This window comes from Carcharhinus amblyrhynchos, chromosome 1 (assembly GCF_965287045.1).
Source record: "Carcharhinus amblyrhynchos chromosome 1, sCarAmb.v2.hapA, whole genome shotgun sequence".
Taxonomy (NCBI): Eukaryota; Metazoa; Chordata; class Chondrichthyes; order Carcharhiniformes; family Carcharhinidae; genus Carcharhinus; species Carcharhinus amblyrhynchos.
Genome location: NC_137324.1, coordinates 21,377,364 through 21,449,452, shown reverse-complemented (window position 1 = coordinate 21,449,452; position 72,089 = coordinate 21,377,364). Strand labels below are relative to the sequence as shown.

At 45.8% G+C, this 72,089-nt stretch overlaps 1 protein-coding gene across 1 annotated transcript; it reads left to right on the top strand.

The window, feature by feature from the left end:
* The first annotated feature begins 32,255 nt into the window (after positions 1 to 32,255).
* On the top strand, positions 32,256 to 65,220 carry smox (spermine oxidase). The gene is made up of 7 exons (XM_080195648.1): positions 32,256 to 32,367; positions 43,285 to 43,516; positions 45,179 to 45,405; positions 47,173 to 47,346; positions 51,333 to 52,041; positions 57,937 to 58,097; positions 62,577 to 65,220. The coding sequence occupies exons 2-7, from the start codon at positions 43,309 to 43,311 to the stop codon at positions 62,727 to 62,729; spliced, it is 1,632 nt and encodes a 543-aa protein (XP_080051774.1). The 5' UTR covers positions 32,256 to 32,367; positions 43,285 to 43,308; the 3' UTR covers positions 62,730 to 65,220.
* Positions 65,221 to 72,089: the final 6,869 nt, after the last annotated feature.

Here is a 72,089-nt window from a genome sequence, read left to right as displayed (position 1 = left end):
CATCTGAGTGAAGAATTTTCTCTTCATTGTGCCCCTGACTAGTTCGCCCCTTATCCTGAGCCTTTGACCTCCTAGTTCTGAATCCTTGAGCATCCACCCTAGCTTTTGGAAAATTTTGTTCTGACGAGGGGTTTCCTCTCGCTCTTTTAAATTCCAGGGAATATTCCCTCCTCAGACACAAGGGTTGTGCCAGAGGCCTGGAGGAATTGCAAATGTTTGGGCACTTGTTCAAGACAAAGGGTGTGAGGAGAAGCCCAACAACTACAGGCCTGTCCATTTAGCCTCGGGGTGGGAAAGTTAGGGTGGCACTGTGGTTAGCGCTGCTGCCTCACGGTGACAGGGGCCAGGATTCGAATCCCGGCCTAGAGTCACTGTTTGTGTGGAGTCTGCACATTCGCACCGTGTCTGCATGGGTTTCCTCTGTGTGGTCCGGTTTCCTCCCACAGTTTGAAAGACGGGCTGGTTAGGTGCAATGTTCATGCTAAATTCTCCCTCAGTGTATCTGAACAGGTGCCGGGGTGTGGCAACTAGGGGACTTTCACAGTAACTTCATTGCGGTGTTATTGTAAGCCCATTTGTGACTAATAAGTATACTAAGAAACTTCACTTTTGATAAACGGTGCCAAAATTAAGTCATTTGGCCAAGTGTGAATTAACAATGGAATGCCAGCGTGGATTAATTTAATTGATTGCCTTTTTTGATGAGGTAACAAGGCGTTGATTGGGGGAAGACACTCGATGTGATATTCATGGATTTCTAAAAGACAAAGAACAAAGAACAATACAGCACAGGATCAGACCCTTCGGCCCATCAAGCCTGCACTGATGAGGGGGGGGGGGTTGGGCTCCATCCCCCTGTTCGTCTCCTGTTCATGTGTCTATCAAGATACACCTTGAACATTGCTAATGTGTCTGCTTCCACCACCTCTACAGGGCAGTGCATTCCAGGCACCCACCATCTTCTTTCTGTGTGAAAAACATTCCCAGCACGTTAAGTTATTTGATAAAATGCTATAATGCAGGCTTGAAGTCCATGGAATAGAAGGAACAATGGCTTTGTGTGTAAAACATTGGCTCAGTGACAGGAATTGGTGAAGAAGTGACGAGTTGTTTTTCAGACTGAAGGAAAGTAAACAGTGAAATTTCCCAGGGCTCGATACAGGGAGTGTTGCTTTTTTATTCATTCGTGGGACATGAATGAATTTCAGGGGCAATAAGAGTCAACCACATTGCTATGCCTCTGGAGTCACATGTAGGCCAGACCAGCTAAGGACAGCAGATTTCCTTCCCTAAAGGACATTAATGAACCAGATGGGTTTTCCAACTATGGTTTCATGATCATCTCTAAACTTTTAATTCCAGATTCGTTGTTGAATTCAAATTTCACCACCTAGTGTGGTGGGATTTGAACCCAGGTCCCCAGAGCATTATCCTGGGCCTCTGGATTACTAACCCAGCGACACTACCACTAAGCCAACCCCACCCTACTCAAAAATAGATAAAAGAAATAATAATCTTTGACTTACCGTGTGCAATGCCGCAGGTGACAACTGATGTATAAATACTCAGCAAACCTTTAAAATTACCCCAGAATGGTCTTTCAAAGTGTTATTTTCAAATACGAAAAACAACACTCCTATTTTTCATTAGTTACAATCAGCAAAAATCGATGATCACAGTCGTTGCTCTCATCTGTTTGCTGATAATAAATTTGATAAGTTACCACACTTCACGGAAACAGAAGTTATGAAAATTCAATTTACAGCATTTTGGAGAAAAAAGGTTGAGTCTCCAAGAGGTGGTTAAACCCCCTCATGCTGAGGGGGTCATATCTTTCCTGCCTTCACTCATCTGTTGGTGCACTCTGCGTGCTGGGATCTTCTGCAAACTCATGGCAAGTGAAATTCACGGATTGCAAACTCCCTAACAATGGCAACAATTTCTAGGTTTACAAGTGCCTTTAGTGCGAGTGGGGGAGGTGGTGGTATAATGGCATTGTTGTTGGACTTATAATCCCAGAGATCAGGGGTAATGCTCTGGGGACCTGGGTTTGAATCCCACTGTGGTAAATAGTGAAACTTGAATTCAATAAAAATCTGGAATTAAAATTCCCTGAAACTATTGCCAATTGTTGTAAAAACCCTTTCTTGTTCACTAATGTCCTTTAGGGAAGGCAGTGTGTTGCCCTTACCTGGTCTGGCCTAAAGGTGACTCCAGATCCACAGCAATGTGGTTGACTCTTAAATGCCTTCAGGGATGGGCAGTAAATATTGGCCCAGCCAGCAACGCCCACAGCCCATGAATGAATAACAAAAAAGCGCAATTCAAAAAACCACAAGCCATTCTAAATTAAAGTATGACTCTGAGTGCCAAAGGAGATATTAGGTCAGGTGACGGAAAAGTGTGGTCAGTAGGGTAAGTTTTATAGAATATCCTAGAGGAAAGAGTGACGCACAGGGAGGGAATCCCAGAATGAAGGGTTTAAACTAAATGATCCAATTGAATCCCTGTTTTCCATGAATCATTAAGATAACATTCAATTCAGTTATTAAGAGTTAAATTCAGTGAGTGCATTGAGTCATGCTATAGAAGACACTTTTATGTTTTTTTTGTTTGCAATCTTATGTTCTTAAGGGCAAGGGAGTCCAAAGCTAGAGGGCATAGATTTAAGGTGATAGAGGAAAGATTTAAAAGGGACGTGACAGATAACCTTTTCACACAGAGGGTGGTGTGGATATGGAATGAGTTACCAGAGGGAGTGGTAGAGGCAGGTACAATTACAACATTTAAAAGACATTTGGACAGGCACTTGAATAGGAAAGATTTAGAAGGATATGGACCAAACGCAAGAAAATGGAACTAGTTCAGTTTCAGAATCCTGGTCTGCATGGGTGAGTTGGGCCGAAGGGCCTATTTCCATACTGCATATCTCTATCACTCTATGGGGGGAATTTCCTGTCACGCCTGCCTTGGGAATCGTAGCGGGTGGGGAGGGCGGAACGTGCAAAGGTCCATTGACCTTGGGTGGGATTTTTCAGTTTCGGGGCGAGTGTGACTGGAAGATCCCGTCCATTGACCCTATATCATGCAGCCAACTTGCTGCCCCATTTTCAATCAGGAACAGTAGGGTAGTTGTTAAATTTAAAGTGACAGTGCCCCATTTACCACCCAGTTCCAGCAGGTGCTCAAAGATCCTGCTGCCATATGGGAAGAAATGGATACATGGTGCGGAGCACAGACTACACACAGCTCATTCAGTCAAACACGTGTCGTACCTCAGGGCAAAGTGATCAAGTTTGGACTTTAAACAACACAGGGCTTTAATAAAAGCTTTAATTAAAAAGTTAAAAGGAACAGGAGGTAAATTTGATCATGTTGTTGTGAAAATTAAATCTTTGGCTTAACCCGTCAGAAATATGGGCTGCAGGTAAAACAAAATAGCTTTGAGGTTTTCATAGGTGCAGTGCAGAAGGAAGCCATTCAGCTCATTGAGTCTGCACTGACAACGATCCCACCCACTTCCTATCCCTGTAAACCCACATATTTACCCTGCTAATCCCCTGACACCAAGGGGCAATGTAGCATGGCCAATCAACCTAACTAACATTTCTGGACTATGGGGGGAAACTGGAGTACCAGGAGGAAACCCATGCAGACATGGGAAGAACATGCACACTCTACACAGACAGTGACCCAAGCCTGGAATCGAACCTGAGTCCCTGCTGCTGTGAGGCAGCAGTGCTAACCACTGTGCCACCGTGTCACCCTTTTTGTGCAGAAACAGTTTAGTGTTTATTATGGGATAAGTTAGTTACTTGGGGTCAGGTTTTCATGCCTCTGGCCATGCTGAACAGAGGCAGGCTGCCAAAAAACTTGGTAGATGTGCCACAATCCTGGGATTCCCACCACCATTCCTGCCACTGGCAATTTTCAACAGCCAGGGGTCAGTGTGCACGGTGTGAACCTGCACGCTGCAGTTCTAACATTGCAGGCTTCATCTCAGGGGTGCGCATTTCAGACTCCCCCCCACCGCTCCCCACAATTTTTATGGAGTTGGGGCAGCTTCTTAAAAGGTAAGTGAGCATTAAATTGACCAGCACTGTGAAAGTGGAAAAGTCTTCCAGTGCATTAGAGCTCATCATCCACTAGCTAAAGTGCTTTCCTGCATGGAATAATATTGCAGTTTAGATTTGACTGTGTCAATTATCTCCTGTGATTTAATTTTTTAATTGAATGATACAGTCCATCCTTCAAAACTTAACAGATGGCTGAGCTCTTTCGATGATAGCTCAGATATATGTCTCACTACTTCAAATCTTAAACAGATGGCTCAGCTCTTTGATTGACTTCAAAATCTTTAATGTATGAAATTATGGAGGGTTTGACGCAGTTGTGCAATGAAATCTCATTACAAATGCTTGACTAAAACCTATACCTCACCAATGGATCAGCCAGTGTTGCTGATACACCTGTCAAGAGGGCTGTAGAGTTTTCTTTACTTTAACAGTTTTATGAACACATAACTGGACATCCTAAGTGGTTCCTGAATAACAGTTTGGTAATCCTGACAGCTCCAGGACTAATGAATATGGTAACTTTTTGAAGTGGTTTTTGAATTGCTGCTTATTTTGACAGTTTTATGGTCCGTTAGTAGGATTATGTATTTTTCAAGTGTTTTTGGTTTATTTAGACAGGTTTAAGACCATCTAAAAGCGTCCCAAATGTTATTTTTGGGTTCAAAAGTTCTACGCTTGTTAAGTGGTCATAGGGGACATGAGGTGGATAGGGGATTATGAGGATATGGAGGTAGCATAGGGTTTTGTTGAGTGACATGGGGATAATCAGGCATAGCAAGTATGGGGGTGATTTACTGGCAGCTGGTGGGGTCTCAGACTCATCTCCAGAACTTGATTAATGTCCCTGGGAACCAAGCTAGGCCTTTTAACATGACCCTAATGGCATCCATTTTTCTCCATTCTTGCCTTAAGCCTGCCTCTATAGGGGACTGCCCCAATTCCAGTCTCTGTCTGATTCCCCACCCTGAAAATGGCATGGTCTGTGGGGAATTCAGGATTGAAATGTTGAGAAAGAGCTTGAGTCATAATTCTCAGCTTGAACACGAGAATCCAGCCAGGAACTCTGCAAGACATTCATTAAGACACGGGCACTATGTGACAGATAAGTGGGATGTATTTAGCACATCGGCCATAAATAAGCAAGAGTTTCTGCTACTCTTCCAGCTGAACGTATTACAGGAGAGCAAGTGCAAGCTTTGAGAATAAGTATGATTTGAATTGATTTATTACTGTCACATATATTCGTATGCAGTGAAAGGTATTGTTTCTTGTGCACTATACAGACAAAACATACCATTCATGGAGGAGGAAAGGAGAGAGTGCAGAATGTAGTGTTACTGACATAGTTAAGATATAGAGAAAGATCAACTTAATGCGAGATAGGTCCATTCAAAAGTCTGACAGCAGCATAGAAGGAGCTGTTCTTGAGTTGGTTGGTACGTGACCTCAGATTTTTGTATCTTTTTCCCAACAGAAAAGATAGAAGAGAGTATTTCTGGGGTACGTGGGGTCCTTAATCATACTGACTGCTTTTCCAAGGTAGCAGGAAGCGTAGACAGAGTCAATGGATGGGAGGCTGGTTTGTGTGATGGATTGGGCTTCATTCACAAATCTTTGACGTTTTATACGGTGTTGGGCAGAGCAGGAGCCATCCAAGTTGTGATACAACCAGAAAGAACGCTTTCTATGGTGCATCTGTAAAAGTTGGCGAGAGTCGTAGTGGACCTGCCAAATTTAGGACCCAAGCAGCCTATCACAGCACCATCTAGAGTGACCCCAGGTTACTGCAACAAATTGGAAATTTGGCATGTCAGCTACAACTCTCATCACTTCTCTCTTCCACTTTCTTCTTTTGGGAGAAGGATACGGAAGTCTGAGATCACGTACCAAGCGACTCAAGAACAGCTTCTTTCCTGCTGCTGTCAGACTTTTGAATGACCTTGCATTTAGTTGATCTCTCTCTGCACCCTAGCTATGACTGTAACACTACATTCTGCACTTTCTTATTTCCTTCTCTATGAACGGTAAGCTTTGTCTGTATAGCGTGCAAGAAACAATACTTTTCACTGTATGTTAATATTATTGTTAATACAATAATAAATCGAATCAAGATCAAATTCAGCTCACATGCTATTACTTGGAATGATCAGAGGACTGCTCCACAAGATAAAAACACAATATCTGCTGCCTCTACATTGTCCATCCTGATAGATAGCCTTAATAGCAAGGAAGCAACACTTACTCAAAATGGTTGGAAATTTCCTGGTTAACATTTTATGAAGCTTTGAGGCAGTATTTTGTGGTAAGTGTGCAGGTGCAACAGGCAGTAAAAAGGTGAATGGCATGTTATAGTGAGAAGGTTCAAGTACAGGAACAGGGATCTCTTGCTGTTGTTATACGGGGCATTGGTGAGGCAACACCTGGAGTATTGTGTGCAGTTTTGGTTTCCTTATCTGAGGAAGCATGTTCTTGCTACAGAGAGAGTACAGCCAAGGTTTACCAGCCTGATTCCTGGGATGGCAGGACTGACATATGAGGAGATAATGAGTTGGTTAGGATGGTATTTGCTGGAGCTTAGAAGGATATGGGGGGGGGGGCGGGGTGCGGATCTCATAGAGACTTGTAAAATTCTAACAGGACTTAGACAGGGCAAATGGAAGTAGGATGTTCCTGATGGCAGGGTATTCCAGAACCAGAGTCACAGTCTAAGGAAAAGGGGTAAACCTTTTAGGACTGAGATGGGGATAAATTTCTTCACATAATGAGTGGTCAACCTATGGAATTTGCTACCACAGGAAATAGTTGAGGCCTAAACATTGTGTGTTTTTGAGAAGGAGTTAGATATAGAACTTCGGATGAAAGGATATTGGGAGGCAGGCAGGATCAAGCCATTGAGTTGCGTGATCCGCCACGGTCACAATGAATGGCTGAGCAGGCTCGAAGGGCAGAATGGCCTCCTCCTGCTCCTATTTTCCATGTTTCTATGTTTCAGAACAGCGACCTGAGTGGTGAGTAAGAGTGTGAGGAACGATGGCTGCACCTGAGGAATAAGTACTCTTTCACGCTTTCTCTATGGGCTGCCAGTATCTAATGTGGGTACTACGCCCAGGGGTTAATGTTAAGGAGCCATGCAACGGGTGAATGTATTTGGACTGTGTGTCTCTTCCTAACACTAGAAGTTACCAGCTCGGAGTGGTTAACTGTGTGTAATAGTATCTCATCACTCACTGCTGTTAATCATTGTGTGCTAATCAGCAAAGGATCAGCGGCTAAAGGAGGGTGGCTCAGAGAAGTGGAAAATAAGTGGTGCAGATGGACCACTTCTCGCAATCGCTGGCAAACAATCAGGGTGTATTGCTCACTGCCCACATCAGCTGAAGTGGCAACAGGAAATAAGGAGCGCAGGTTCGATGAGAGTGATCTGTTCCTGGGATTCATGCATGCTGGAGTCCAAGCCTTAGCACTGTGCGCCACAAAATATTATCCAACAGTTCCACGGCACCAGCTAAACTACAAAGACATTTGGAAACAAATCATCCTGAACGTAGGAATAAAGACGTAGGTTTCTTCGTAAGACCATGAGACATAGGAGCAGAATTAGGCCACTCGGCCCACTGAGTCTGCTGCACCATCAAATCATGGCTGATATTTTTCTCATCCCCATTTTCCCCATAACCACTGATCTCCTGATTAATTAAGAACTTATCTATCTCACTCTTAAAGACACTCAATAACCAAGCCTCCACAGCCTTCTGCGGCAAGGAGAAAACTGATGAGTAGTAAATCCAGGACCGTGAGATCTGCCCAGATTGATAATGGGAATGCAACTGAAGCGTCCTCCAGATTAAGTCACCACATTAAACTTGTGAGAGAAGCCCAAACGATTAGTGAAAACTCTCTACAGCCTTACGCCAGAGACAATGTAATGTTGAGCTGGATGAGGGTACAGGTAGAAAGATTGAAACTTTCCAACTAGACTGTTGCCTGCCAAATTCACATTGCTCTCATCGAGAATGGTTCTTAATGGCCTCACTCGATCTAGACTCATAAATCCCCACCTGAGGTCAATGGATCTTTCCATTGTCTGCCCCTCTCCCGCTCCGATTCCTGCGGCGAGCGAGGATGGTAAAATCCCAGTGCAAGAGCCAGTTAATCTCTCATCTTAAATGTTTCAAAGCACATTTTTGCAGCTTGGTGAGTCCACTGACACGCCGAGGCTGGCAGCCTTGCTTGTATTTTCACACTGTGAGCAGAATTTTCCTATCCCGCCCACCACATGAATCGTAGCGGGTGTGGGGATGGACCATGCAAAGGTCTGTTGACCTCAAGTGGGATTTTCCGGCCTCAAGGCGAGTGCGGCTGGAAAGTCTCGCCCTATGTCTCTGGTGATGCAATTGAGGAGGACTTGCTGCTCTGTGACCCTCTGCAAAGGCAGTACCATCACTCCTCGCACAGAAGATGACAGGAAGATCAGTCTTCAGCTCTCCCTTGGCTAAAATAATCATGCTTTATTCATAATATAGACATTGATATAGCTAGATGTTGGAGGGACGTATTTTACACAGAGGGTGGTGGGGACCTGGAATGCACTACCAAACAAAGTGGTAGAGGCGGACACGCTGGGATCGTTTAAGACTTATCTGGATAGCCACATGAACAGACTGGGAATGGAGCGATACAAACCAATAGTCTAGTTGTAAGCATGAGCGGCACAGGCTTAGAAGGCCGAAGGGCCTATTTCCTGTGCCGTATTGTTCTTTGTTCAGTGAAAAGTATTGTTTCCCGTGCGCTATACAGACAAAACATACTGTTCATAGAGCTGGGAAGATTGAAGGGGAGAGTGCAGGATATAATCTTACTGTTATAGCTAGGGTGTAGAGAAAGGTCAGCTTAATAAAGCCATCTCATAGAATCCCTACAGTGAAGAAGAAGGGTATTTGGTCTATCAAGTCTGCACCAACCCTCTAACAGATTATCTTAGCCAGGCCCACCCCATTCCCGGAACCCCATGTATTTACCCCATTAATGCCCCTAACCTACACATCTTGGGACATTAATTTAGCATGGCCAATCCACCTAACCTACACATTTTTGGACGGCAGGAGGAAACCGGGACACCCGGAGAAACCCACGCAGGCACGGGGAGAACGTGCAGACTTCACACAGTCACCCAAGGCTGGAGTTGAACCCGGATCCCTGGCCCTGTGAGAAAGCAGTGCTAACCATTGTATCAATGTGTTGCCTATCCCCTTGAGAGAGAAGCAGTTTCTACAGTGTACAGTGGAAAAGAATGTGATTAAACTCCATCAAATCTCTGTCACTGCCTCCCAGTATTCCATGTGCTTGGATCTGAAATGGCCATGATATTGTTTAACTCAGCACCAAAGATTTCCACGTAGCTGGATATTGGAAAGGGCCAAACATCGTCATTCGTGATCCAGTCATATTTTGCAACAAAATTTTTGTGGTCAGCATTTTGTTTCAGTTCCACTTCTCCATCCTAACAGCCAATGCTGACAAATCAGGTGAGGTGCGATGGTGGTTCTGTTATTGAACAATCTAGAGGCCTGGACTGATAATCTGACAGGATGCGATCAAATCCCACCATGGCAGGTTGTGAACTAACTTCAGCCACTTAAATAAAGTGGGAATAAAATGACTGCATTGATAACGGTGACCATGAAGTTGTCAGTTTGTTGACTAGTGTCCTTTAGGGAAGGAAATCTGCCATCCTTACCTGGCCTGGCCTACGTGTGACTCCAGAGCCACAGCAATGTGAATGATTCTTAACCCCTCACTTAGAAAAAAACACTGCCATCTTCTTGGGGGCAATTAGGGAAGGGCAGTAAATATTGACCTTATCGGGATATCCCCATGCTATGAATGAAAAGGCTTCAAGCTGGTTAGCATCCAAACCCCACTTCAAAAATAATGTATTAAAAGGATTCTTTCACGTGGTATGAGTGTCGCTGACTCAGCAGCATTGTTCCCTGTGCCAGTTGCCCTTGATTATTTTAATGATTTAATATTCAGTGTGTGCAGTGCGTTTCTTCCCCATGTTTTCTTGTTTTTTAGCCAACAATTGTTCATCACCTTCCCCCCCCCTCGCCCCACCACCTCACCTAGTGGCCAGGAAATATGATGGGCTGCTTGTCCTCCCTCGCAAAAGCGTTGTAATGACGCGCGCGCGGTTGTTCTGTGCGGCAGAGGCAAGCATTGCTTTGGAGTGGGGAAAGCAAGCGTGAGTGTGGGCGAGATTATTGCACATACAAAAGTGAGCAAGGCTTGTCTTATAGAGTCATACAGCACAGAAAGGATTGAGACAATGCTTGTCTTTCAGATCCAGTAATGCAACACCATAATGCAACACAATCCAACAAGGGCCATTGTACTCAGCAATAATGAGGTCAATGAAACTTAAAATGGCTGAGTTTAGGGTGTCCAATAACCAGATGGTTGGTGCCTCTGGTGGATATTAATTCACTTTTGAAAGAACATCAGGTCTCAGTTAGAGCTGCACCTATAGATATCATGATGTGTACCATAAACGGGATCTCTTCTCCTTATTAAATGTTCACTGCAGCGTCTGACTGAACCTGAATAACCCATTTGTGTTTGCACACATTTTCGAATCAATCATGTGTTTTTTTTCTCCCCCCCCCACTAGCCCCGTGAAGAGAAGCTGTTTGCGAAAGGAGTCAGTGATTCCATCTGAGAGGCCAGTTACAAGTGACAGAGAAACTCATGTGGCTGCTACAAGCTGAAGTGAAAGAAAACAGAAAGAGGGAACTATCACGGTTTTGCAATTGCAGCGAATCAACTTCTTTAATGAAGGCAAAGTCATGTGTTTTTACTGGAACAGAGGTCAGTGAGATGTGACTGTTTCCCACAGCTGTGGGGAAAAATGTCAAAAGGCATTTTTCAGGCCAACACGGTGGCACAATGGCTAGCACTGCTGCCCCACAGCTCCAGGGACCCAGGTTCGTTTCCTGACTCCCTGTGTGGAATCTGCATGTTCTTCCTGTGTCTGCATGGGTTTCCTATGGGTGCTCCGATTTCCTCCCAAAGACATGCTGGCCATGCTAAATTCTCCCTCAGTGTACCCGAGCAGGCACCAGAATGTTAACACTGCAATGAAGTTTCTCACAGAAACTTCATTGTGGCGTTAAGTCTACTTAACACACTAAGAAAATAAACTTTTCACCCATGTGGAAAGACTTTGGAAGATATCTGATGTTCATAATTTAGGACACAGCAGCGATGATACATTGCCCTGCTGATCATCCTGATGTATACTAATGAGGTGGACTGGATCTGCAGAGTGTAAGTTCAAATTTTGCTGACAACACAAGCTCAGAACTGTAATAAACAGTGAGGAGGTTAGTAACAGACTTTAAGAAGCTGTGAAATGGGCAATTGGACAGTTGGCAGGTGATATATGACACAGAGTGATTCATTCTGGAACAATTATGAGGCAATATAAACTAAATGGTAATTTTAAATGTGATGTAGGGGAACGTAAATACGCCAGTCTTTGAAGGTGGAAGGGTAAGTTAAGAAGATTGTTAATAAAGCAAACAGGATCTTTGTCTTAATAAGAGGCTTGAGTATAAAAACCTGTTAAACAATAGCTGGTCCCAGCTGGAGTATTGTGTTCAGATTCTGGGCACCAGATCCTGGGCATAATATCAAATTCTTCAAATAGATGGTGATGTGACTTACTAGAATGGTACCAAGGATGTGGAGGGATTGTGTAAATGCGAAAACCAGCACTGTGTTTTCTGATGCTGTCACCAAGGGGCAGGATATAGAGTGAGATAGAGAGCGGGATAAGGTACTGGACTGCAATCTCAGCTTGCATTGTGGCACCCAAGTTTCTGGGATGGGACGGGAATGCATAGGCCTGAACTTTAAGCCTTGAGGCAGGCAGCATGATTTAGTTCACAGTGCTTCCCCGGAGAGACGGATGGAATCTTCTTTTTTGCTGTAAGGATGGGATCTTCATCATTTCTGTAAGGATGGAATCTTCTTCATTGCTGTAAGGGTGGGAACTTCTTCACTGCTGTAAGGATGGAATCTTCTTCACTGCTGTAAGGATGGAATCTTCTTCACTGCTGTAAGGATGGAATCTTCTTCATTACTGTAAGGACAAGATCTTCTTCATTGCTGTAAGGATGGAACCTTCATCATTGCTACATGGATAAGATCTTCTTTATTGCTGTAGGGATGGGATCTTCATTGCAGTGGAGGTGAGGGAGGGGAATCTGGACTAGTGTTGGAAATTGTGTGCAGAGATCACAGAGTCAGAGCTGTCAATTAAGCAATGCTTTCTTTGGGGCACAGCTGTTTCAACAAAGAAAAAAGATCAAAGAAAAGTACAGCACAGGAACAGGCCCTTCAGCCTTCCAAGCCTGTGCCGATCATAATGCCTACCTAAACTCAAACGGAGTCCATATCCATCTGTTCCCATCCTATTCATGTAATCATATTCATGTAATCCTATTACATCCTATTCATGTAATAGTGGCATTTAAAGGGTGACTAAATCTAGCCGCCCTTTAAATGCCACTATTGTACCTGCTCCCACCACCTCTCTATGTGTTCCAGACATTCACCACGCTCTGGTGGTGAATGGTGAATGTGCCTCGCTCATTTCCACTAAACTTTTGCCCACGTGCCTTAAACCGACGGCCCCTAGTACTTCACTTTTCTACCCTAGGAAAGAGCATCTGACTATCTACTCTGTCCATGCCACTTATAATCTTGTAAACCTCTATCAGGTTCAACCTCAACCTCCATCATTCCAGTGAGAACAAACCGAGTTTATCCAACATCTCCTCATAGCTAATACCCCCCAAACCAGGCAACATTCTGGTAAACCTCTTTTGTACCCTCTCTGAAGCATCCGCATCCTTCTGGTAGTGTGGCGACCAGAATTGTACACAATATTCTAAATGAGACCTAACTAAGCTGCAGATGACCTGCCAATTTTTATACTCAATGCCCTGACGGATGAAGACAAGCATGCTGTATGCTTTCTTGACTACCTTATCCAGCTGTGTTGCCGCTTTCAGTGATAGGTGTACATGTACGCCCAGATCTCTCTGCCTGTCAATATTCCTAAAGGTTCTACCATTGTATCATTACTACATACGTTGGACCTTCCAAAATGCATTATCTCACATCATTGTCTGGATTAAACTTCACTTGCCATTTCTCCGCCCAAGTCTCCAAACGGTCTATATCTTGCTGTATCCTCTGATAATCATCTTCGCTATCCGCAGCTCCACCCATTTTTGTGTCGCCTGCGAACTTACTAATCAAACCAGCTACATTTTCCTCCAAATCATTTATATATACTATAAACAACAAAAGCCTCAGAACTGATCCCTGTGAAACACTGCTAGTCACAGCTTTCATCCAGAAAAGCACTCCTCTTCAGCTGCCTTCTTCTATGGCCAAGTCAGTTCTGTATCCATCTTGCCAGTTTTCCTCTGATTCCGTATGACTTCACCTTTTGTACTCGTCTACCATGTGGTACCTTGTTAAAGGCTTTACTGAAGTCCATGTACACAACATCCACTGCCTTTCCCTTATCTATCATCTTCGTCACTTCCTCGAAAAACTGGAAAAAAGAATAATGAATGTCTGAGCTCTCAGCCAAAGGACATGAGGGGGCCATGGGGATGGGTGGGTCAGGCACAGCTTAGCATAGGCGACATGAGAAGAACCTTTCAGTGAATGATGACGCAATGGTCCGCACTGCTGCCTCACATGACCAGGGACCTGGGATCAATTCCAGCCCTGGGTCACTGTCTGTGTAGAGTTTAGTTTGCATGTTCTCCCTGTGTCTGTGTGGGTTCCCTCCAGGTGCTCTGGTTTCCCCCCACAGTCTGTAAAACATGCTGGTTAAGTTGATTGGCCATGCTAAATTGGCCCTTAGTGTCAGGGGGATTAGCAGAGTAAATACATGGTATTAAGGGATAGGACCTGGTTGGGATCGATGTCAGTGCTGACTCGATGGGCCATATGGCCTCCTTCTGCACTGTAGGGATTCTATGTTGCTATGAATTTTCCTTTGAAAAGGTCCCCTCACTCAGGCTAGGGTTCATGATTCCTCTGAGCGGTCGTGAACTGCGACTTTTTAAAACATTTGTTCATGGGATGTGGATATCGCTGGCTGGACCAGCATTTATTATCCATACCTGAGGGCAGTTGAGAGTCAACCACACTGCTGTAGCTCTGGAGTCACACGTAGGCCAGACTGGGTAAGGACGGCAGATTTCTTTCCCTAGTGGGCATTAGTGAACCAGATGGGTTTTTACAGCAATCGACAATGTTTCACGGCCACTGTTAGACTTTTAATTGCAAATTTTGTTGAATTTAAATTTCACCATCTGTTTTTTAAGTTTATTTATTAGTGACACAAATAGTCTTTCATTAACACTGCAATGACGTTACTGTGAAAATCCCCTAGTCCCCACACTCCAGCGCCTGTTTGGATACACTGAGGGAGAATTTAGCATGGCCAATGCACCTCACCAGCACGTCTTTTGGACTGCCAAAGGAAACCAGAGCACCCGGAGGAAACCCACACTGATACAGGGATAACGTGCAGACTCCGCACGGACAGTGCGAACTTGGGTTCCTGGCGCTGTGAGGCAGCAGTGCTAACCACTGTGCCGCCATGCTACCCTATGGAGTGATTTGAACCCGGGTCCTAGGTTTCTGGATTACTAGTCCAGCGACAATATCACTGAGCCACTGCTTCCCCTTTAAATACCTGGCCCAACTCCATAGACGTTGCAGAGGAGTAGGACATACCTATCTCTGCAATGGAGCTGGCCAGGTTGAGAGTGTGAGATGCGATTTTTGACCTGAACCAGCCACCGCGCTCTTCAGAAAATCAGATAGGCCAGGAATGGGGTCAGCAATGCCAGAATCATGAGCTCTCTGCCATGTTCAAAGAGCTCTCGGTTCATCCTGACTCAGCGGGAATCCACTCCATAGTTTTCTGACTCCCAGACAATTGGCCACAAAGGAATTCTGGGGGAAAGGAAGAGGGACAGGCTTGAAGTGACTATCTAACTGGTTGAGTCAGAGGGTACGGAGCTTAATTGTTAAGGCAACAGCAATCAGTGTGGAAAGTGGTGACCATTGCTGGACTACAGGGAATATTTCGCATAATGAATAAGTAAAAAAACGATTCAGGTTAAGGAACGGCAGCTATATTCTCCAGTTCTGCTGCAAGTACCAACTTAGGAAGGGTCATTAATGGGCGGGTGAATCTGTTGATAGTAGCCAAGCGGTATCAACAACACATGTGGAGAAAGGGCAATTCTCAGGGGCAATTAGGGATGGGCAGTAAAATCATGTCCAAACCTGCAACACCCACATCCCGTGAAAGATTACGTTTTTAAAGTGGAAAGTTGCAAATTGGTTACAATAAATGCGATCTGCCAAAAATGAAATGTCTTGGGTCATTGATTTGAATACTTTGCTGCCAGTAACCACGCACAGAAGTTTAATCATGTTTTCTTGGGCAGTTGTTCAAGAAACAGAATATGAACAATCCATTCAGGCAGGCAAAGGTCAATTTATTTGTGTTTAGATTTTAGTTCTGGTGAAATAGAAACAATTTTAAGATGCAATGTTGACTCAGCACAGGGTCATTGGATTTTCCAATATTTGTTCATGTGATGTGGGAGGTAATGGTGTGGTGGTAATGTCGCTGGACTAGTAATCCAGTAGACCCAGAGTAATGCTGGGGGGACCCGGATGTGAATCCCACCAAGGCAGATGGTGGAGTTTGAATTCAATAAGGATCTGGAACGAAGAATCTACTGATGACCATGAAACTTCCCACTGCCTCGGCAAAGCAGCCAGCATAATTAAGGATCCTGAACATATTCTCTTCCACCTTCTTCTGTTGGGAAAAAGATACAAAAGTCTGAAGTCATAAACTAATCGACTCAAGATCAGCTTCTTCCCTGCTGTCATCAGACTTTTGAATGGACCTACCTCGCATTAAGTTGATGTTTTGCTACATCCTAGCTATGACTGTAACACTACACTCTGCACCTTCTTGTTTCCTTCTCTATGAACAGTATGTTCTGTCTGTATAGCATGCAAGAAACAATACCTTTCACTGTATGTTAATACATGTAACAATAATAAATCAAATCAAATCAACTGACGTAAAAACCCATCTAGTTCACTCACATCCTTTTGGGAAGGAACTCTGTTGTCCTTACCCGCTCTTGCCTACATGATGCCTCACAGTGCCAGGGTTTGGCTCCTGGCTTGGGTCACTGTCTGTCTGGAGTTTGCTCGTTCTCCCTGTGTCTGCATGTGTCTGTGACTGTAACACTCCGGGTGCTCCGATTCCCTCCTACAGTCCAAAGATTTAGGGGGATTGGCCATGATAAATTGCCCCCTAGTGTCAGGGGTCCTAGCAAGAGTAAATGCATGGGGTAATGGGGATAGAGTCTGGGCGGGATTGTGGTTGGTGCAGATTCGATGGACCGAATGGCCTCCTTCTGCACTGTAGGATTCTATGATTCTACATGTAACTCCAGATCCATAGCAATATGGTTGGCTCTTAACTGACCCTTCAAGGGCAATTAGGGATGGACAATAAATGCTGACCCAACCAGTGATGCCCACATCCCATCAACGAAGATAAAAAAAATGTGGGCTTCGCTGGCTGAGTCAACATGTATTACCCATCCCCAAGTGCCCCTCAACTGAGTGGTTTTGCAGGGAGAGACTATTTACGAGTCAACCACATTGCTGTGGGTCTGGAGTCAGGTATAGGCAAGACAAGGTAAGTGTGACAGATTTCCTCGCCTAAAGGACATCAGTGAAGCAGATGGATTTTTACGACAATCGACAAGGGTTTCATGGTCATCAGTATACTTCTGATTCTAGATTTTTATTAAATTCTATTTTGACCATCCATGGTGGGTCTCTGGATTACTGGTCCAGTGACAATAACACTATGCCACCACCTCCCCTACCTGTACTATCTATTTTTATTGAACTTTAATGACAATTTGTTGAGAGTTGTAAAGCACAAACAGAAGCCATTCAGTGCATGGTGCTTGTGCTGCCTTGAGTCAGTTAGTTCCACTTCCCTATTCTTTCCTTATAGATCTGCAATGCTTGTCTTTTCAAGTGCTCATCCAATTCCCTTTTGAAAGTTACCACTAAATTTGCTTCCTCCAACATTTTTGATTGTACATTCCAGATCATAACAAGAATAACTTCTGATGATTACACAAATTTCTCATGCTGTGTGACATGAGGTCATTAACAAGAAATGGTAATTAGACTGAAAGTGCTGGTTGTTGATGTATTTTGTTCTAATGTATCTTCTAATACATATGTATAAGGAAATTTGGCATGTTCGCTACGACTCTCACTCAATTTTACAGATGCACCATAGAGTACTTCCATTCCAGATGTATCACAGCTTGGAATGGTACCTGCTCTGCCCAAGACTGTAAGAAGCTACAAAGAGTCATGAATGTAGCCCAGTCCATCACACAAACCAGCCTGCCATCCATTAACTCTGTCTATACTTCCCGCAGCCTTGGAAAAGCAGCCAACATAATCAAGGACCCGATGCACCTCGGACATTCTCTCTGCCACCTTCTTCCATTGGGAAAAAGATACAAAAGTCTGAGATCACGTACCAACCGACTCAAGAACAGCTTCTTTCCTGCTGTCATCAGACTTTTGAATGGACGTACCTTATATTAAGTTGATTTTTCTCTGCACCCTAGCTATGACTGTAACACTACATTCTGCACCAACTCCTTTTCTTCTTCCCTATGTGCATGATATGTTTTGTCCCGGTGGCACAGTGGTTAGCACTGCTGCCTCACAGTGCCAGGGACCTGGATTCAGTTCCTGGCTTGGGACCTGGATTCGATTCCTGGCTTGGGTCACTGTCTGTGCAGAGTCTGCATGTTCTCCCCATGTCTGCAAGGGTTTCCTCCAGGTGCTCTAGTTTCCTTCCACAGTCCAAAAGACATGCTGGTTAGGTGGATTGGTCATGCTAGAGTCTCTCTCGTGTACCCAAACAGGCGCTGGAGTGTGGCGACTGGGGGATTTACAATGTAACTCTATTGCACTGTTGATGTAAGTTTACTTGTGACACAAATAAAACAAACTTTAGAAAACCTGCCTACATAGCGCACAAGAAACAATACTTTTCACTGTAAATCAATATACCAGTGAGCTCGTGCATGTCAGTGGGACACCAGTGACAATGAGACTGCAGCTGTGTTTTATTTCTCTTAGCCTGACTGGACCCATTCACTGAGTTTTCCACAATCTGTGGAGAACTCAATGAATGGGTCCAGCAAGGCTAAGAGAAATAAAACACAGGGAGAGTGTACAAAGCATGACAGGACAGATGGTCTGAAGTGTGTTTTGCTTTAATGCAAAGAGTAAGAGCCCTGCAGTGGAGTGTTAGCCTTGATTCTTACATTCAAATCCTGAAATGAGACTTGAACCCAACTCAAAAATTAAGTTGTCATCAACAGAATCATAGAATTTGTACAGTACAGAAGAAGGCCATTTGGTCCATCGAATCTGTACCGACTACAATCCCACCCTGGCTCTATTTCCGTAACCCTGACACTAGGATCAATTTAAGCCTAGTTGGCTTAGCAACCAATGTACGTTGATGGAATTGACCTTTAAATTGGTGACCTTTTGCTGCCAAAAGATGCCGAGGGTACACCTGAGACAGCGAAGGTGGAAACCCTTCAGCTACTGTTCTTGACTAGCTTATGTTGCCCAAGTCTTGCTGTCAGAAAGGTGCATTGAGGACGCAGGCTTAGTAGATTCAGTTTGGTGCTCAGTCAAGTTGCTGTACATTCACACTCTTTTACTCAGCTTGGATGTAACAGCTTTTGCAATGCAGGTGTTAATGTTAGAATCAAGCAATAAATTATGGAGCCTGGATATGCAAAGCCATCAACTGCAACATCACATTGTCAGTGCTGATTGCTGGTATGGCAACATCCTGGAATATGACATTTGCTTTCCTAATGTTGATGGTTTGGTCAAACCAAATCCTTCACAAGTCTGAGAGAGTCTGTCCATTTGCTACTGCTGGTTTTCCTTAGTATAAGATCATTTGACCATAAGTTATAGGAACAGAATTTGGCCATTTGGCCCATCAAGTGTGCTCCGCCATTCAATCATGGCTGATATGGAGATAAGAGTGGATAGACAGAGTGGATAGTCAGAAGCTTTCTTCTGGGTGGAGGAGTCAATTACTCGGGGACACAGGTTTAAGGTCCGAGAGGCAAGGTTTAAAAGTGATGTATGAGACAGGCTTTTTTACACAGAGGGTGATGGGTGCTTGGAACTTAATGCTGGGGAGGTAATGGAAGCGGAAACAATAGTGAATTTTAAGAGGCATCTGGACAAATACATGAATGGGATGGGAATCGAGGGATATGGTCCCCGGAAGGATAGGGGGCCTTAGTTCACATGGGCAGCATGTTCGGTGCAGGCCTGGAGGTCTGAAGGGCCTGTTCCTGTGCTGTAATTTTCTTTTGTCTATATGTTTCTCATCCTCATTCTCCTGCCTTCTCCCTGTAAACCTTGTTCCCCTTATTAACCAAGGACCTATCTATCTCTGTCTTAAAGACACCCAATGACCTGGTCTCCACAGCATTCTGGCAATGAGTTTCACAGATTCACCATAATCTGGCTGAAGAAATTCCTCCTCATTTCAATTTTAAAGGAGCGTCCTTTCACTCTGAGGCTGTGCCCTTGAGTTCTAGTTTCTCCCATTAGTGGAGACATCCTCTTCATGTCCATTCTATCTAGGCTGTGCTAGTATGCTGCAAGTTTCAATGAGATTTCCCCCCCTCATCCTTTTAAACTCCATCATGAGTATAGACCCAGACTCCTCAAGTACTCCTCATATGACGAACCCTTCATTCCTAGGATCATTCTTGTGAGCCTCCTGTAGACCCTCTCCATGACCAGCACATTTTCCTTCGGTACGGGGCCCAAAACTGCTCACAGTATTCCAGATGGAATGGAATGGTGGAATGTTAGTGAGCATCACAATGTAGGGCAACTCTCAGATGAGGACGGGACGCAACTTTGGGCAGGATTTTCCAGCCCGGCTTGCCCCAAAACTTGGAAAATCCCACCCAAGGTCAACAGACCTTTCCATGGTCAGCCCTTCACCTGTTTTAATTCCTGTAGAGGACGGAACAGTAAAATTTGCCTCTTTGTCTTGGATCTCAGCCAAGCAAGACTTTCCACTAGTTCTGATATTTAATTAGATACCCCAAGTAGGTGACCTGAAGGTAAAGAGAAGAATGTGCCAAAGAGTGTTGGTGTTCATTCATGGGACATGGGCTTTGCTGGCTGGCCAGTATTTATTACCCATCTCCAGATCCCTTTGTCCCTTTGTTTAAGAAGGGTAGCAAGAATAATCCAGGTAATTGCAGACCGGTGACCCTTACACCAGTGGTAGGGAAATTATTGGAGAGGATTCTTCGAGACAGGATTTATTCCCACTTGGAAATAAGCGGACATATTAGTGAGAGGCAACATGGTTTTGTGAAACGGAGGTCATGCCTCATGAACTTGGTCGAGTTTTTCAAGGAAGTGACGAAGATGAGTGATGAGGGTAGGGCAGTGTATGTTGTTTGCATGGACTTCTGTAAAACCTTTGACAAGGTCCCTCATGGCAGACTGGTGCAAAAGGTGAAGTCGCATGGGATCAGAGGTGTGCTGGCAAGGTGGATAAAAAACTGACTCGGTCAAAGAAGACAGAGGGTAGAAATGGAAGGGTGCATTTCTGGATGGAGGGCTGTGACAAGTGGCATTCCTCAGGGATCAGTGCTGGGACCTTTGCTGTTTGTAATATATATAAATGATTTGGAGGAAAATGTAACGGGTTTGATTAGTAAGTTTGTGGATGACACTAAGTTGGTGGATTTGCGGATATCAGTGAGGGCCATCAGAGGATACAGCAGAATATAGATCAGTTGGAGGTTTGGGTAGAGAGATGACAGATGGAGTTTAATCCGGACAAATGTGAAGTAATGCATTTTGGAAAGTCTAATACAGATGGGAAATATACAGTAAATGGCAGAACCCTTAAGAGTATTGGTAGGCAAAGGGATCTGGGTGTACAGGTACACAGGTCACTGAAAATGGCAATGCAGGTAGGGAAGGTAGTCAAGAAGGCACACTTCATGCTTGTCTTCATCAGCCAGGGCATTGAGTTTAAAAATTGGCAAATCATGTTGCAGCTTTATAGAGCCTTAGTTAGGCTGCACTTCGAATATAGTGTTCAATTCTGGTCGCCACACTACTAGAAGGATGTGGAGCCTTTGGAGAGGGTACCAGAAAGATTTACCAGGATGTTGCCTGGTATGGAGGGCATTAGCTATGAGGAAAGGTTGGAGAAATTTGGTTTGTTCTCACTGGAATGATGGAGGTTGAGGGGCGGCCTTAAGATTATGAGAGGCATGGACAGAGTGGATAGTCAGGAGCTTTCTCCCAGGGTGGAAGAGTCAATTACTAGGGGTCATAGGTTTAAGGTGCGAGGGGCAAGATTTAAAGGAGATGTATGAGGCAGATTTTTACCCAGAGAGTAGTGGGTGCCTGGAATTCATTGCTGGGGGAGGTAGTGGAAGCGGATACGATAGTGACTTTAGGGGTGTCTTGACAAATACATGAATAGGATGGGAATAGAGGGATATGGTCCCTGGAAGGGTAGGGGGTTTTAGTTCAGTTGGGCATCATGGTCAGTGCAGGCTTGGAGGACCGAAGGGCCTGTTCCTGTGCTGTAATTTTCTTTGCCCTTTGTTCTTATTCTAGTTGCCCTTGAGAAGGTGGTGGTGAGCTCCCTTCCTGAACTGCTGCAGTCAATGTGGCACCTTACCAAAGGGAGGGCTGCCCAACTTGAAGTGGGTGATGGGTGACCAATGAGACATGATGGCCTCACACACCATTGGTGACAGCCCATAACACTTGTTCTCTGTGCCAGTCGAGTTGGGCTTATCATCACTCGTTGCTGTCCCCTGCATTTTGTTGATGTTCTGCGGTGAAAGCAGAGAGTTCTTCCCAGGGTTTAAGCCTGAGAAAAATGTATAGAGGCACTGGGTGGTCAGAATCCCTCCGTTAATCTTGTCGGTTGAATCCAAAGTAATGCAAAGTGTTATGTTTGGCGCTGGCTTGGTTGCAGAAATTTTTGGAAAGATGATATATTTAGACATCAGTCCCCCTTCAGGCTCCACTCCAGATTTTTTTTGTCAGGTGTTACAAATATCTAATTCATGGTTCATGTTAATATTTCAGAGGTCATGTTTAGCTCTAGGAAGATTATTGTTGTGAAGGGAAAGTAATTAAAATGCTTGTCTTTAGTGATTGTCAGAATGCTTAAAGAAATGGCACTTCAGAAGGTTACACATATTCATTTAAAAGTGTCAGAATGGACAAGAAAAACATCAGGAGGGCTTAATGCGCTGGAGAAATTGTATATGATGAATAATTAGTTTGGAGATTGGGTTGAGTATTGCCCAGAACAGGGGAAAGGTAGAGGTTAGGAAGGAGCTCTGGTTTCAGTTTACCTGAATGTTTGCTGAGAAAGGGTTCAAGTTGCATTTTGGAGCTTGTATGGTTTGCAGCTCATTGGGAGACAGGGTTTGACAGGCTGATTTTTTTTTGGGGGGAGGGGTCGAGAATAAATGGATCACGGTCTCAGGATATAGAACAGAAGTTGGAAGATTACCTAGTTTGAAGCTCGTGGGGGAATTTACTGAGAGCCTCAGTATCTTATGGCAAGGAAACAAAACCAACAGATTAGCATGGAAGTACTGGAAAAGTAACCAGAACAAGGAACTGAGGCCTCCGTGGTCAAGAGGCGTTTTACCTCTGAGAATGGCTGGAGCTAAGAAAAGTTCTCCAGAAGACCACGGCAGACTAATGGGTTGTTCCTAAATAAGTAAATAACTTCAAGCAGAATTTATTTATTAGTCACAAGTAAGGCTTCTATTAACACTGTAATGAAGTTATTGTGAAATTCCCCTGGTCGCCACACTCCGGCGCCTGTTCGGGTACACGAAGGAAATTTTAGCAAGGTCAATCAACCTAACCTGCATATCTTTGGACTGTGGGAGGAAACCGGAGCACCCAGAGGGTACCCTCACAGACACGAGGAGAAAGTGCAGACTCCACACAGACAGTGACTCAAGCTGGGAATCGAACCCAGGTCCCTGGCGCTGTGAGGCAGCAGTGCTAACCACTGTACCACCCGTCCCACCCCTGTCACCACAAGAATTTGCTGATGGAGAGACCGTAAGATCAACTCTGTCAGCTGCAGACAGGTTGAGAAGGATGAGGAGGGATAATTTGAGTCTCTCACAGTCAAACAGGGTACCATTTGTCTTTGCACCTCCATCCTCCACCAGAATGGCTATGGGTTTTCCTATTGGGATGGCACGGTGGCAGAGTGGTTAGCGCTGCTGCCTCACAGTGCTAGGGCCGCGGCTTTGATTCCTGGCTTGGGGTCACTGTCACTGTGGAGTTTGCATGTTCTCCCCATGTCTATGTGGGTTTCCTCCGGCTGCTCTGGTTTCTTCCCATCGTCCAAAGGACCTGCTGGCTAGATGAATTGGCCATGCTAAATTCTCCCTCAGTGTACCCGAACAGGAGCCGGAGTGTGGTGACTCGGGGATTTTCACAGGAACTTCATTGCAGTGTTAATGTAAGTCTACTTGTGACTAATAAATAAACTTTAAATTTATTCCTCCTTGCATGACTCAACCAGTTTCCATCCCTCACCACCCTCCCCAGCTGGATGGACATGCCTCAAATTACATGGAATTAGATTCCTGGCACAGAAACAGGCCATTCGGCCAACACATCAGTCTTTCTTTTACATTCCCATCTTCTGTCCTCTAAATCTATTATTGTAACCCTTCTCCCACATATGCTTGTCTAGGTTTCCTTTAAACACATCTAAGTTACACATTTCCAGCACTCCCTGACTCGCTCACAACTCTTTGGTTGAAGCCACTTCTTTTGAATTCCCTATTGGATTTCTTGACGACTATCTTATATCTCTGACCTCTAGTTATGTTCCTTCCCACAAAAGGAAACATTCCCTCTGGATCCACTCTTTGGACATTTGAAATAACTCCTTTCGTAATCTCACTTCCTTCAAACAGAATCTTGTTGCTATGGGTCCTAGATCTGCCTGCCTTTTTGTGGGGTATGTGGAATATTCTTTGTTCCAGTTCTATTTGCACCCCCACCACCCCCCCTTACCCTCCCACCCCAGCCCACACCTCTCTCAACCCTTAGATACATTGATGGCGGTGGGCAGGATTTTACGGCCTCGCTCATTCTGAAACCGTAGAATCCCGCCCGAGATTAATAAATCTCCACCCCTCGCCTGCTCCGATTCCCATGGCAGGTGGGGGTGGCAAAATTCTGACTAGTATCAATGTTGTTTCTTGCTTTTGAACTGAACTGGAACAATTCATCAGCTATGTTTCTCAATTCCACTCTTATCTCACATTCAGATTCACCCTTATCTCATTTTCAGGAGACAGGGACCCTTACATCATTCATGTTTGACTCATCTCTTTCTCAATCTCTCTGTTCCCATTTTTAGGGTTAGGCTCAATATAAGGTCAATGACTCCGACAGCTGGATCAAACTGTTCAAATTCCCTTCCGAATAGCACCTTGGTTGTAGCTACGCCACATGGACTGCAGTTGTTCAGGGAGATGACTCATCACCACCTTCTCAAAGGGCAATTAGGGATGGCCAGCAAATGCTGGCCTAGCCAATGATGGCAAGGGAGTACATGAAGAACAGAAAGACCCTGGGAAGCACCAAGGATCAGAGGAAACTCAGCGTGCATATACACTGGTTTCTTAAGGTAGCAGGACAGTCGGATAAAGTGGTTAGGAAGGCATATTGTATACTTGCCCTTATTAGTCGAGTTATAGTGTTTAAGAGCAGGGAGGTTATGCTGGGACTATATAAAACGTTGGTCAGAACACAGCGAGGATACTGTGTGCAATTCTGGAATCCATATTATAAGAGGAATGTGGCAGCATTGGAAAGGGTGCAGAGGTGAATTACCAGGATATTGCCTGGGCTGGAGAGTTTGAGTTATGAAAAGCGATTGGATAGACTGTGGGTTTGTTGTTTTCCTGGGAGCAGAGGAGCCGGTGAGTGGGGGAGGGAGAGGGATTTCATTGAGATGTAGGAAGACTATGGGGTCGTAGATAGAGTGGAGAGGGAGAAACTTTTCCCCTTAGTCGAGGGATCAATGACCAGGGGGCGTAGATTTAAGGTAAGGGGAAGGAGGTTTAGAAGGAATGTGAAGAAAAATGTTTTCACCCAGAGGGTGGGAGTCTGGAACTCACTGGCTAAAAGGGTGGTGGAGGCAGGAACCCTCATTTAAGAAGTACTTAGATGTGCACTTGTGATGCCAAGGCATACAAAGCTACCATGGGCCAAGTGCTGGAAAATGGGGATTAGAACAGTTGGGTAATTTGTCTTTGACTGGCGTAGACCCGAAGGAGTGACGGGACTTCTTCTGTGCTGGAGACTTCGATGACTCGAAACAAGGAGACCAAAAACTGTATGCAATAGTGAGATGTGGTCTCCCGCGTGCCTGCAGAACATCCTTACTATTAGGGGAGTAAGGGTATGGAACGCCCTGCCTGCAGCAGTTGTGGACTCGCCAACTTTAAGGGCGTTCAAATGGTCAGTGGATAGTCATATGGATAACATTGGAATAGTTTAGGTTAGAGGGTCACTAGATTGGTTCCACTGGTCGGCACAACATCGAGGGCTGAAGGGCCTGTACTGCGCTGTAATATTCTATGTTCTATGTTCTATTATGTTTAATTGTTCTCGTAATAAAGGATAGCATTGCACTGGCTCTGAAGAAGTCAAAAGTGCTTGAAACGTCAATGTTTTTCTCCAACAGATGCTGCTATATGTGCTGAGCTTTCCAAGGTTCTCTGTTTTTATTTCAGATTTCCAGCATCTTCAGTATTTTATTTTTATTCCTTGAACTTTCTTGATTACTTGCTGGACCTGAATATTGACTTTTTGTGACTCAGCACCAACATCTCGATCCCTCTGCACCTCAGAATTCTGCAGCCATTCTCTGTTAAAGTAATACTCTGCCTTTTTAGTCCCCCTGCCAGCATGAACAACTTCATATTTTCCCACATTATACTCTAGGAAGTTCAACAAGGCATAAGGGGCCAGATGGTCTCAATCTTGGTGGCAAAGAAATGCACAAGCTCAGCACACTTGGAGGTGAGGCGAGGAGGAGACAAAGCCAATTTGCAGTCAAGGAAAGAAGTCGGGAGTTTTCTCTGCATTCAAAGAACAGTACAGCACAGGAACAGGCCCTTCAGCCCATCGAGCCCGCGTTGATCACATTGTCCTATCTGGACCAACCGCCTGTATCCATCTATTTCCTGCTAGTTCACGTGTCTATCTTAAGTCTTAAATGTCGCGAATATCAATCACCTCACTTGGCAGCGCATTTCAGGTCCCCACCATCCTCTGTTTGAAAAATTCACCCTCACGTCTCCACCGAACCTTTCCCCCCCTTACATTGAAGTTCTGCCCCCCCTGTAATTGTCATTTCTGCCCTGGGAAAAAGCTTTCAACTATTCATCTTATCTATGCCCATCATCATTGTATAAACTTCTATTAGGTCACCCCTCAGTCTCTGTCTTTTCAGGGAGAACATCCCAGTTTATTCAATCCTTCCTCATAGCTAATACCCTCCATACTAGGCAACATCCTGGTAAACCTTTTCTGTACTCCCTCCAAAGCCTCCACGTCCTTCTGGGAGCGTGGCAACCAGAATTGGACACAGTAGTGCAAATGTGGCCTAAACGTTTTATATAATTGTAATATAATTTGCCAATTTATATATTCAATGCCTGGCCAATGAAGGCAAACATGCCATATGCTTTCTTCACCACCTTTTCCACCTATGCTGCCACTTTTAAGGGTCTGTGGACTTGTATTCTCAGAACTCTCTGTTTGTCTATGTTCCTGATGGTTCTGCCATTTATTTTATACCTCCCACCTGATTTGGACCTACCAAAATGCATCACCTCGCATTTGTCTGGATTAAATTCCATCTGCCATTTTTCTGCCCAATTTTCCAGCCTATCTATGTCCTGCTGTATTCTCTGACAATCTTCATCACTATCCATGACTCCACCAATCTTAGTATCATCCACAAACTGCTAATCAGACCAGCTACATTTTTTTCCACGTCATTTATATATATTACAAACAACAGAGGTCCCAGCACTGATCCCTGTGGAACACCAAGTTACAGACCTCCATTTAGAAAAGCTCCTTCCACGCTACCTGCTGTCTTTTATGGCCAGGCCAGTTCTGAATCCATCTAGTTAGTTCACCCTTGATCCCGTGTAATTTAACCTTTTGGAGCAGCCTGCCAGGAGAGACCTCGTCAAATACTTTCCTAAAGTCCATGTAGACAACATCCATGGCCCTTCCCTCGTTGATCATTTTTGTCACCTCTTCAAGAAACTCAATCAACTTAAGTGAGACATGACCTCCCTCATACAAAACCATGCTGTCTGTTGTCAATAAGACCATTCAGTTCCAAATGTGAACAGATCCTATCCCTAAGAATCTTCTCCAACAATTTCACTATCACTGACATCAAGCTCACTGGCCTATAATTACCCGGGTTATAAGAACATAAGAACCAGAAGCAGGAATAGGCCATCTGGCCCCTCAAGCCTGCTCCGCCATTCAATAAGATCATGCTGATCGTTTCATGGACTCAGTTCTACTTATCCGCTTGCTCACCATAACCCTTAACTCCTTTACTGTTCAAAAATGTATCTATCCTTGCCTTAAAAACATTCAATGAGGTAGCCTCAACTGCTTCACTGGGCAGGGAATTCCACAGATTCACAACCCTTTGTGTGACGAAGTTCTTCCTCAACTCGGTCCTAAACCTGCTTCCCCTTATTTTGAGGCCATGCCCCCTAGTTCTAGTTTCACTCGCCAGTGGGAACATCTTCCCTGTTTCTTTCTTATCTATTCCCTTCATAATCTTATATGTTTTTATACTCATTGAATTCCAATGAGTATAGCCCCAGTCTATTCAGTCTCTCCTCATAAGCCAACCCTCTCAACTCCAGAATCAACCTAGAATCTCCTCTGCACTCCTTTCAGTGCCAGTATATCCTTTCCCAAGTAAGGAGACCAAAGCTGTACACAGTACTCCAGGTGTGGCCTTCACCAGTACTTTATACAGCTGCAACATAACCTTGCTGTTTTTAAACTCCATCCATATAGCAATGAAGAAAAAAATTCCATTTGTCTTCTTAATTACTTGCTGCACCTGTAAACCAAATCCTTGTGATTCATGCACAAGGATACCCAGGTCCCTGTGCACAGCAGCATGCTGCAATTTTTTACTATCTAAATAATAGTCTATTTTACTGTTATTCCTACAAAAACGGATGACCTCACATTTACCAACATTGCACTCCATCAGCCAGACCCTCGCCCACTCAGATTATCGATGTCCCTTTGCACACTTTGCTGTGCCACTCTCATCTTAGTGTCATCTGCGAATTTTGACACACTACATTTGGTCCCCAACTCCAATGCATCTATATAAATCATAAACAATTGCGGTCCCAACACTGATCCCTGAGGTACACCACTAGTCACTGATCGCCAACCAGAAAAACATCCACTTACCCCCACTCTTTGTTTTTTGTTAGCCAATCCTCTATCCATGCTAATACATTACCTGTAACACCATGCATCTTTATCGTATGTGGCAGTCTTTGTGCGGTACCTTGTCAAATGCCTTCTGGAAATCCAGATACACCACATCCACAGGTTCCCCATTGTCCACTGCGCATGTAATGTTCTCAAAGAATTCCACCAAATTAGTCAAACATGACCTGCCCTTCATGAACCCATGCTGCATCTTACCAATGGGACAATTTATATCCAGATGTCTTGCTATTTCTTCCTTGATGCTACCAAATATTAACCATATTAAAGAAGCTTTTTTCATAAGAACATAAGAACATAAGAAATAGGAGCAGGAGTAGGCCATCTAGCCCTTCGAGCCTGCCCCGCCATTCAATAAGATCATGGCTGATCTGTCGTGGCTCAGTTCCACTTTCCCACCCTCTCCCCATAACCCTTAATCCCCTCTCTTATCAAGAACCCATCAACCCGCTTCTTAAAAATATTTAGCGAGGCAGCCTCCACCACTTCAATGGGCAATTTACAGCAATCAACTTGGCAACCATATTCCACAGCGTTGCAGTTAAAATGAGTTTTGAAAGGAGTCATTTAAAAACAAGGTCCAATCAAGGATTCATGGCTCTTCTTCTGTGTCATCATCACTTCCATCAATGCTGCTGTGCTTCATTCCATCTTTCTTCAGCCTCTTCCACTTCTGACACAGAATCAATCACATCCTGTGGAATACTATTTCTGGAACGGGTTTCATTGTAGGGAAGCTAACTGGCCTATAGTTACCTGCCTTTCATCTACCTCCTTTTTTAAACATCCTTGCTAGCCTTCTAAAGTAATGGGACAACACTGGCTATCCTCCAATCCTCTGGGACTTCCCAAATAAATAGGTTGGACTAAAACCTGGTGTTGTCAGACTTTTTACTGACTTCACCTGTGGCCAACGAGGAAACAAAGATTTTTGTTCGAGGGCCAACAATTTTCCTCTCTTGTCTCTCTCAGTAATCTGGTATAGATGCCATCCAGCCTTACGGATTTGTTTACCTTAATGCTTTTTCATACACGTAACACTTCCTCCCTTGTAATGATGACATGTCTAGAGCGTTTACACACCCCTCAAAGACACCATCAACCAACATGGCCCTCTCCTTTGTGAATACCAATGCAAACTCATCAAGGATCTCACCCACTTCTTATGGTTCTACACATAATTTTCCTCCTTTGTCCTTGTGAGTGGACCAACTCTTTCTCTAGCTATCCTCTTGTTCCTAGCATATGTCTGTAATGCCTTGGGATTCTCCTTAACCCTGCCTAACGAGGACATTTCATGACCCTTTTTTGCCCTCCTAACTCCGTTTGAGTTCTTTTCTACTTTCCCTGTATTCTTGAAATGCTTCGTCTGCTTTTAGTTGCCTAGACTTCATCTATGATCCTTTTTCTTTTTGATTAGACTCACAATTTCCCTGGTCATTCACTGTTTCTGAATTCTGCCTTTCCTGTCCTTCCTTTTCACAGGCACATACTTGTTCTGCACTCTGATCAACTCCTCCTTAAAAGACTCCTGCATGCCTGATGTGGATTTACCCTCAAACAGGATCTCCCAAACAACAGCCTCCAAATCCTTCCTCATCTGGTTGTAATTAGCCTTCCCCAATTTAGCACCTTAACCCTAGGACAACACTTGTCCTTTTCCATCAATATCCAAATCCTTACGGAATTGTATCACTGTTCGCCACATGTTTCCCCACTTTGATGACCTGGCCTATCTCATTCCCTAGTGCTAGATCCAATATAGCTCCCTCTCTAGTCGGGCTTTCTACATATTGTTCCAACAAACCTTCCTGGACACGCTTAACAAATTCTTCACCATCTGGACCCCTAGCCCCAAGGGATTTCCAGTCAATATGAGGAAAATTAAAGTCTCCCGCCACAACATCCCTATTATTTCTACATCTGTCCAGAATCCGCTTACGTATTCATTCTTCAACTTTCTGTGGGCTGTGGGGACGCCTGTAGTACACCCCCATCACAGTGATTGACCCCTTTCTGTTTCTGAACTCTACCCACAGTGTCTCATTACAAAGATTCTTCCATTCCTGGACAATCCTGGAATATTGCTCCTGTCAAGCACCTTGGGGTGTTTTTTGTGCTGACTCTATCTTCTTTGACTGGGGAAAGATATGATGTGGGTATGCCGGCGTTGGACTGGCGTAAACACAGTAAAAAGTCTGACAACACCAGGTTTTAGTCCAACCGATTTATTTGATAATAGACTCACAAGCTTTCGAGGTTTCCTGCTCTAAACTGTCTGTGCTTTATATGCTCTGTCTGAGGCCGGAATTCTCCGTTCACCTGACAAAGAGGGAAACCTGGAAAGCTTGTGAGTCTATTATCAAATAAATCGGTTGGACTAAAACCTGGTGTTGTCAGACTTTTTACTGGGGAAAGATAGGCAGAGAAAGGAAGCACCAGAATCAGAGAGAGAGATGGTAAACAGGGTGGCACGGAGGTTAGCGATGCTGCCTCACAATGCCAGGGACCAACAGGCAGGATCACCTCCTTCTGCACTGCAGGGATTCTATGAATACCCCAGGCGTTTGGTTTCAAAAAGTTTCTGTAAAATATTTAGATGCAGCAAGTTGCAAAATTAAAAAAAATACTATCAACATGAAAAGACATAGACAAGTTAATATGTAAATACATATGTAAAATCAGACTCAATATTTGGTGTTTTATAGTAAGCCGCACTAACAATGGTGTCATGCATAATGGTTAGCACTGCTGCCTCTCAGCGCTCAGGGACCTGGGTGCGATTCCCTTCTTGGGTCGCTGTCTGTTCGGAGTCTGCACTTTCTCCCTGTTTCTGCGTGGGTTTCCTCCCGAAAGACGTGCTGGTTGAGGTGCACTGGCCAGGCTACATTCTCCTTCAGCGTACCCCAAACAGGCGCCGGAGTGTGGGGGGAGGAGAAGGGAGGGGGGATTTGGATTTTCACAGTAACTTCATTTTCGCAGTCAGCCTACTTGCGACCCTAAGTAAATCAAGTTACAGAAAAAAAATCATCAGATGGGGCAGGCGAATGGAGAATAAGGGAACGGGGGACGGGGCAGGAGGATGCAGGATAAGGGAACGGAGACGGGGCTCTCTGCACCTGCAGCTTTGTTGTGAGTGGCAGTGAGTGAGTGAGTGAGAGCCAGCCAGTGAGTGAGTGGATATGTGGCAGCCTCAGCAGCAGCAGAACCAGCTGAGAGGAGGGGGGGGGGGGGAACAAAGACCGGCGGGTGCGCGCGCAGCCCGGGCTGAAATTGACAGTGAAATTGACACAGTGGCGGCGAGCTGCGCCTGCGCCGAGCTGGTTACTTCTGGGTTTCTCCGGATCAGCAGCCAAACAGCCGGAGACACAGGGAGAGAGAGAGTGGGGAGCGGGGGAGACGCTGGGCAAGCGGAGACCGGGGCTCAGCTGGAGATTTGCGGAAGGACGATCGAGGCGAGGTAGTAGAAAGCCACTCATTCTTTATCTTTATTTTTTTAAAAAAAGGAGGCAAGAAACCCTTGGTTTTAAAAAGAAAATCTGACTCCTTGCAATGGAGGATCAGCTGTGTAATATATATATATATATACATACATACACACACTCCCCTTTGTCGGGGAGACCAGGCTGATGGTTCATTACATGAACATCTCTGGGGTTTTGGTGTGCCTTTTTTTAAATGTTGTGTGTTACTGTCACCCTGATCTCTTCCTGCGGGTGTTGTTTTACTATTGTGAAGTGCTTCTTTTTCTTGTCTTCGGCGAGGGTCTTGTGTTGTCTCCCAGAGAAACCAAGTGCTTTTGTTCCACACAGATACACACACAGCATTGCTTTGTCCACCTTCGGTACGTGGCTGCTAGGATGCCAGAGACTTGTCTCAGCTGGATTGAACGCATTCAAATGCATTTGTTTTTTAAAAAATATATACTGAAAAAATAGATTGTAATCTCCAAAATCGCCCATGCCCTGGCTTTTCCATGTATTCTTGGGTCAGTCTTAAGTGCTGTCATTTGTCAGCACTTTTGAAAAATCACCTCCCCACTGGGTCTATTTGATATCCTGTTTGGGAACAGAACTGTTGCCTGCAAACAAGAATCGTCTTTTGGCTCTCACACACACAGACAGAGCGAGCCTCTCATTATTTACTTAAAGTTTCTTTTATCCGGTGCGTTCAGTCGTAAGGACATAGATTTCCTCTTCAGAGTAATTAACTATTGTGAGCAGACGTTCATTTTCGGAGTTGTGGTTTGTCCACCTGTTTGGGGTGATGGTAGAGACTGATGCTGTTTTGAAAAGAGAGAGAGAGAGACTCATTTCTATTTGGGCTAAAGTTTGCAATGTCTTCGCTTTCTCTCAGAGAAACTGCGCAGGCCATTCGGTCCCACCGGTCCATTCTAGCGTTATTATGTATCAACAAGACTTTTTTGATTTGATTTATTACTGTCACATGTATTAGTAAAGAGTGAAAGGTATTGTTCCTTGCGCGCTACACAGACAAAACATACCGTTCATAGAGAAGGAGTGCAGAATGTAGTGTTACAGTCACACCGAGGGTGTAGACCAAGACCAACTTAATGCAAGGCAGGTCCATGCCTGCTCCCACCCATCTTCATCTAACTTTTAGACTCCCCGTGGCATCGCTAGATTTAAAGTGACATTACTTGTTAGAAAGTGTGTGACAAATTGTTAGGTTCCATACACACGGTGGGTAGCACAGTGGTAAGTACTGCTGCCTCACAGCGCCTGGGTTCAAATCCGGCCTTGGGTCACTGCCTGTGTGAAGTTTGCACATTCTCCTGGTGACTGTATGGGTTTCCTCCGGTGCTCTGGTTTTTTCCCAAAGTCCAAAGATGTGCGGGTTAGGTTGATTGGCTGTGTTAAATTGACCCTTAGTGTCGGGGTACGGAAGGGTATATATGAGAGGTTATGGGGATGGGATCTGGGAGGGATTATTGATGGTGCAGGTGCGATGGACCAAATGGCCTCCTTTGCACTGTATATTTTATGATTAGCTGTTACACAACGTCAGGGGCAAACAGCAGACATACTCCCCTCCCCCTCGTTTCATTGCTTTGTTTAAATGTGGCTTTTGGAAGAAAGATGGGATCTTGATCAATTGGACCAATGGGCTGATGAATGGCAGATGGAGTTTAATCTATATAAATATGAGGCAATGCATTTTGTCAGATTGAACCAGGACAGGACCTACTCAGTTAATGGTGGGGCATTGGGTACAACAGAGATCGGGGAGTACAGATTCATAGCTCCTTGAAATTGGAGTCACAGGTGGACAGGATGGTGAATAAGGCATTCAGCATGCTTGGTTTCACTGGTCAGAACATTGAATACAGGAGTTGGGCTGTCTTGTTGAAGTTGTACAGGACATTGGTAACAGTTTTGGTCAGCCTATTACAGAAAGGATGTTATTAAACTTGAAAGAGAGCAAAGATTTACTAGGATGCCACTAGGACTTGATGGTTTGAATTATAAGGAGAGGCTGGATTGACTGGGACTTTTTTCCCTGGATCGTTGGAGGCTTAGGTGTGATCTTATAGAGGTCTATAAAATAATGAGGGGCGTAGATTACCTAGATAGTCAATATCTTTTCCCTAAGATAGTGGAGTCTAAAACTAGAGGGCATTGGTTTAAGATGAGAGGGGAGTGATACAAAAAGGGTCCAGAGGGGCAATGTTTTCACACATAGGGTGGTGGGTGAGTGTCTGGAACAAGCTGCCAGAGGGGTGGTAGTAGTAGAGGTGGGTACAATTTTGTCTTTTAAAGAGCATTTGGACAACTACATGGGTAAAATAGGTATAGAGGGATATGGGTCAAATGTGGGCAATTGGGACTACTTAGTGGTAAAAACTGAGCGGCATGGATAAGTTGAGCCAAAAGACTTTCTTGACATTTGTGTTACTTTGTCACTAAGTTATTATTCTCCAAATACAAAGGATACATCTACACCCTCTCCATCCCTCTGTCTCTGGTTGTGATGAAACAGATTCATTTCAGCAGTGGCCTGACCCATTATTCCCTGTCCACACAACCAGCACCGGGAAGGAAATGCCAGAAAGGCGATTTATGATTTAAGTGGGAGATAGAAAGGTGGAATGTCACCACAGGACTTTAAATAGCGTCCCACCCCAGAAGTGAGCCCACTCTCCCCTCTCCCCTCTCCCCACTCCCCTCTCCCCACTCCCCTCTCCCCTCTCCCCACTCCCCACTCCCCACTCCCCACTCCCCACTCCCCACTCCCCACTCCCCACTCCCCACTCCCCACTCCCCACTCCCCACTCCCGTAGCCCTTAGAGATAGTCACTTTGCATCCAATTTCTGATAAATGGGAGAATTTGGGAAGGATTGTGTGGAGCTTTTTTTGCACCCCACAATGCAGTGTCAGGGCAGGACATTGTTTGGGTGTTTTGAGTGAGTGAATGTGCAGGATTGAGGTGAACAGACAGACAGCTGAGAAAGTGACGAGGAACCTCTGCTGAGATCATGTGATGACACGTTTGCAGCATCTTCAATCATGGGGGTGGGGTGAGGTGAGGTGGAGGAATGTTGCCTTGCTTTAAAACACCTCCCTCCCCACTCCCGAACACAACATTTCGTCGCTTCAGTGCTGGCAGCTGGGTCACACACCACTAGAGTTGCTCACACCTTTTGCCTGTTCGCTTTCGAGGTACGTGGTGCTACACAAATGCCTTATACATCGCTCTTTCTATTCCAAAGAAGTCACGGGACCTTGTAACAAACACTGACTCTTTGGGGCATGCCACAAGATGTCGCACCTCACCCAGTATTCCTTTTGAACCCCACATCAGTGGATCACCTTAACCTCAGGAAAGCTTAGCATCCTGAGGAAGGATGTGGGGGCATTGGATGAGTTCCGAGGAGGTTCACCAGATTGATTCCAGGGATGGAAGTGTTGACGTATGAGGAGAGACTAAATAGTTTGGGCTTGTATTCACCAGAGTTTAGAAGGACGAGAGGGGATCTGATCAAAGTATATAACATTTTAAAAGGGATTGATAGAGTAAATGTAGACCAAATGTTTCCTGTTATGGGGTAATCTCAAACAAGAAATCACAGGTATGGGTTGAGAGGCAGTAGATTTAAAACTGAGATGAGGAGGAACTACTTCTTGTAGAGGGTGGTGAATTTGTGGAACTCGCTGCCCCATAGCGCGGTGGAACCTGAATCATTGAATGGTTTCAAGAAGGAGATAGATATGTTTCTAATAAAAGGGAAAGAGGGATATGGGGAAACAGGTAAGGAGGTGAATTTGAGACCAGGGAAAGATCAGCCATGATCCAATTGAATGGGGAGCAGGCTCGAAGGGCTGAATTTGCCTACTTTTGCTCCTAATTCACATGTTCCTATGAAGTCTTATCTGGTGCTGCTTTGCACTTGTGCTTCATGAGAGGTTGGCAAAATCTTAGTCATGATAAAGAAGCAAAATATTGCGGATGCTGGAAATCTGAAATAAAAGTAGAAAATGTTGGATACCAACTCAGCAGAACTGGCAGTATCAATGGAGAGAGAGAGAGAAACACAGTTCAAGGGGAGATGGTGCGGCAATGGTCACTTCCCTCGACCCCAGGAAACAGCAAACGCTACTGCAGGGGGTGGAGGTGGGGAAGGGGCGGGGGGGCTATATAGTACTCACTGCCAGAGTGACGAACCACCTTCCCCACCAGTGTTCCCTGACAGCCATGGAGACTCATGGTATAACATTGCAGAGACAAGGTGACTGCAACAGCTGTCCCTGCATGGCAGACGGTCCCAACAGAGGAGATGCATTGAACCCCGCGCACTGACCTGAGCCACCTAGTGGACCCCTGTTGCCTGGTCCCCTGCCGCACGCTCTCCCTTGACCTGTGTTTCTCTCTCCACGGATGTTGCCAGACTTGCTGAGTTTATCCAGCATTTTCTCTTTTTATCAGAGTCATGAAGCTCGTTTGGAGAACCAGTACAGACATAATGGGCCAAATGGCCTCCTCTGAACTGTAACGAGTTCATTTATTTATTTATTAGTCACAGTAAGGCTTACGTTATTAAGGCAATGAAGTTACTGTGAAATTAATAGTTTGCAGTGGGAATGTTGACTTTGAGGCTCACTGGACTAGACATTAGTGCACGGATGTTTTAAATGTGTGTATGAGATTTATTATAATAATGGAGTCATTTAACCTGTTTAAAATAAATGGCAGTGTCTCTATCCAGATAGCAAAGTCAGGTCACAGTGATGTGAAAATATTTGTCCTCTTTTATTGCATTCTTTTCCAAGCCACAGTATTATTTTTGAGTTCTAGCTCAGGCATCTGTTTGCTTATCCTGCCCAGTAAGTGTTATTCATTTTCTGTGTCTAAGTGCTCGGCTGGATTCTCAGGATATGGGTGGCTTTGGTATGGCTGCCCTTTACTACCCTTGAGAACCAATCTGTGTGATGGGGAACCTTTTTAGAAACAGTGGTCTGGATCAAAATTGGTACAAGGCTTAACAATTTAAAAATCTGCATTCATGGCAAATCGTGTTTGACTTGATTTAATTATTAAGTAACTGAAGAGGGTTGTGAGCCTGATGTGAGTGCAGACTTTTAAAAGATGTTTGTTACATTTGATTTATTATTCTCACATGTATTGGTATCCAGTGAAAAGTATTGTTTCTTGTGGGCTATACAGACAAAGCATACCATTCATCGAGAAGGAAAACAGAGGGTGCAGAATGTAGTGTTACAGTCAGAGCTAGGGTGTAGAGAAAGATCAACTTAATATAAGGTAGGTCCATTCAAAAGTCTGATGGCAGCTGGGAAGGAAATGTTCTTGAGTCAATTGGTCTGTAATCTCAGAATTTTGTACTTTTCTCTGACGGAAAAAAGTGGAAGAGAGAATGTCCGGGGTGCATGATTCCTTAATTACACTGGCAGATTTCCGAGGTAGTGACAAGTTTAGACTGTGTCAGTAGGTGGGAGGGTAGTTTGAGTGATGGATTGGGCGACACTCGTGATCCTTTATGGTTTGTTGCGGTCTTGGTCAGAACAAGAGCCATACCAAGCTGTAATACATCTGGAAAGGATGCTTTCTATGGTTCATCTGTAAAAGTTGGTGAGAGTTGTAGCTGACATGCCAAATTTCCTTAGCCTCCTAAGAAAGTAGAGGTGTTGGTGGGCTTTCTTAACTATAGCGTTGGCATGGAGAGACCAGGACAGATTGTTGGACACCTAGAAACTTGAAGCTCTCAACCATTTCCACTTCATCTAAAGTTCCCCCTAATAGATCTATAGCCAGTTTGAAGCTCGTGGGATTAAATGGACACAGCAGCATAGTTGCAAAATTCACTCGGAGACTGGATGCAGAAACTAATGGTGACCTTTTGTTTTCTGGGCTGGAGGGATGTATATAGCTGTGTCACCCATTAGTATCGGCATCAGTGTCTTTCTGATACCTATTACTGAGCTGAACTTGGGTACAGAGAGCAGAATTTTCAGATGTAGGATGCAGGCATGTAATAAACAGTGAGGAGTACAGCAGCAACCTTTAGGAGGATGTGGACAGACTGGTGAAGCGGGCAGAGCAGACTCATGGTAATAGAAATTGAACGTAGAGAAGTGTGAAGCAGTTTATTTATGTAGGACTTATCGGGAGAGGCTACATAAGCTAAATGGTTCAATTTTAAAAATGGATGCAGGAACGGAGACACCCAGGAGTGTACTTCCATGAGCCTTTGAAGATGGCAGGACAAGTTTGGAAGGCTTTTAAAATGAGACAAGCTTTGCAAATACCTGGCAGGCTGACCATGCTGCCCCAGAGGGGGAGTGACCAATGCCTTAACAGCACTATTCTGTGTCCTGAAAACATCTGAGCACTTGTATAGCAGGGGGTGGCACAACTGCCTCACAGCTCCCGGGACCCAGGTTCAATTCTGGCCTTGGGTGACTTTCTGTGTGAAGTTTGCACGTTCTCCCCGTGTCTACATGGGTTTTCTCCCATAGTCCGAAGATGTGTCGGTTAGGTTGATTGGCCATGATCAATTGCCCCTTAATATCAGGGGGATTAGGAGCATAAATATGTGGCATTACAGGGATAGGACAGAACCTAGGTGGGATTGTTGGTGCAGCTTGATGGGCCAAATGGCCTCCTTCTGCACTGTAGATTTTATGATTGAATATTCAATGACCTAGTGAACACTGTGATCTGCATCCTTGTTAGTATAGCTGGAAAAGAGACTTGCTGTTGAAGCTTTTTGTTTTGCACCCATCAGGACAAATGCAAGAATGCCAAATTTCGAAGGGAACTGTTGAACAATTTGTACTGCACGTAGGAAAAGGGATGCTGATTGGTTGGCATTGGATTCTGGTCGAGGTGCTGCCATGGACAATGTACCAATGAACAATTACACTCCATTCTTTTGTTTAATTGAAGAAGTTGCAATGCCTTGACATGTTCTTTTATACTTGCATAGGACAGGGCCCTGGGAATGTAGTTAGAATATATATCCTTGATAGTAACTCAAGCAGAGTGATTAGAGTCATAGGCTGTGGTTTTACTGGCTCACCCCGCTGATCGATGGATGGAGTGAACCAGTAAAATTATGCGGGAGCAAGAAATCCGGATCACACCTGATACCTCAACTCTTGCGATCTTGTTGACACTGGATTTCTGGAGCAGTCAGCCTCTTGTCCTTTTCCAGCAAGAGACTGGATATGTTATTTAAATTTATTTAAAGCAGCATTTACATCTGTTTATCGGGTCTGGCGCTTAATCATCTGGGCTCTCTCGCCTTTACGGCCTCAGTGGGAGAGATTCTGTCCGGCGAGGAACACAACTTCCACATGAATGGGGAACAGCCATGTTGCCCTCACCTGTAGAACCGGAGGCCAGTGAGGTCATATTGACATACTCCACTGAGCGGAGCAGGGCTATTAGAGAGGTGCCTGAAGGGGAGGGCCTGTGGGGGGGGTGTCTGGTCAGCATGATTGAGAAGGGAGGGGGAATCATTGCTTCATTGCTGCTCTGCAGGTGATTGGTGGCTGGGGGGCGTAATTGATCTGGGCAGTGGAGACATTGGGGCTATATTTTCCGGAACTGTGAGGCTCACTATTGGCCCCTGCGATTGCGGGGCGGAGGCTGACTTGATGCTGGCTATAGCAGCAAAGGCCTGACAGCTCTCTCTCTGTCAGGCCTCTGCTGTTGCTATTGCGCATGTGCAGCCACAGATGTGTGCACATGCGCAATAGCTCCCTCTGCTGCCTGATCAGGCTGGCTGGTGAGTTAAGCTCCACGCGCTGCCTCTAGTAGCTAGAAAGCGCATGAGAAAATGGGCTACAGACTAAGTGCATAAGATAGGGAATAAAAACTCATTCAAAAACAGATCTGCAACTCTCCCATTTTCACGCTAGCTGGACACTTGGAATTTTTCTCATGAAATTCAGTCCATAGAGGCCTACAGCACAGAAAAGCCCCTTTGGCCCATTGAGTCTGTACTGACAATATCTACCACTAAAGTCTCGCTAATCCGATTTTCCTGCATTTGTTCCATATCCTCGAATGTTATGATATTTCAAATGCTCATCCAAATATTTTTTACAGGTTGTAAGGTTTCCGTCCTCCACTACCTTCCCAGCAGTGCATTCCAGATTCCCACCACTCTGAGTGAAAAAGATTTTTTTTTCAAATTCCCTATATTTTCTGCCTCTTGCACTAAAACTGTGCCCCCTCGTGACTGACCCCCTCAGCCAAGGGGAACAGCTGCTCCCTGCTCACCCTGCCCACGTCCTTCATAATCTTATATGCGCAAACATTTTAAAATAATGCCCCCGTATTAGTGCTGGACACAGCTCTTATGTCCGACAGTGTGGTCATTATAATGGCGTAGATAAAAAGCGGAGTTGAGTTTATGTAAGCTATTTCCCTTTGTATCCTCACAGCCACCAGGCAGGGATCGGGCTGCCGCCCCTCATTCTGGGCTCAATTCAATGTCAGTCCCAGAAATGGAGAGGCTGTGGTGGAGTTTTGATGGGGTCCTGAGGAGGAAACTGTAGAGTTAACCAAGCATTTTCTCCAGGATTTACCACCAGGTGATCGGGCGGAAGACACAATTAAAATCCTATCATTGCACTGTCCAACCAAAGATACCACCAGTTTACCTGTGTAAGCTCTCTAAAACCTTATACAGCGGAGCATGTTCTGCGACCATTTGTTGGCATTTGGAAAGCAGTGGTATAATCAGACATGGTCAGCATGGATTTACAGAAGGGAAATCATGCTTGACAAATCTATTGGAATTCTTTGAGGGTGTAACTAGTACAGTTGACCAAGGAGAACCAGTGGTTAATTTAGACTTTCAGAAGGCTTTTTGACAAGATCACATAACAGACTACTATGTAAAGTTAAAGCACGTGGGATTGCAGGTAATGCCTCGAGGTAGATAGAAAGCTGGTTAGTGGATAGGAAGCAAAGATTTGGCATAAATTGGTCTTTTTCTGATTGGCAATCAGTGACTGGTGGGGTTCTTTCGGGATCTGTCTAGGACCCCGCCTGCTAACATGAATGATTTGGAAGGTGTTCAAAAACTCTCCTATTTCTTATGTTCTTATGGAAGAGAGAATGAAATGTATTGACTCCTCCAAATTTGTGGATGATACAAAGTTGGGTGGGAGAGTGAGCTGTGAGGATGGTGCAGTGATGCTTCAGCAAGATTTGGACAAGCTGAGTGTGTGGGTGTATACATGACGGATGCAGTATAATGTGGATATATGTGAGGCGATCCACTTTGGTAGCAGTAATAGGAAGACAGATTATTACTTGAATGGGTGTATATTGAGAGAGGTGGATACTCAGCGAGACCTTGGTGTCCTCATGCATCAGTTGCTGAAAATAAGCGCACAGGTACAACAGGCAGTAAAGAAGGTAGATGCTATGTTCGCCCTCATAACGAGAGGATTTGACTGTAGGGATAGAGATGTTGTGCTGCAATTGTACAGGGTGTTGGTGAGGCCACAGCTGGAGTATTGAGTGCAGTTTTGGTGTCCTTATCTGAGGAAGGATGTCCTTGCTGTAGAGGGAGTACAGTGAAGGTTTACCAGGCTGATTCCTGGGATGGCAGGTCCGTTACATGAGGAGAGACTAAGTTGGTTAGGATTACATTCACTGAAGTTTAGAAGAGTGAGGGGGGATTTCATAGAAACTTGTAAAATTTAGACAGGATAAATTCAGAAAGAATGTTCATAATGGTGGGGAAGTCCACAACTAGGGGTCATAGTTTGAGGATAAGGGGTAAACCTTTTAGAACAGAGGTAATCAGGGTAGGATGGCAAACTGGAGTTCAGTTAGGGGACCATCCCTGATCTGGATAAATGGTGGAGCAGAGGTAACCATATGGGGGGTAAGATTAGTAAGTTTGCTGATGACACAAAGATTGGATGGGTTGTTAACAGTGAGGCATGATGTTTTGGGCTATAAGAAGATCTAGATGGAATGGGCAAATAAGTGACAGATGGAATTTAACCCTGAAAAGTGTGAGATGATACTCTTTGTAAGGAGTAATTTGACAAGGATGCATTCAATGAATGGTAGGATACTAGGAAGTTCTGAGGAACAAAGGGACCCTGGCTGTAAGCGGAAGGGAATATGAGTAAGGTGGTGAAAAAGGCAATATGAGACACTTGCCTTCATCAATCAAGGCGTAGATTACAAAAGCAGAGAGATCATGATGGAGTTGTATAGTACTTTGGTGAGGCCACAGATGGAGCACTGTGTGCAGTTCCAGTTGCCACATTATCGGGAGGATGTGATTGCACTGGAAGGGTTGCGGAGGAGAGTCACCAGGACGTTGCCTGGGATAGAACAGTTAAGTTATGAGGAGAGATTGCATAGACTTGGGTTGTTTTCATTGGAGCAGAGAAGACTGAGGGGGCGACCTGATTGAAGTGTTCAAGATTATGTGGGGCATGGACAGAGTGGATAGGGAGCAGCTGTTCCCCTTAGCTGAAGGGTCAGTCATGAGGAGACATAGGTTCAAGGTGAGGGGCAGGAGGTTTAGGGGGGATGTGAGGATGAACCTTTTTACCCAGAGGGTGGTGACAGCTTGGAATGAGCTGCTGGGAGGGTGGTGGAGGTGGGATGCCTCACATGCTTTAAAAAGTACCTAGATGATCACTTGGCACATCATAACATTCAGGGCTATGGGCCAAGTGCTGGCAGATGGGATTAGGTGGGAGTTCAGGTGTTACTTGCAGACTCGATGGGCCAAAGGGCCTCTTCTGCACGGTATGATTCTAGTAGACTCGGGCCGAATGGTCTACTTGTGCTCTTATTTCTTATGCTTTTGATCAATTGTGATTTGTCCTGATCACAATTTGTATCATTTCCTTCTAGTTTCCATAGAAGAGCTTGGGCGGTATGCAAAGTTGTGAAATATCTTCAGACAGCGCTGATGATCCTCTCAATAGTGGCTCACAGACAAAGCGACAACCTCGAATAGTAGTCATCGGTGCTGGACTCGCTGGCTTATCTGCTACAAGAAAACTCCTAGCGAATGGATTCACAGACATTGTCATTCTAGAAGCATCTGAGCGAATCGGAGGCAGAGTGCAAAGTGTTAAACTCGGTAAGGCTGCTCCTGTATTGTTTGGAATGGAGTAGATGGAAGGATCTCAGTGTGCAGTGTTTCACAACAACAACTCCTATGTAGACAATCAGGACGGGACAGTGACTAGCACTGCTGCCTCTGGGCGGCACGGTGGCGCAGTGGTTAGCACTGCTGCCTCTGGGCGGCATGGTGGCGCAGTGGTTAGCACTGCTGCCTCTGGGCGACACGGTGGCGCAGTGGTTAGCACTGCTGCCTCTGGGCGACACGGTGGCGCAGTGGTTAGCACTGCTGCCTCTGGGCGGCACGGTGGCGCAGTGGTTAGCACTGCTGCCTCCGAGCGTCAGGGACTCGGGTTCAATTCCTGGCTTGGGTCACTGTCTGTGAGGAGTTTGCACATTCCCCCTGTGTCTGTGTGGGATTTCTCTGGGCACTCCAGTTTGTTCCCACAGTCAAAGATGTGTGGGTTAGGTTGTTTGGCCTTGCTAAATTGCTCCTTAGTGTCAGGTGATTAGCAGGGTAAATGTGTGGGGTTACGGGAATAGGGCTTGGGCGGGATTATGGTTGATGCAGGCTCGATAGGCCGAATGATCTATTTCGGCACTGTAGAGATTCTACGACACGGTGATGCGGTGGTAAAGTTACTGGACCAGTAACCCAGAGGCCTAAGCGAGTCCTCTTGGACATGGGTTCAAATCCCATCACGGCAGCTGATGGAATTAGAATTAATAAGTAAATCTGGAATTGAAAAGCTGGCAGCCGTGAGACCGACATTAATGGTTGAAAAAAAACCCCCCATCTGGTTCATTATTGTCCTTTCGGGGTGGAAGCCTGGCCTGATCTGGCCAACATGTGACTCCAGATCCACAGCAATATGGTTGACTCCTAGCTTCCCTCTGAAATGGCCATGCCCCTCGGTTCAGGGGACGGGCAATAAACACTGTCTTGGTCAACTGTGCCCATGTCCCAAGAATGAGTAAAGAAACCTCTTGAGCTGCTCGCAAAGACACAATTAATCCTATTCTGTCGTCAAACAAATATATTTATTTTCAACATGGCCAGTGTATGAATCATGAAATGGTTATAACACAGCAGAAGGCCATGTCTCTGCTGTCCCTCTGCAAACGCAATTCACCCTGCACCACTCCCCTGCCTTTTGCCTGCAGTTGTGCACATTTTTCCCCTTCCAGACAATGATCCAATGCCTCCATTGACCCTACCCCATCCACTACCCACTCAGGCAGTGCATTCCACGCCCTAATCATTTCAGTTTTAAGGTTATTTATTCATGTCACAAGCAGACTTACATTAACCTTGCAATGAAGTTACTGTGAAAATCCCCTAGTCACCACACTTGGGTACACTGAGGGAGAATTTAGCATGGCCAATGCATCTAACCAGCACGTCTTCCGGACTGTGAAAGGAAACCGGAGCACCTGGAGGAACCCCCCCCCCACCCGCCCACCCTGCCCCGAAGATGGGAAGAACATGCAGACTGCACACAGATAGTGACCCAAGCCGGGAATTGAACTGGGGTCCCTGGCTCTGTAGGCCAGGAGGGCTAACGGCTGTGCTGCCAAAAGGGTTTTCCCCCTGTCACCGATGCTTCTTTTGCCAATTGCCTTCAAAGGTTGATCCCATGTTGAGATCTGAGATGATATGTTCCTGTGTTCTTGTGCTCAGGCTGTGCTACATTTGACGTTGGGGCAACTTGGATTCACGGTGCTCATGGGAACCCGATTTATCAGCTAGCAGAAGACCATGGTCTCCTTGAAGAAACTACAGATGGGGAACGGAGCACTGGCCGCATCAGTCTCTACTCCAAGAATGGGGTGGCACACTACTGCACCAGCAGTGGTCAGAGAATACCGAAGGATGTCATTGAGGAATTCAGCGATGTATACAACGAGGTGAGTGGGCCGTCTTTCGTAAATATGCCGTGCAAATTATTTCTTCTTGAATAGTGGTGGCGGGGGTGGGGGCGGGGGGGCAGTGGGATTTTGGGGATGGGACAAGGTTGCGGGATGAGGGGGAGGAGGGATGGAGGGGGAATGGGGTGGGGGCAACATTTCAAAGCGCTTTAGCTTCCATACTTCCCAGCGCTAATGCAGCATCCACAGCGGTGAACACCTCTCACAGGGGGTGCAACACCTCCTCATTCCGTTAGCACGTCCCGAAGCTTCCTTGTCGCTTCTCATTTCAACTTTCCGCTTTGCTCACACTCTGACCTTTCTGCTTACGGCCTGCGACAGTGTTCAAGTGAAGCTAAATGAGATGGAGCAGTCCACCCCGTCAGTCTGCACTCTTCTCAACTCAATATTCAATTCAACCATTTTAGACCATAATCTCTGCCTCCATCTTATTCAGTGTGTGTGTTTTTTTTTTTGCTGGCTTTTTTTTTAACCCTTCCTATAGCTGGCTTTGAAGCCATTCACACCTCATCTGGACACAGCCTTGGTTTCTTGAGCTCTGAAGGGTATTGGAGACTCGTAACGTTGACTCTATTCTCTTCCCACAGATCAGTCGGACCTGCTGAGATTATCCAGCGTTTTCTGCTTTTGTTTCAGACTCCAGCATCCACCTTTTGCCTTTTTCAGCATTTCTTTACTCGGAATCATAGAACCCTACAATGCAGAAGGAGGCCATTTGGCCCATCTAATCTGCACTGACTCTGTGACAGAGTATCTTGCCTAGGCCCCCTCCCCCTAACCCCACACACTCACCATGGCTAATGCGTTTAAATCGCACATCGTAAGCGGAGCACCCGTTACTCTACCCGTTGCCATTCTCTTTGGCTTGTGCATCCTGAAATTTTTTGTCACTTAATCTCTCCCTCTCTCCACCCGGTCACATTTCCCTTTTCCCCTTCCTGTCACCTGCCACCTTTCATGTGTTTAAACGCTCTTTATGTTCCTATCTTCCTTCAGCTCTGAGGAAAGGTTGTTTTCCGGAAACCTTCCCTCTGCTAACCTGCTGTATTTTTATTACCATTGTGGCTGGCACAGTGGTCAGCACTGCTGCCTCACAGCGCCAGGGCCCCTGGTTTGATTCCTGGCTTAGGTCACTATCTCCCTGTCTCTGCGTGGGTTTCCTCCCACAGTCCGAAAGACATGCTGGTTGGGTGCATTGGCTATTCTCCCTCGGTGTACCCGAACAGGCGCCGGAGTGTGGCGACCAGGATATTTTCACAGTAACTTCACTGCAGTGTTAATGTAAGCCTACTTGTGACACTGATAAATTTTATTCAGAGGAAGGGCGGCACCGTGGCACAGTGTTTAGCACTGCTAACTCACAGTGCCAGGGATCCAGGTTCAATTCTGGCCGTGGGTCACTGTCTGTGTAGAGTTTGCACATTCTCCCCATGCCTGCGTGGGTTCCCTCTGGGTGCTCCACTTTTCTCCCTTAGCCAAAGCTGTGCGGGTTAGGTTGATTGGCCATGTTAAATTGCGCTTTAGTGTCAGGGGATTAACAGGGTAAATGCATGGGGTTATGAGGATAGGGCCTGTGTGGAATTGTGTTGGGTGCAGACTCAATGGGCCGAACGTCCTCCTTCTGCACTGTAGGGATTCTATGAGCATTTTGTCCTTTCGGGTTGCACAGGATGATGCTTTCATTCACTCGGTTATTAATGATAATGTGCAGCAGGGTTTTAATGCTTCTGAACTTCTTTTGATTAGGTCTACAACCTGACTCAGGAGTTCTTCCAGCGAGGAAGACCAGTTGGTGCAGAAAGCCAAAACAGCGTTGGTGTTTTCACACGGAACGTGGTGCGAAAGCGCCTCAAAGCTGATCCTGAAGACTCAGATGTCACAAAGAAGCTGAAGCTGGCAATGCTTCAGCAGTTCTTGAAGGTATGGAATAGTAAAGAGTTTTACCGCACAGCCAGAGGCCCATCATGCCCACGCTGGCCATCAAGCATCTATCAGTTCTAACAAGACTAGAAGGGTAGCTGCAAGAAGGATGTTTCTGATTGTTGGGAGTGTCCAGAACCAGGGATCACAGTCCAAAGATACAGGGTAGACCACTTAGGACAGAGATGATGTTTCTTGCACGTTATGCAGACAAAGCATACCGTGCATAGAGAAGGAAGGGACCGGGTGCAGAATATAGAGTTACAATCATAGCTAGGGTGTAGAGAAACATCAACTTAATACGAGGGAGATCAATTCAAAAGTCTGATGGCAGCAGAGAAGAAGCTGTTCTTGAGTCGGTTGGTACGTGACCTCGGACTTTTGTATCTTTTTCCTGATGGAAGAGAGTATTCCCGGGGTACTGGCTGCTTTTCCTAGGCAGCGGGAAGAGTAGTTGGAGTCAATGGATGGAAGGCTAGTTTGTATGATGGACTGGGCTACATTTATGACCTTTGGTAGTTCCTTGCGGTCTTGGTCAGAGCAAGAGCCATACCAAGCTGTGATACATCTGGAAAGAATGCCTTCTAAAAAAAATTGCTTGGCTGCATGTGAATCCTAACTGTGGTAACAAATTGGCTTTTCCCCCATTAATGGCAATGTTGTATATCAAATTAACTAAAGCTCAATATGGAGAAATATTTGGAAAGCAAATGCAACATTTTAATAGAGAACAGGAACATTTCACTATATTCTGTGCTAGTCTGACAAGCTCCAGTCTTGTGTAACAGATAATGTGTATTCAATCTCCTTACCTATTCTCCAGGAATGTACTTCACAAAACACTTAGATTCTACCATCTGTCTTAAGATAAAGCTAGAAACACCTTTTTCACGATGCTTTGTTCAAATCTCCAGCTGTCTCCCTGTCTACACATTGGAAAGGATACAGAGGAGATTTACCAGGATGTTGCCTGGTATGGTGGGAAGGTCTTGTGAGGAAAGGCTGAGGGACTTGAGGCTGTTTTCGTTAGAGAGAAGGAGGTTAAGAGGTGACTTAATAGAGGCTTACAAGATGAGCAGAGGATTAGATAGGGTGGACAGTGAGAGCCTTTTTCCTCGGATGGTGATGGCTAACACGAGGGGACATAGCTTTAAATTGAGAGGTGATAGATATCACAGATGTCAGAGGTAGGTTCTTTACTCAGAGTGGTAAGAGTGTGGAATGCCCTGCCTGCAACAGCAGTGGACTTGGCAACATTAGGGGCATTTAAATGGTCATTGGATAAACATATGGATGATATTGGAATAGTGTAGGTTAGATGAACTTTAGATTGGTTTTCACAGGTTGGTGCAACATCAAGGGCCGAAGGGCCTGTACTGCGCTGTAATGTTCTATGTACATAGCAGCCATTTAAGAGAAGCTTTCTCATCATGAGTGGCAGTGAGCAGCAGAATCCTCCCCCCTCCTCCTTTAGCAAACTGGTCGGTCTGACCAGTCTATCCCCCATAAAAGCTGTGGGCTTATCCCCATGAGCGTTCCTCATCCCACTTCCCTTCAAACACTCCTGGAACCTGGCAAGATGTCACAGCGGTTAACATTGCTGCCTCACAGCGCCGGGGACCCGGGTTCGATTCCGGGCTTGGGTCACTGTCTATGCGGAGTCTGCACGTTCCCCCCGTGTCTGCGTGGGTTTCCTCCTACAATCCAATGACGTGCTGGTTAGGTGCACTGGCCGTGCTAAGTTCTTCCTCAGCGTACCCGAACAGGCACTGGAGTGTGGCGACTTGGGGATTTTCACAGTAACTTCATTGCAGTGTTAATGTAAGCCTACTTGTTACACTAATAAAGAAATTAAAAAAAAACTAACCTATTTTAATTGTAAACATGGTGTCGGATTTGCAGTTCCTCTGTGTGTCTGCGTGGGTTTCCTCCGGGTGCTCCAGTTTCTTCCCACAGCCTGAAAGATTTAATGGTTAGGTGCATTGACCATACTAAATTGCCCCGAGTGTCAACAGATGTATAGGTTGGGGGATTAGTGGGGTGAATACATGGGGTTACGACAATAGGGCCTGGGTGGGATTGTTGTTGGTGCATTCCCGATGGGCCAGAGGCCTCCTTCTGAACTGTTGGCATTTTGTGATCTATGATTCTCCAGTCTCTCCTGCAGCTCTGACTCCGCTGCTGTGTGCGGAGATTTGGCTGGGCACCAAATTCTCCGTTCTCTCCGGCTCCGACCGCGTGAATGTCTGCAGAATTCTGACCATCGTCTCTGCTTTAATCACTAACTTTTCCAACACTGTCCGTAGCCTCTGCGTTACAGAAATAAACCTTCTGCTCTCTGCTCTAATTCTCTCGGCATGTAGTCTTGTGTCTGTGATCCCCTTTCACCGGCCCCTCAACCAAAATCTGGGTCAAAGGTGTAGGTGTGGAAGGGGGGAATAAAGAGAGTGGCTCAGGGGTTTTTGACAAGGGAGTTCCAGAGCATGTGGCCTTGCCAACTGAAGACATGGCCACCAAATGGCGGAGCAGTTAAAGTGCGGCAAATGCAGAAGGTCAGAATTTGAGGTGCGCAGATATCTCTGAGTGTTGTGGGTTTGGAAGAGGTTACACAGATTCGAGGTGGAGGCTGTGGACAGATTTCAAAACTCAGGGTGAGAATTTTAAAATCAAGGTGTTGTTTGACCAGGAGCCAGTGTAGGTCAGCAAGCACAGAGGTGATCGTTATGAATAAGTCTGACTAAATACATCTCCAGATAGGGGCAGTAGGGTGGCACAGTGGTTAGCACTGCTGCCTCACAGCGTCAGGGACCTGAGTTCGATTCCCAGCTTGGGTCACTGTCTGTGTGGAGTCTGCACGTTCTCCCTGTGTCTGCGTGGGTTTCCTCCGGGTGCCCCGGTTTCTTCCCACAGTCCAAAAGACATGCTGGTTAGATGCGTTGACCCGAACAGGCGCTGGAGGGTGGCGACTAGGGGAATTTCACAGTAACTTCATTGCAATATTAATGTTAGCTGATTTGTGACTAATAAATAAATGTTAAATATTTAGGTAATGTGGAAAAGACTGCTAGTCAAAGAGTAAAATAATTTGAAGGTGGCCCGCCAGTGTCCGGCGGCAGGATTACCTGGTTCTGCTGTTGTCAAGGCACCCTTTGCTGCCGGGGAACCTGCAGTGGGAGCGTGGCGGGAGCGGGAGATCCCGTGGGCGGGAGCGGACAGTGTGGTTTTTTTTTGTGTTCATTCGTGGGACATGGGCATTACTGGCTGGCCAGCACTTATTGTCCATCCCTAATTGCCCGAGGGCAGTTGAGAGTTAACCACATTGCTGTGGCTCTGGAGTCACATGTAGGCCAGACCAGGTAAGGACGGCAGATTTCCTTCCCTAAAGGACGCTGGTGAACCAGATGGGTTTTTCCAACAGAAATGAGGAATATAGAACATAGAACAGTACAGGCCCTTTGGCCCTCAATGTTGTGCCGAACTATGTCCAAACCCAAGATCAAGCTATCGCACTCCCTATGAATATGTCCATTGATTAATTTATGGTGGGGGAATGGTGAAGGACATCTTGATAATTGCAGCCAGCTAAGTTTTTCTGGGGTTAGGTTTGGGGATTCGAGGAGTATTGATGCACAATACTCACCTTGGAGATGAATAAGTCGGGTGGGCGTTCTCTGGTGGGATTTTACGACCTCACTTGGGCGAGATTGTAAAATCCCGCCTCAGGCCAATGGAGATTTCAGTTCGCGAGCCTCCCCCACCCCGATTTCGGGGCTGGCGAGGCTGGAGAATTCTGGCCCTCGTCCCCGACACAGATTATTTAAGTGACTTAGGACGGGAGTAAGTTGGACGGCCACTTCCACTCGACGCGTTCTCACTTTGGTTTGAATCACAGCGACGGGACTCTATGCCTCTTGGGCTGGGACATTGCCCTGTTTAAGAATGTAATGGCCTCTCTCTCTCTCTCTCTCTCTCTTTCCTGTCGGCAGGTTGAAAGCTGTGAGAGCAGTTGCCACAGCATGGACGAAGTATCCCTAAGTGAGTTTGGCGAGTGGACGGAAATCCCGGGCGCCCACCATGTCATTCCCAGCGGCTTCATTAACATAGTGGAGATCCTGGCCCGCGACATCCCGAAATCCATGATCCAGCTGAATAAGCCGGTCAAGTACATTCACTGGAACCACTCGGTCAGCAAGCAGATCCACTTGATCAGCAGCTCGTTCCCCGACCACAACTTGGACAGCCGGGAGGAGGAGGGCTACCAGGTGTACGTGGAGTGCGAGGATTGCGAGCTGATCCCGGCCGATCACGTGATTGTCACCATGTCCCTCGGGGTGCTGAAGAAATACCACGAGACCATGTTCCGCCCCCGCCTCCCGGAAGAGAAGGTCTCGGCCATCCAGATGCTGGGCATCAGCACCACGGACAAGATCTTCCTGGAGTTCGAGGAGCCCTTCTGGAGCCCCGAGTGCAACAGCATCCAGTTTGTTTGGGAGGACGACGCGGAGAACGAGAGCCTCGCCTACCCGGAGGACCTGTGGTACAAAAAGATCTGCAGCTTTGATGTGCTGTACCCGCCCGAGCGTTACGGGCACGTGCTGAGTGGCTGGATCTGCGGAGAGGAAGCCATCATCATGGAGAGATATGATGATGAGAGGGTGGCGGAGACCTGTACGGAACTACTGCGAAAGTTTACAGGTTATTAATGTCCTTTTCCATGTTGCCTCTTTGGATCTAGTGTAGAATCGCACTGTGTATAAGCTCCTTCCTCCTTTTGTTCCGTACAGGGATTATTGGTGAAGGAATAATCACTTTTTTTTTTGAAATCTGTGTATCCCTTACCGAGTCGTGTCTGGTTTGGAGGGGAAGCTGGGCAAGGACATCCCCCATTGCAATAAAAGTGACTCTCCAAGCGGAAGAGGGGCCAAATGATTTGTTCCTGTGCCGGACTTCCTGCATACATTAGCTACTCTCGGAACGTGGCTGATCAGGTGTAACCCCAACGGGCTTGGCAAATGGTTTCCTCATCGGAGCCAGGACCCCTGCATGGCTTTCAGGGGGTTGCCCCTGCGGACAGGAGTGTTGGAAACGCCTTTGATTCCTCCCCAAATACCTTGGCCAAAATGATCCCCAAATTGTTTCCTCAATAATAGCATACTTTGCGGTTTAAGAGGATGCCAAGGAAAAGAGTGCCTGGTCGAAATAAGCTTCCCCCATCTATTTGTTGTTGGGGAACATTGAGCACGAACATTGTAAGCTTGTTAGTCTCCAAACTATAAACGTGGCTCATTATCGCAAGTAGCTTCTGGAATGTTCCGACAAGCTGAGCCGATCTTGGCTCCTTTTTATATTTTTAAACATCCGTACCTGGTACCGTGGCTGAATGGCAGCTTGTAATTATGCCTTGGACGTGGGGAGTAAGAAGCTCTCAAAGTACTTTGACAAGCGGGCGTTACGATTAAAAAGAATCTGCGCCATAACACAAAAGAAATGCTGCCAACCGTCCTGAAGAAGGGAAGGGCAGGTTAACATTACCGGGAGAGACGCTTCATCCTCCACGATGTTTCAGTATTTTAAATGTCTAATCCAGCACTGTAACACCTTCTATTCTCCTTCCTAAACGTGGGTGAAATTTATCCTGGAGGAAGTTTCTTTAATAGTTAGAGTTTGGTATTAGTAAGAAAGAAACATTGATATTTGAGTGCCTTTTGGCATGCATTAGAGCTCCTTGGGAGGAAATGAAACTTGGCAGAATTTATCCTTGGCACGTGACATTGTGCAATTGGCTGAAAAGTTCGAGCATCATCTCTGATGAGAGAGCCATGGCTTGGTAAAGTTCAGCAGGAATATTGTGGTTTCTATGTAGGTGTTGTACATGTTGGGTGTTCTGTTCTCTATCCCCTTTTTATCCTGCTTTTTGGAAGTACTCCAAGACTATCTCCACCGCTAAGTTTTTGATCTTGTTTCCTCTCTCTTTCTGGGGTCAGCTGGTGTCTTCTGATGTAGTTACTGTTCAGATACGGTCACTAATCCCACTTCCTTTACAAAATTCTCACGCTCTGCTTGCCCTGTTCAAATTTCCCAAAGTCCACCCCCCCCCCCCCCCAACTTCTGCTAGGTGGGGTTGTGCCCCAGGACCTTGGTCAAAGCAGCATTTGAGCTGACAGTGATGAGTTTGTGCAGTCGGTTCGGGTAATAATTCGATCCACATCTGGCCTGCCTTTGAAACCTCAAACAACTCCAAGGCCCATGGAACCAACCAGCTATGATGGGGCCAGTCCGTGTCCCCACCACTGGCCAAGCCCATGGGTCCCCACCATGAGGCAATGTATTGGATGGCTGGTTACACTGTTAGAATGCTTTATGGGTATAATTTGAATAGAATGCCCTAGACCTGCACTGTTCGAGGAGATTAAGCTTTGGGCCCCCAGTTTCCTCTGGACATGTGGTGGATTTGCATGGGAGCATACCATTGCATGCATGCACACTACATACACTATATGTGTACATGTACACACACACACACACAAATACATGTGTACAAACGCACACATATGCATACACACACCAACTGTATGCACAATTGCATATATACACACATGCAGAAACACCGATGTATACATAAGCACACACACGGGAGGAAAAGCACATGAGGGAGGTTCCAATTTATATTTTTTTGTCCTCAGGATATCCCAAAAGATTTTATGGCAACTGATGTAATTTTGAACTGAGGTCACTCCAGGTATTGTAATATGGGAGGTGAAACAGACAGTGAGTATGCAGCAAACCCTCATCACCACAAATGAGATGATTTTTTTCCTGTTTTTTTTTTGAAACTTTAAAAGCTTTTATTTATTACTCACAAGAAAAGCTTACATTAACACTGCAATGAAGTTACTGTGAAATTCCCCTAGTCGCCACAGTCTGGCACCTGTTCTGGTCAATGCACCTAACCAGCACACCTTTCAGACTGTGGGAGGAATCCCACGCAGACACGGGGAGAATGTGCAGATTCCACACAGACAGTGACCCACGCTTGGAATCAAACCTGGGTCCCTGGCGCTGTGAAGCCGCGGTGCTAACCACTGTGCGGCCCCCAAACTTAATTAAGGTATCAATTTTTGGTCAGGACACTGGGGAGAATGCCACTACTCTTCTCTGAAGTATTGTCATGGAATATCTTTTACATTGATCCGCCAGCTAGACAAGACCTTGGTTTAATGTCTCATCTGAAAGCTCTCCCAGTGCTCCACTGCTCTGTCAGTCTGGATTATTGCTCAAGCATCTGAGTGGAACTGGATTCCACGGTCTCCTGAGACAAAGGTTGCGCCTATCAAACCAAGGCTGACACCTAAAGAGGGAACTTGTGAATGTTGATAAAGGACACCTGGCTGTATGCTTTCTGTGGGCAGCTGTTTTCAGTTGCATTTCCTAGATGTTTCTCGGCGAGTTGAATCAGACATTGGATTCTGAGTTGCTTGTTGGCTTTGCCGTTCTACGTGCTCGGAGCTGCATTGGGTCTGACGGTGTGTGCGTGTGTGCGTGTGTGCGTGTGTGCGTGTGTGCGTGTGTGCGTGTGTGCGTGTGTGCGTGTGTGCGTGTGTGCGTGCGTGTGTGCGTGCTGCGTCTTTAGTTTGCTGGCCTTCGCTCCCTAGCTTCTGGTGGCTGGTGGACTTCCTGGAGGAGGCGGGTTGCTGTGCTTCGAGGGCTGCCGGAATTGAGCTGATGTTGTGGGTGGGCAAGAAGAGGAAGGTGCGTTCTCCGCCAGAGCGGGCGAGATGCCCAAAGCAGCTGCTGAGAAAACATGATGGAATTTGTCAATGCCACCAGCACCTTGCTGCCGTGTCGGGGCAAAGCAGGCAACTGGCTTGAGCTCTTTACTAATGACCTAGATGCTGCACCTCTGCATGCCTCAGAATTCTTCATCTTTCCCAAGGAGAGACTTCATATCCTCGAGGGTTCACTCTTCACTATCTCTCTCTTGCACTAGCACAAGCAAACCCACCCGTACATGTTGACAAGCTGGCAAAGGCACCTACAGCTACTCGTACCCTTCTAATCACAGATGCCCTTTGCTCACTCAGTCAGCCTGCAGGAAACGAACGATTCGAGGATTGGAGTCTGACTCCTGCTGTCGTTGGAGGTATTGATGCACTAGAGCTGATGGAACGAGTCGTGTGTTTCACCAGGGCAATCCAGCACTTCTCTCATTTCCGTCCCTTTATAATACAATCTTGTTTCTATCTTTGCAGTACATCTGAAGCTTCAGGACCCAACCCACGGCAGCACTGGCCAACAAGCAGCCCCTTGTCATGGCATCTTCCCTGTCCACTATCAGCATCTGCCTCAGGGGAGATTTAATCATTGTTTTGTTATTCATCCGTGGGACGCGGGCATCGTTGGCTGGCCAGCATTTATTGCCCATCCTTAGTTACCCCGAGGGCAGTTGAGAGTCAACCACATTGCTGTGGCTCTGGAGTCACATGTAGGCCAAACCAGGTAAGATTGGCAGATTTCCTTCCCTAAAGGATTTTCCGAACAATCGACAATGATTTCATGGTCATCAGTAGATTCTTAATTCTGGGTATTTTTTATTGAATTCAAATTCTGCTATCTGCCATGGTGGGATTTGAACCCAGGTCCTCAGCACATTAGCTGAGTTTCTGGATTAGTAGTCCAGCCATAATGCCACTAGGCCATTGCCTCAGCTTGAAAGTGAGGCACAAAGCAATGGCCTAAGAGGAACAGGACTGCAGGCAAGAGGAAGAGGATCAAGTCCCTCACTGGAGTGACCATTACAGGGCAGGGCAGCCCCTGACCAGAGAGGAAACTGCACCAATTAAGACCATGCCATCTCATTCTTGGGCTGCAAGGTAACCACCTCAGTGGGCTGAATAGTAGATGAGCTGGCCCAAGTGACAAGTGATGTTGGAACAGGCTTGTGGGCCGTTATTATTGCTGGCGTAGGGCTTGCTCAACCGCAGTGCGTCGACATAAAGTTACTCCCTACATTCTTACAGGCTGGTTGCCTTAGTGTGCCGCTTCCAGGATCCCCTCCTGCATCTCTGGAATCACAGCGGGCTTCAGCAGTTTGGTATTGACAGGAGTTCACAAACGCACTATGTGAACATGCTTGCAGTTTCTTGTTTTCTCTCTCCCACACATTACACCTACTGACTGACTGACTTCTATTCCAGTGGCTGCGATCCACAGCTCTCTTCCAGGCCAAGTCGGACTATCTGGCTCTTAAAATGTATTAATCGTACAATCCTCATAGTGCAGGAGGAGGCCATTTGGCCCATTGAGCCTGCACCGACCACAATCCCATCCAGGCCCTATTCCCGTAACCCTACGTATTTACCATGCTAATTCCCCCTGATGCTAAGGAGCAATTCAGCATGGCCAATCCACCTAACCTACACATCGTTGGACTGTGAACCCATGTGAATCCTCCCAGCCTGACGGTTCTGCTAGGGTCGGGAAATCCGTGAGAATGCTCCGGGCGCTGTTTTTTTACTTTGCCACAGTTGAAATTTCCACTGAGTTTAAATCCAGCCTGAGATGACGGTGGGGATAACTCGCTTACGCTTAGAATCCCACAGCCTTGTTTCTGCCGAGGTTCCGCTGTGGCCTGGGTGGAATTCATGTGGAAACTCTGGGCTGTTTAATCTGCAACAAAAGTGGGCAATTGCATGGTAACATCCTCTCAGCAGTGGATTATTCCTAGTTGCAAATCCAGCGATTAAATGCTTCATGTTAGCTAAATTGCATGAGCAGCTTTGCAAAGATACATTGGGTGCCTTATTAAAGGTGTACAGGCGGTTCACACTGTGCACAGTACGTACTAGTCCCACAGTTCAAACCTACTTTGTAAGTTTTTTTGTGCATTCGACTGCTTACTTGACACCAAGTTCCATTTTGTAGCTAAATTTGCCATGTTCAGTCAGCTTTCCATCTGGTAACTGGTGCCTCAGCACCTCCACATTGCTCAAACCTAATTTAGATTGTAACAAAAGTACGACTGAGATGTGCTGTTCAAATTCTAATTTGTGACGTATCTCAGATTGTCAGCTGGTCAATGACTCATGTTGAGAACTTCTCCGTTTATAAACTTAATTTCTGCGTAATTTCATAGAATCCCTACAGTGCAGAAGGAGGCCACTCGGCCCATTGAGTCCACACCGACCACAATCTCATCCAGGCCTGTTTCCCATAACCCTACATGTGTTGTCTGCTAATCCCCCAACACTGGGATCAATTTAGCACGGCCGGTCAACCTAACCCACACATCTTTGGGCTGTGGGAGGAAAACTGGAACACCCAGTGGAAATCCACGCAGACACAGGAAGAACATGCAAACTCCACACACGCAGTGACCCCAGGCCGGGAATTGAACCCAGGTCCCTGGCGCTGCGAGGCAGCAGTGCTAACCATTGTGCCGCTCCAAATTCTCCAGGATCTGAGTCATGTGTCAAAATCAATTCATTTTTAAGGTTGTTTTGGAAGCGGAATTTTATTTTACATTTGCCAAAGAGACTTTTGGCAGAACTCTGAAAGATGTATCACTGAACTCTTTTTAAATTCTGCCTGCAGGCAACCCGCACATTCCGAAACCACGGAGGATCCTGAGGTCTGGATGGGGCAGTAACCCTTACATCCGTGGGTCTTACTCCTACACGCGGGTTGGCTCGAGTGGAGCGGACGTCGAGAAACTTGCAAAGCCCCTGCCTTATGCAAAAAGCACAAAAGCGGCTGTAAGTCAGTATTTACAATGGATGGTGGGAGGGGAGGTGAACCTGCCATCTGTTCTGAGCCTATTTCTTATTTGTCGGGGCTACTGTTAGTGTGAGTTCCACACAAATGAACAAGATAAATTGTGACTAGGAACTGCACACAACCTAGACACTGCTACACACACGTAGATTGGGAAGTATAGATGGTAGAATGATTCCAGAGATGAGGGGTTTACAAAGTGAGATTGGGCAGTTTAGGCCTGGAGTTCAGAAGAATGCGAAGAGATCTTAATGAGGTGTGCAAGATGATAAGGGGGATTGACAAGGTTGACGTGGTGAGGCTGTTTGCTCTTGTGGGGAAATCTAGAATAAGAAGTCAATGGCTTTAAGATATGGGGAAGTAGATTTAAGGCAGAGATCGGGAGAAGTTACTTCTCTCTGAGGGTCGTGAGTCTGGAAATCACTGCCCCAGTGGATGCCGGGGCACTGAGTAAATTTAAGGACGAGTTGGACAGACTTTTAATGAGTAATGGGTTTGAGGGGCCGTGGTGAACGGGCAGGAAGGTTGAATTGAGGCCAAGATCAGATCAGCCACGATTGTATTAAATGGCAGGACAGGCTCGAGGGGCTGAATTGCCTCCTCCTGCTCCTAGTTCCTACGATTCTTTCTTGAAAGTCCCTATTATCGTTATTTAAGCGAAAGGTCGAGTAAGGTTAAAAATAGTAGGAGAAAATAATTGGGTAAATAAAGTAGTGCTGATTAGATGGCGACAACCTTGGGAGTTTAAATGCCTGCAGCTAGAAGCAGAACAGTAGTCTGGTGGGGGCGGGGTGGGGCGTAGAAACACAAGTTGCAGCACAGTTTGAAAATCTTAGGAAATAATCAGTTGATTTAAGAATGGTGCAATGATTCTTCACATTTATTAATATTAAAGAATTTCTTTTGATGCAACACAGAAAGCCCTCATTTGACATGAGGACTTGCGATCCAAATTGTTGCGAGGGGATTTGTTACCAATTTATTCAATAACTGTATCGATCGCCCCACTAAACTTACATTCGTAGAATCAGACAGCACCAAAAGAGGCCACTGGATCCATTATGTCTCTGCCAGCTGCCTGATGTGACCTTTCAAACTCTTCTCTGTTATCACTGCTCTTTCCCCACTGGTTTGAAAATTTGTCCATTTAAAAGGGATTGGTAAGATAAATGGTTCCTCTTGTGGGGCCACCTAGAACAAGAGGCTACAGGCATAAATCGAGAGGCGGTAGATTTAAAATTGAGACAAAGGAGAACTATTTTTAAAATTTATTTATGAGTGTCACAAGCAGGCTTACGAAGTTACTGTGAATATCCCCTAGTCGCCACACTCCGGCGCCTGATCGGGTACACAGAGGGAGAATTTAGCATGGCCAATGCGCCTAACCAGCACGTCTGTCTGACTGTGGAAGGAAACTGGAGCGCCCAGGGGAAACCCTCGCAGACATGGGGAGCACTTCTCACAGAGGGTGGTGAATTTGTGGAACTTGCTGCCCCGTAGCGCGGTGGAATGGTTTCGAGAAGGAGAGAGATATATTTCTAATATTTAAAAATGGGATATGGGGAACAGGTGGGGACGTGGATTTGAGACCAGGAAGAGATCAGCAATGATCTGATTGAATGGTGGAGCAGGCTCAGAGGGCTGAATTTGCCTACATCTGCTCCTAATTCCTATGTTCCATTTCAAGTAGAAATCTAGTGGTCATGTGAAAGTTAATATTGAATCTGCCACTGCTACGCTCTAATCCTCACTGTGCTGAAATAAAGACTGTCTGCTATACCAATTCATCCTTTCCCTGGATATTATCCCTACAATCCTCAGCCTTCCTCCAACAGTCTAACAGATTTGGAAACCTTATAGGTAGTAGAACATAGAAAAACTACAGCACAAACAGGCCCTTCGGCCCACAAGTTGCGCCGATCATATCCCTATATACTAGGCTTACCTATGACCCCCTCAATCCTATCAAGTCCCATGTACTCATCCTGAAGTCTCTTAAAAGACCCTATCAGATTTGCCTCCACCACCACTGACGGCAGCTAATTCTACTCACCCACCACCCTCTGAGTGAAAAACTTACCCCTGACATCTCCTCTGTACCTGCTCCCCAGCACCTTAAACCTGTGTCCTCTCGTAGCGACCATTTCAGCCCTGGGAAAAAGCCTCTGAGATTTTGCTTGAGCATTGTCTTGAATGTATTAACTTAGATTGGTACCAATTTAAACATTTTAAGATCATGGTGCTTAAGCAGACCTTACCCATCCTTCCAGAGTGCTTGGGCTGAATTCTCTGGGGTTCACGCCGGCGGGATTAGAGTCATAGAGGTTTACAGCATGGAAACAGGCCCTTCGGCCCAATTGTCCATGCTACCCTTTTCTTAAAATCCCTAAGCTAATGTCAATTGTCCGCCTTTGGCCCATATCTCTCTATACCCATCCTACCCATATAACTGTCTAAACGCTTTTTGAAAAGACAAAATTGTACCTGCCTCTACTACTCTCTCTGACAGCTTGTTCCAGACACTCACCCACCCTCTGTGGAAAAAAAATTGCCCCTCTGGACCCTTTTTGTATCTCTCCCCTCCCACCTTAACCCTATGCCCTCTAGTTTTAGACTCCCGTCCCTTTGGGAAAATATATTGACTAGCTGTCTCACTCCTATCTCCTGCACTGCTGCAGTGAATGGAGATTTGGTTGAGTGCCAATTCTCTGCCCAGTGTTGCAGTGGAGGTGAGCGGGAATAGTTGGAGAATTTCAGCCTTTTGCATCTACCCTAGAAATTTGTGACTTCCACACCATGTGGTTTTTTTTGGTACCTTTCGGAACTCTTATTCCAACCAACAACCCTAAATCAGATCAAATCCAACTTGTGGTTCCCACATGAGGAACAAATAAGATCCTAGCTGACAAGACAAGGCACGACACCCCCTCCTGGGCTTGATCTAACATTTCACTTTAGCCAAAAGACCGAGATGGCTTTGAAAAGTTGTATCAGGTGGTGGCTTGGTGTAACCTCACTGGCAACCCTGATCCTTTACTCTATCCTAGTCTGGGCAAACCACCATCACAGGTGTCAGCACACCTGAGTCTCATAGGCTAGCTTCAACTTTCTTGACCCCTGACAAAAGGTGGATCTGTTTGAGGTCAACACTAATTTCAAATAGCCCTTCGGGCGTTGGGCCCTGAACTGTACCCCACCCCCTTCCTCTAGCCAACAAAAGTGCTATTTATCAGAATTGGGGGCCAGACCTCCACACTCAAACTCCACTCACCATTTTTAAAGGTCTCTTCTTTTTAAGCTTATTTACAGAATTTATTAGTGTCACAAGTAGGCTTACATTAACACTGCAGTGAAGTTCCTATGAAAATCCCCTAGTCACCACACTCTGGCACCTATTTGGGTACACTGAGGGAGAACCAGCACATCTTTCCGACTGTGGGAAGAAACTGGAGCACCCGGAGGAAACCCACACTGACACGGGGAGAACGTGCAGACTCCGCACAGTGACCCAAGCTGGAAATTGAACTCCGGTCCCCAGTGCTGTGAGGCAGCAGCGCTAACCACTGTGCTACCGTCTGCCCAAGTGTTGGCCTGGCTCCGTGAAAATGCGACCCCGGGTTCCAGACCACCACCATCCTTTGGACGAAGAAGATTTCTCCTCCTCTCCCCTCTAAACCTACTGCCAGTCACTTTTAAATGTTTACATGGGGTCATTGGCCCCTTTGCTAAAGGAAATAGATCCTTCCTGTCCACCCAGTCTTGGCTGTTCATAATTTTAAATCCCCTTCCGCCTCTTTTATTGCTAAGAAACCAGGTCCAACCTATCCAGTTGTTTCTCATGGCTATAATCCTCCAATCCTGCCAACATTCTTCTAAGTCTCCCTTCTCAGTGCCATCGTATACTTGTTGTCAAGCTGTGGACTGTGTACAGTACTCCATTGGAGGCCGATCTAAAGTTTGAACAGAACCTTCCTGCCTTTATGTTCTGCATCTTGACCAATCAAGTAGCTTAAGAATTTGACCAAGCAACGATGAAGACAGGATGGGGGCAGCACAGTGGCACAATGGTTAGCACTGCTGCGCCACAGCGCCAGGGACCTGGGTTCAATTCATGGCCTGGGTCACTGTCTGTGCGGAATCTACATGTTCTCCCCATGTCTGTATGGGTTTCCTCCAGATGTTCCGGCTTTCTCCCACAGTCCAAGGCTAGGTGCATTGGCCATGCTAAGTTCTCCTTCAGTGTATCTGGAGTGTGGCAACTAGAGGATTTTCACAGTAACTTCATTGCAGTGTTAATGTAAGTCTTCCTTGTGACACTAATAAATAAACTTAAAGTACCCTATATGCCTTAATTGTTCTCTTCTCTATGAAATGGTGGAACTAAGTTTTAAATGTAGTAACGAGGAAGAGATTGGAAGTTTAAACGGTGATTTAGTAATCGGTATCTTTGCTTTTATTAGCCAATGCAGATATTGTTTGCTGGGGAGGCCACTCACCGAAAATACTACTCAACCACCCATGGTGCTTTGCTGTCTGGAGAGCGAGAGGCTGCGCGCCTCATTGAAATGTACCAAGACCTCTACCAAGGCAAGGGCATGAAGTTGGATGACTAAAAGAAAAGAGATGGACTGGACTTAAAATGTGTTCAATGTGCTATTTCTTAAAGTGGAGCATTATAATCTTGTTCGAGGGTATGCTTTGAATCATTTTCAAGTGGATTTATGTATGATTAACGCACTCTGGTAAACGCTTTGGCTGTGCAAATGTTTACACTTCTGTATTGTTTTAATTTTAAAATCAATGCACTCCTAACCTCACTTTGATTTTCTGCAGCTTAAGTGCCTTCTTGTATTAAGCGATGGGTCTAATAGAAGCAACAGAGGCTGTTTGGAGACTTGTAATTCAGTCACCTATCTATAGAGCTGAAACTGAGAGGGATTCCTTCCCCCCCACCCCCGACACATATTACAGCTGTCTGAAAATACACCGCAAAATGCTGTGTATTTCTCTCTGCACCTTGCCATTAGATACTGTAGCCTTGAAATAAAAGGCCTTCTTTCATATGTGCCAGCTGTGTTTCAGGGGCAACATGCTTGCTGCTGGTTCAGGTGGTTGTAGATTCTATTCTGGAGACTCGCGTGCAAAATTTAGCCAGACGCTGTAATACTGTATGGAGGTGATGCTGCATTGCCTTTGGGGTCGTCTTTTGGATAAGCTGAGTCTCAGATAGCTGTGCAAGATCTCCTGGCACCATCCAGAGGACCAGGGGACTAGGAATAATGCACATATTCAAATTGGCAGGACGTTACATACGGTGACTCTCAGAGGTCCGGGGCCTCAGCTTTTTACTATATTTATAAATGATTTAGATGAAGGAACAGACAGCGGATATAAAGGCACTGAGGCAGCAAAGTAAACAATGTAGAAAAAGTGCTTACAGCCATTGATAGATTAAGTAAGTGAAACATAGAAACTAGAAGCCAGAATAGGCCCTTTGAACTTGCTCTGCCATTCATCTTGATCATGGCTGATCATCAAATTCAATATCTTGAGCCCCTCTTCCTCCCTTGACCCTTTTAGCCCTGAGAGCTATGTCTAATTTCTTCTTCAAATCACACAACATTTTGGCCTCAACTACATTGTGTGGTAGTGAATTCCACGCACTTAGCACCCTCTGAGTGAAGAAATTTCTCCTCACCTCAGTTCTAAAAGGTTTATCCCTTATCCTCGAACTAAGTTCCCTAGTTCTGGACTCTCCCACCATTGGGAGCAATTCTTTCTGAATCTACTCTGTCTAACCCTGTTAGAACTTTGTAAGTTTCTATGAGATCCCCTCTCACTCTTCTAAACTTCAGTGACTATAATCCTAACCGATTTAATCTTGCCTCATATGACAGACCTGCCAAACCTGGAATCAGCCTGGTAAACCTTCACTGCACTCCCTCTATAGCAAGGACACCCTTCCTCAGATAAGGAGACCAAAACTGTATGCAATACTCCAGGTGTGGCCTCACCAATACTACACAATTGCAGCAAAACATCCCTATCTCTATACTGTTTGTTTTGAACACTTACTTAGAAACATAGAAACAATGATAGACACATTTCAATTCAGGAATTGTAAGATCATCCCACCCTTGTCCATAAGAAAGGTCAATCACTATAAATAGTGAAACAGTAGGATCTGTGATGGGGCAGAAATTTTAGGGTTCACATAATTTTAAAACTTAACAGAATGTTTGTCTTTACCGTAAATGGGTGGACGCAAATGCAAATTCTTCATTTCTCCCAGAATCACCCTACCCCATAAACTTTGCTTGATTTTAAACACTTCAGATTATTACATGGCTGAGGGAAACTGATTGACATGAATAGTATAAACAGGGCCAGTGCGAGATCAATAGTATAAACAGGGCCAATGCGAGATCAATAGTATAAACAGGGCCGATAGCATGCTAGACCATGTCTGATTTGCTTTTTGGTATAAAGTGGGCTGCCAAATCACCAAGCCTTGGAATTTTCTGGGAAAAGAATGGAGGCTGTAGGAAGAACTTGTTTTCTACCAATAAACGATGTGGGGGGGGGGGTGAAATCTGTTGCTTTACAGCTTAAACACGAGCATTCTCCTTCTTTCCCCTCTGCCCCAAGGCACAATACCATTGACTGCCTTTAGCAGACATAAACACATCCCACATGTGTTTATATGGGTTATATATGACTGATAACCCATGTTGCCCATTCTAATTATTGAGCTAAATGTTGATGCAATGCAGAGCGCAAAAGAAGGTGGTAAGACCTGTATCTAAAATTAATTCAATGACTGCCTGCAACCCTGCTTTACTGTGACCTGCTGGTCGATTTTAAGCTTGACAATGTTATACTTTGCCTAATTACTGGAATTCTGTTGCTATGCATTTACATTATGATTATATATTTTTCTGTTATGCGGAGAGAATGCAGCAAAAACAATGTGCTTGAAGATGCAGATAGTCTTGGAATTGGGCAGGCAAATATAATTGTAACTTCTGAGAAATGTGAAATAGTGCACACTAAGTCCAGATAATGTGGGGTCCAACTATTCAATAAAAAATAACTGAATTAACACAGTTTAATTATGTGATCTGCTTTTCTTTGACTTAAAGCCTTCATTGTGTAGAATACAAAGCAACACCCAGGCATCAGCTCCTTGAGTTTACGTTGCTAAAACTGGCTCCTTTTTTCTTAGTGTTGGGATTGCATATGTACAACAATGAATGACTGCACCAAGCAATACAAATAGATGTGTTGGGGGCAAATTATCCCCAGGCCATATGGGTCATGTCTATCAGTGTATATACTGCTCAGGAAAATGTACAACTTTCCCAGGGGTGAACTTATTCACTGATCGGCCACACTGAATCAGGCCCACGCGTTTCTGTTTTTGTTACAGATTCCAGCATCCATAGTAATTTGCTTTTTATTCCAAACATCTCTGTAGGCAACTAAGGGTTGAATCTTTAAGTCTTGCCTACCATGGGAATCGTAGCAGGCGGGACATCGACCATGCAAAGGTCTGTTGATGTTGGGCGAGGTTTTCCGGTTTCGGGGTGAATGCAGCTGGAAAATCCCGCCCTTATTCTTTAATCCATGGAATATTCCATCCCCTCCATCCTGCCTTCCCTGCCTCCATCTCTATGGCCCTAGCCTTATCTTTAGCACAATTGAAAAAAGCACTTCACACGTGTATGTTACACTGTCCTTTAAGTATACATTCAATTCAACCAGAATCACTCCACAATGACTCTTTCTAACTCCCAATTGTTCATTTCTGTTCTTTTCATTCCTCAGCCTGGTAACTTGGAGCTATCTATTGCAGTGAGAGTACTGGAAATCCTCGCTCTAGTGTGAGCCGGGTGAATCTTCCAGCTTTGTATTAATTCTTTTGTAATTTGTTCTTTCCAATCCAAACACTAGCCTTCCACTTGCATTCTGGCATGGTGATCCAATGCAATGTTCAGCCTCTGGCTGCTCTCTCGCTATGTGGAGATGCCGGTATTGGACTGGGGTAAACACAGTAAGAACGTGGTGTTGTGAGACTTCTTACTGTGCTCTCCCTATCTCATAGAGCCTGACAGACTATACTGTCTGGGATATTCAGTTGTGTTGTAGGAAAGCCTGTAATCCAATATCACAGTGGCTTTCTTTGTACCCTTGCCATTTCAAAGCCCATTGCCAAGGCACCATGTTGTTGTTAGTGTAACTTCACGCCCAAACTGTTTATTGCCCTTTTGGGAAATACTAGTGGAAGGATGGAAGAATTTCTGAGCTGCGTATCAGCTCACTGAACATTCCTTCCGTGGCCAACAAGTCTTGGCATGAGACTCCTTTTTGTATGGACATGCATGCCCCACACTTCAATTGTAGAATCCCTACAGTGCAGGAAGAGGCCGTTCGGCCCATTGAATCTGCACCGGCCACAATCCCACCCAGGCTCTATCCCCCAACCCCACATATTTACCCTGCTAATCCCCTGGCACTAAGGATCAATTTAGCACGGCCAAGCAACCTAATCCGCACATCTTTGGAGCGTGGGAGGAAACCGGAGCAACCGGAGGAAACCCACACAGACATGGGGAGAATGTGTAAACTCCACACAGACAGTCACTCGAGGCAGGAGTTGAACCTGGGTCCCTGGCGCTGTGAGGCAGCAGTGCTAATCACTGTGCTGCCATGGCACCCACATCAACTGCCTTTTAAAAGCCTCCCACATGTCAGATGTAGATTTGCCCTCAAATAGCCTCTCCTAATGCACATTCCCCAGTCCCTGTCTAATTTGGATGTAAATTGACCCTCACCCAATTCAGCACCCTCACCCAAGGGCCATTCTTCTCCTTATCCATGACTACCCAAAATCTTCAGGAATTATGGTCGCTAAACCCAAAATGCTCCCCCACTGAAACAGTTGGGCTTGTTAGCAAACACACTACTGCTGCTTCTTGACACTCCTCACTTTTTTGACCACTCCAATTCCAGCTCCTGTAATTTGCCCTTCATCAGCTGGACAAGTCTCGCTAAATGCTGCTATGTGGATGTTGTATCTAGCAAGTTCTCTCTCAACCAGGGCTGTTTAGCTGTCAGGTCTTTGGAGTGGGAAGAAACCAAAACAGCCGGAAGAAACCCACACAGACATGGGGAGAATGGGTGTTCACACGCCCTGCATGCCAATAATGCACGGTATTATCTTTTTCTTACACTTGTTCTAAAACCATTATATACTTGTTCTAAAACCATTATAAACCATTTTTACACTTGTTCTAAAACCATCATGGTAAACTGACCAGGCTAAGTGAAGCAGATACTGTTAAGCGCACCTTTTCTAATACCCTTCCTCGTGCCAGATAGGTAGAAGGGGGTTGGCATTATTACTCAAGGGATGAGAAAGTCCACTGCCATCTCAATCAAGGGGAGGAAGAGCTGAAGGCCTGTGTGATCTATGTGCAGTGTTGCACTTACGGTTTCTAGTGTACCCTCACCTGCTGCCTCATTGTTTCCCCTATCACCACCAAAACTGAAATTTATGTGAAGGTGAATTGGTAAGACCTTAAGACATAGGAGCAGAATTAGGCCACTCAGTGCATCTAGTCTGCTCTGCCATTCAATCATGGCTGATATTTTCTCATCCTCATTCTCCTGCCTTTTCCCCATAACCTCTGATTCTCTTATTAATCAAGAACCTATCTATCTCTGTCTTAAAGACACTCAATGACCTGGTTTCCACAGCCTTCTGCTGCAGAGTTCCACAGATTCACCAGTCTCTGGCTGAAGAATTTCCTTCCCCTCTCTGTTTTAAAGGTTCATCCCTTCAGCCTGAGTTTGTGCCCCTTGGTTCTAGATTTTCCTGTTAGTGGAAACATCCTCTCCATGTCCACTCTAATCAGGCCTTGCAGTATCCTAGAAGTTTCAATAAGATCCCCCCTCATCCTTCTGAGCTCCAACGAGCACAGAACCAGACTCCTCAACCGTTCCTCATATGACAAGGTCTGTTTTAAAGGATTGTCCCTTTAGCCTAAGGTTATGCCGTCAAATGCACAAGCTCTTCATTCCAGGGATCATTCTTGTGAGCCTCCTCTGGACCCTTTCCAAGGATTGCACATCCTCCCTTAGATACAGGACCCAAAACTGCTCACACAGCCTCAGAAGTACATCCCTGCTCTTGTATTTTAGCCCTCTTGACATGGATACTAACATTGCATTTGCCTTTCTAACTGCCGACTGAACCTGCACATTAACCTTCAGAGAATCTTGAACAAGGACTCCCAAGTCCCTTTGTGTTTCTAATATCTTAAGCATTATCCCATTTAGAAAATAGTCTATGCCTCTATTCCTCCTTCCATAACCTCACACTTTTCCACATTGTATTCCATCTGCCAATTCTTTGTCCACTCTCCTAACTTGTCCAAGTCCTTCTGCAGTCCCGCCTCCTTCCTCTTACTACCTGTCCTTCCACATATCTTTGTATCATCTGCAAACTTAGCAACAGTGCCTTCAGTTCCTTCTTCCAAATAGTTAATTGGTGGGTGATATCAGACCATGTGTGTGAAATAGATTATAATGGCAGAGAGGTAAGCAGTGTTGAGATCACTCTTCCATCCAGGCACATCCAGTGGAATGATAGAGTCATGTTGGCTGGAGATGGATTCTGGATGCACTGGATGACCATGGTACGTTGAGTGACTTGACCCCACACTCTTAGTGCTCCCAACACCTTGCTTTGTCACCTTTGAATTGTGCTGAACTCACTCGCCCATTCACTGAATAATTGCCTCGTGGAGGGGTGATTTTTACCAGTTGAGAGTGCGTAGCAGAGAAAAATGGAACAATTTCCCACTGTTGCACACAGCAGTTTAATGTGAATTTACACCCACTGTAACCTCGGAGGATTAATAGAACACAGAGGGGAGTTTGCCATGGATGTGTTAAGTGTTTCGATGATCAGACGGCTCACTACAATTTCTGCAGCAAAGTTTTAGCCTGTGCCAAGAACCACCTTATCTGGAGTTCATGAGTCCTTGATATTCAGCGCCTAAAAAAGTAGCAGTCTAAATACATGCTGATTTCCTAATTACTGTCTGGCATGGTGAATGGTACATGAAGTGATTACTGTCATTCTATGTAAGTGAGGGTTGTACAGCCCTAATTGCAACCTCCCTGCACCTTTCATGTTTTATGCATGTTTTCATTTCTTGTAAAATAGCAGGCAAATCTAGGAGAATGTGAATAGTAAAATGCCCGACGTGGATGAGGAAAATAAGGATTATCCAGCCAGCACACAGCTGCAAGGTCCTTTTTTATGCCTGAGACATTAGAGAATCAAAATTCGATGAGAAAGGCTATTCGGTCTATATCGAGGCTGTTTGCCAGAAAGGACCAAACCCACTTGTTCCAATGCATGATCCACTGTGTCACGATGGTTAGCACTGCTGCTTCACAGCACCAGGGACCGGGGTTCAATTCTGGTCTTGGGAGATTGTGCAGGGTTGTATGTTCTCTCTGTGTTTGCGTAGGTTTGGAATCCTGACAATGTAGAAAAAGGCCATTTGGCCAATCGAGTCTGTGCAGACTACAGTCCCACCCAGGCCCTATTCCCTAAACCCCACATATTTATTTCACTGATCCCCTGACATTAAGGAGCAAGTTAACTTAACCTGCACATCTTTGGACTGTAGGAGGAAATTGGAGCACTCGGAGGAAACCCAATCAGGCCAGAGGAGAACGTGCAAGCTCCGCACACACATCGGCCCAAGCTGGGAATTGAACCTGGGCCCCTGGCGATATGAGGCAGCAGTGCTAACCACGTGCTACCATGCTGCCCACCTCCGGTTGCTTTGGTTCCTTCCAAAGGCTAAAAGATGTGCGGGTTAGATGGATTGGCCACGCTAACCCTCATCAACTTTTACGGACGCACCATAGAAAGCATCCTTTCTGGTTGTATCACAGCTTGGTGTGGCTCCTGCTCTGCCCAAGACCACAAGGAACTACGAAAGGTTGTGAATGTAGCCCAATCCACCATGCACACAGCCTCCCATCCATTGACACTGTTTACACTTCCCGCTGCCTTGGAAAAGCAGTCAGCGTAATTATGGACCTGGATATTCCCGGATATTCTCTCTTCCACCTTCTTCCTTCAGGAAAAAGATTACAAACGTCTGCGGTCACATACCAACCGACTCAAGATCAGCATCTTCCCTGCTGCTGTCAGACTTTTGAATGGACTTACCTCGCATTAAGTTGATCTTTCTCTACACCCTAACTGTGACTGAAAGACTACATTCTGCACTCTCTCCTTTCCTTCTCTATGAACGGTATGCTTTGTCTGTAAAGCGCGCAATAATAAATCAAATCAAATCATATCAAACTCTGACTGTGCCAGGATCACTCTGACCGTGTGGAATACCTCTGACTGTGCCGGGATAGCTCCGACTGTGCCGGGATACCTCTGACTGTGCCGGGAATGCTCTGACTGTGCCGGGAATGCTCTGATGTGCCGGGAATGCTCTGACTGTGCCGGGATAGCCCTGACTGTGCCGGGATAGCTCCGACTGTGCCGGGATAGCTCTGACTGTGCCGGGATAGCTCCGACTGTGCCGGGATAGCCCTGACTGTGCCGGGATAGCTCCGACTGTGCCAGGATAGCTCTGATTGTGCCGGGATAGCTCCGACTGTGCCGGGAATGCTCTGACTGTGCCGGGAATGCTCTGACTGTGCCGGGATAGCTCTGACTGTGCCGGGATAGCTCTGACTGTACCGGGACAGCTCTGACTGTACTGGGACAGCTCTGACTGTACCGGGATAGCTCTGACTGTGCCGGGATAGCTCCGACTATGCCGGGATAGCTCTGACTGTACCGGGATAGCTCTGACTGTGCTGGGATAGCTCTGACTGTGCTGGGATCACTCTGACTGTGCTGGAATAGCTCTGACTGTACCGGGATAGATCTGACTGTACCGGGATAGCTCCGACTATGCCAGGGTAGCTCTGACTGTACCAGGATAGATCTGACTGTACCGGGATAGCTCTGACTGTGCTGGGATAGCTCTGACTGTGCCGGGAATGCTCTGACTGTGCCGGGAATGCTCTGACTGTACCAGGATAGCTCTGACTGTGCTGGGATAGCTCTGACTATGCCGGGATAGCTCTGACTGTACTGGGATAGCTCTGACTGTGCTGGCATAGCTCTGACTGTGCCGGGAATGCTCTGACTGTGCCGGCAATGCTCTGACTGTGCCAGAATAGCTCTGACTGTGCTGGGAATGCTCTGACTGTGCTGGAATAGCTCTGACTGTGCCGGGATAGCTCCGATTGTGCCGGGATAGCTCCGACTGTGCCGGGATAGCTCTGACTGTGCCGGGATAGCTCTGACTGTGCCAGGATAGCTCCGACTGTGCCGGGAATGCTCTGACTGTGCCGGGAATGCTCTGACTGTGCCGGGATAGCTCTGACTGTACCGGGACAGCTCTGGCTGTGCCGGGATAGCTCTGACTGTGCCGGGATAGTTCCGACTATGCCGGGATAGCTCTGACTGTACTGGGACAGCTCTGACTGTATCGGGATAGCTCTGACTGTGCCGGGATAGCTCCGACTATGCTGGGATAGCTCTGACTGTACCGGGATAGCTCTGACTGTGCTGGGATAGCTCTGACTGTGCTGGGATCACTCTGACTGTGCTGGCATAGCTCTGACTGTGCCGGGAATGCTCTGACTGTGCCAGAATAGCTCTGACTGTGCTGGGATAGCTCTGACTGTGCTGGGATCACTCTGACTGTGCTGGCATAGCTCTGACTGTGCTGGGATAGCTCTGACTGTGCTGGGATCACTCTGAATGTGCTGGTATAGCTCTGACTGTGCTGGGAATGCTCTGACTGTGCTGGAACAACTCTGACTGTGCCGGGATAGCTCCGACTGTGCCGGGATAGCTCTGACTGTGCCGGGAGTGC

Coding starts and splice junctions, on each gene's coding strand:
- smox (XM_080195648.1), top strand. CDS start 43,309: ATGCAAAGTTGTGAAATATCTTCAGACAGCGCTGATGATCCTCTCAAT. Junction 43,517..45,178: donor AGTGCAAAGTGTTAAACTCG/GTAAGGCTGCTC, acceptor TCTTGTGCTCAG/GCTGTGCTACATTTGACGTT. Junction 47,347..51,332: donor TGCTTCAGCAGTTCTTGAAG/GTATGGAATAGT, acceptor TCCTGTCGGCAG/GTTGAAAGCTGTGAGAGCAG.